The sequence below is a fragment of the Pyrus communis genome, chromosome 14, assembly GCF_963583255.1.
Source record: "Pyrus communis chromosome 14, drPyrComm1.1, whole genome shotgun sequence".
Taxonomy (NCBI): domain Eukaryota; kingdom Viridiplantae; phylum Streptophyta; class Magnoliopsida; order Rosales; family Rosaceae; genus Pyrus; species Pyrus communis.
Window position 1 is genome coordinate 11,483,935 of NC_084816.1, and position 72,089 is coordinate 11,556,023.

At 36.2% G+C, this 72,089-nt stretch overlaps 2 protein-coding genes across 2 annotated transcripts; both read right to left on the bottom strand.

The window, feature by feature from the left end:
* Positions 1-37,435: 37,435 nt before the first annotated feature.
* On the bottom strand, positions 37,436-38,655 carry LOC137714372 (uncharacterized). The gene is made up of 2 exons (XM_068453605.1): positions 38,190-38,655; positions 37,436-37,515 (listed from the first exon to the last, which is right to left on the bottom strand). The coding sequence occupies exons 1-2, from the start codon at positions 38,653-38,655 to the stop codon at positions 37,436-37,438; spliced, it is 546 nt and encodes a 181-aa protein (XP_068309706.1).
* A 5,969-nt stretch (positions 38,656-44,624) lies between these two features.
* On the bottom strand, positions 44,625-52,171 carry LOC137716065 (protein transport protein SEC23 D-like). Its single transcript, XM_068455458.1, has 14 exons — positions 51,780-52,171; positions 51,563-51,625; positions 50,399-50,452; positions 50,125-50,297; positions 49,814-50,000; positions 49,520-49,665; positions 49,288-49,442; positions 48,449-48,530; positions 48,257-48,372; positions 47,025-47,123; positions 46,539-46,662; positions 45,915-46,192; positions 45,342-45,556; positions 44,625-45,240 (listed from the first exon to the last, which is right to left on the bottom strand). Exons 1-14 carry the CDS (start codon positions 52,105-52,107, stop codon positions 45,020-45,022), a joined length of 2,241 nt encoding a protein of 746 aa, XP_068311559.1. The 5' UTR covers positions 52,108-52,171; the 3' UTR covers positions 44,625-45,019.
* Between the last annotated feature and the right edge of the window lie 19,918 nt (positions 52,172-72,089).

Genomic DNA, 72,089 nt, shown 5'->3' on the forward strand with positions numbered 1-72,089 from the left:
AAAGAGGGATACGTAGGGCATCACACGCAGGTTATCCCATATAACTTGAGGGAAAGGGTTAATTATTTGTTGACCTATACTAAAAATGTCCTAAGTTATTTTGACACATCATAATACATATCATTTTTGTTTTTCTTGTCAATTACAGATTTCACAACAAAGTCCAAACTGCCAACGGATAAAGATTTTGTATTTGCAGGTAGACCAGCCACTTAAAAAATGAGAAAGGTACAAATGATACGTCACAACTCGATGTGTTTACAATCCAAATGATATACAGGCCTATCAAATTATCAGAGAATGGGACAAAGACCCACTTCCAACAATACAAATATTGTCCCTAATTTGTTAATTACCACCTGCACAGTTCGACAAGTGGGGTTTTATCAGATAATGCATCGGTGTTAGTTGAAGTGTGGTTATGATATTTAAACTCTTCTTTCTTTCTTTCTCTAGCCAATGTGGGATATTCAACACGCCCCCTCACATGGGACCCAATTAAGGGGCCACGCGGGGGAAATCCACACATTGGCAACCACATGGGGCCAATGAGACTCACACAACATGAGGGGTCAAAGGGACCCACCATCCTCAAGAGAGGGCAAGGGGACCCACCCACCACGTGGATGTACAAGCTCATTTCCTGGCTCTGATTCCATTTTAAATTATCAGAGAGATAGGAAGACCCACTTCCAACAACAAAGATATTGTCCCCAGCTTGTCGATACCACATCCATAGTCCGATACGTGTGAGTTTTATCACAACAAGCCTCGGTATTAGCTAAAGTGGGATTAGGATATTTAAACTCTTAAATTTCTCTTCTCTAGTCAATGACAGATATTCAATACGCCCCTCATGTGGGACTCAATTAGTGGGTCTCACATGGGAGATCCACACATAGGCAACCACGTGGAACCAAGGAGATGCACCCAACATGCGGAAATTTCAAAAGACTACCCAGCCTTGTTGGCCAAGGCTATAGACTCGTTGGAAATGGCCTTTGGCCCGTCTCTCCAATAATTTGACATGGTATCAGAGAAATGGAGTGGCCCTACATTGCCACATGATAAGTGGTCCCTAGGACCCCACGCAATGATGGTGGTTCCCCTGACCCACAATATTGGTTGAGTCCTCTTGGCTCCACGAGGTTGTCAAGGTGTGGATCTCCCACGTGCGACCCAATAATTGGGTCTCATGTGAAGAGTCATGTTGAACATCTCCCATTAGCTAGAGGAAGAGAAATTTATGAGTTTAAATATCATGACCCCACTCTAATAAATACTCAGGCCTTTTGTGATTAAACCCCACACATGTCGAACTGTGAAAATATCGGTGTTGTTGGAAGTGGGTCGTTGGCCTGTTTCTCTAATAATTTGATAGTTTGCAGAAAGAACCACTGTCAGTTCAAATGTAAACCTTTCCAGGGGAAAAAAAAAATAAAAAAGTAAAAATAAAAATAAAAAGTAAAAAATAAAAAACCCTATCAATGATAGCGGTAAAGTAGTTTATATGGATCAATTTCTGGTCAAACCAGATACACATTTCTGGTTACAATCTAGATTGCCTGAACAAACAACTGGAAAATGGAAACTAGAGCCAAGAAGTACGAACACGAGAGTTGGGGGTTTTTAAAAATACTACTACTCAAAGTCCCTAATTGTCAGGCTTTACGCTGTTTTGGCAGGAAAAATGAATAGCATGCTTAAGTGAAGACTTTCTGCAGAAATAAACTCTCCAGCTTTATTTTTATATATAGAAGGAAGACATAAAACAAAATAATGTAATGCTTGTGTAATTAGCGCTATATGAGGCAATTACGTATTGTGCTTACATAACATATCCAATCCGTCCATCAGGTAGAAGAATCGCCATCATTGCCATGCCACCAGGAGCTAGTCCCGGTCCAGACATCAAGGGCTACAATCAAAATTCAGCATAACTTTAGAAATCATGCACCTAAAAAAGCATGACAGATAAGATTTGGACGCAATAGCATTAAATCACCAAATATTTGTATGTCCTGTGCTTTCAACAAAGCTTGCAGATAGATACTTTCACAGATCTACAAAACATGCATTAGTGCATGGAAGAAAGACGATATACCAAGTTCCACAACTCAGATTCATAACTCTGGAAAAAATGCATTCAATTAAAAGCGACATGGATGAACCGAAGTTGGACCCTACGATAAGACGACTGAGTAGCTCCATGTAAGTTTATGTGAGACCTTGAGCAATGAAATATTCCGACGGTTAAACAAAGATGCAACGAAATCCTTACCGGGAGATGAGGAATGCACGCGCGACACCTTGATACTACTACCTCCTCTTCTTCTGGACAGAACTCGGGACAAGTCGCCACATTGACATGCAAGTTGAGGAACTGTAGCGGCAGCTTGCGGCCTAGGGCGATTAGATGACCGGAACTTACACGCCCTCTAATTATCTGGCACAATCATTTGCCTCTATTGTAACCTTAAACTTGGCACAATGACATATTTCCCTTGAACTTTGGTGTGGCAGATGGCTTTGTCGCAATTCTTCGTCGCACAAAAACTATTGGTTGTGCGATGATATATATATATTTTTTTTGTCTCACAAGTGTTTACTGTTGGATATATGCCAACAATCTGTGATAAAATTATATATGCTAATAAATAATAAATGCGAATATGAAATTAACAGAGTATGAACAAAACAAAAATATAAAATAGACAACTTGAAGATCGAGGCTTGCGTACCGCAATGTCCTTGAAATAGAAATTTCGTCCCTACTCAGTGCTTGTAGTTCTACGGACGTCTGCTTCACCAGGATTCAACGATCAAGTTAGAATTTCAGCACCGAAAAACTTAACTTCTGGCAAATTTATGTGTGACCAACCCCAAGGTTAAGCCCAATTTCATTCTCAAAGGTCCATTGCTCCAATTACTATCTATAAAAGACAAAACCTTATAAAGTGAGGAAACCTTTTAGGAATGGCCAATGTGGGACAATGAAATTTCTACTCAAAATTTCCAACAATACCCCACATTTGAGTTGAAATTTCATTCAAACTCCAACAATACCCCACATTTGAATGCAAATGTAAATGCAAATGTATGACTACGCTGCCTAAAACTAAGAGAGAATAGACATGACATGCATCGAGTGAAGTGTTTTTTGGACTTGAACTTACCCTATGAAAACATATCGGGTTTACTTGGTGACGCAGTGGATGTGGAAGATCTTGAACTGTTCACCGCAGTAGTAAACCGAGACAATATGCTACACATATATCACGTCTGCCACATGTCAATTCATACGGTTGTGTTCATTTTGGCCTTGAACAAATCCCGGATTTCGTAGGAGCTTTAGAGAATTTAGCCATTTCAATTCTCATAAATGCGGCCATATTTACTCCTATATAGGTGACATTAATTAAGAATAGTTTGCAATATTAACAAGATATTAATGTCATTAAATGTATAAAACATAACCCCTCAAACTCAACGGACAACACACATTTTATCATAAGAATGGGTAAGTTGTGTGTTCAACTTTTGAATCAAACTCAACCAGTTTGCCTATTGAACCTAGACCATGGGATCTTCAATCAGCCAAGTTAGGTTTCCATCCAGTTCGATTCATTGAATTGGCTTGAGACCCATTCCCCTCGATGTAAATAAAATTTACTCTCTCGGAAGGCCTTTTGTCAAAAGATCAGCTATATATTCTTTTGACTTTACATAATCAATGGATATTATTCCATTGGAGAGCAACTTCTTAAGGGTAGTGTGCCGACACCTAATGTGTCACGACTTGCCATTGTATACATGACTTTTGGCCCTTGATTGCACAGCCATACTGTCACAATGTATACATATAGCAGTTACAGGCTTTGGCCACACTAGAATATCCTCCAGAAAATGTTTGAGCCACTTGGCTTCGTTGCCAGCCAAGTCTAAAGCTATAAACTCGGACTCCATGGTGGAACGAGCTATACATTTCTGTTTAGAGGATTTCCAAGATATTGCTACACCTCCCAAGGTAAAAACATATCCACTTGTCGACTTGGATTCTGTAGTGTCAGAAATCCAATTGGCATCACTGAAGCCTTTTACAACAAATGGATACTTTGTGTAGTGTAATCCGTAGTTAAGTGTATTTTTCAAATACCTTAACACTCTTACTAAAGCATCCCAATGCGCTTGTGTGGGATTACTTGTATATCTACTAAGCCTACTTACTGCATAATCTAAGTATGGCCTAGTTGAATTCATCAAGTACATTAGACTTCCAATTACTTGAGAATATTCAAGTTGAGATATGGCATTGCCTTTATTTTTCTCCAACTTGCATCCAACATCAAAAGGAGTTGCAGCAGGTTTGCAGTCAAATTGACCAAACCTTCATAATATTTTTTCTGCATAATGGGATTGTGTAAGGACATACCCTTCACTGTTTCTCTTAATTTGAATTCCTAAAATGACATCAGCTTGACCTAAGTCTTTCATGTCAAAATTTGAATTCAACATTTTCTTTGTTTTGTTTATTACATCTTTATTGCTTCCCATTATGAGCATATCATCCACATACAAGCAGGCAATAACGTAAGTTTTATCATTACTCTTAATGTAGGCACATTTGTCAGATTCATTTATTTTGAACCCATGTGCCAACAAAGTATGATCAAATTTCTCGTGCCATTGTTTTGGGGCTTCTTTAAGTCCATATAATGACTCAACTAATTTGCACACTTTGCTTTCTTGTCCTTTAAGCACGAATCCTTCAGGTTGTTCCATGTATATCAAAGTTGTATACAGCTGCAATCGCTATTAACGTCCTAATTGACGTTATGCGAGAAACTGGAGAATAGGTGTCGAAATAATCCAACCCTTCCTTTTGGCCATAACCTTTGGCTACTAAACGTGCCTTGAATTTATCAATGGTTCCATCCGCCTTAAGTTTCTTCTTGAAAATCCATTTATGACCAATTGGTTTACTACCGGGAGGTGAATCAACCAATTCTTCCATAATGGATTCCATTTCACTTTTAATTGCTTCCTTCCATAAAGGAGTCTCGGAATAGGTCATTGCTTCTTTAAAAGTTCTAGGTTCATTCTCAGACAAGAAAGTAATGAAATCTGGTCCAAAGTTTTTAGAAACTTTGATTCTTTTTCCTCTTCTTGGTTCCACATCTTGGACACCAGAAGAAGAGGCTTCATCATGACTATGATCATGAACCCTCTTTGTATTAGCACCAGATTCCTTTTCCTTGTAAGGAAGTATATCCTCAAAGAATTCTGCATCCGCTGATTGTAATATAGTGTTAACATGTATGTCAGAAATCGATGATTTTACAACAAGGAACCTATAAGCAGCATTATTTTTTGCATATCCAATGAATACGCAGTCAATAGTTTTAGATCCTAGTTTCGTTCTTTTTGGTAACAGAACTTACACCTTTGCTAAACAACCCCACACTTTGAGGGTTTTATAAGTGGGTTTATATCCTTTCCATAGTTCATAAGGTGACTTGTCAATCTTCTTTAGAGGAACCTTATTCAATATGGTATTTGCAGTAAGTAAAGCTTCATCCCACAAACCGTGTGGAAGCCCTGAACTATTTAACATGGAATTAATTATATCTTTGAATGTTCTATTTTTTCTTTTAGAAGCACCATTTTGTTGAGGTGTGTATGGAGCCGTTGTTTGATGTATAATTCCATGTTGTGCACAAAAATCTGAGAAGGCAGTAAACTCATACTCTCCTCCTCTATCAAATCTAAGTGCTTTGATTTTTCTCTCAAGTTGATTTTCAACTTCGGCTTTATATGTCTTAAACATATTCAAAGATTCGTCCTTGCTATGAATCAAATAAACATAGCAATACTTATTGCAATCATCAATAAAAGTGACATAATAATTCTTTCCTCCACGAGTTGGTGTGGATTTAAAGTCACAAAGATCACTATGAATTAATCCAAGTAATTCATTTGATCTTTCCAGAATTGACTTTCTTGTTTGCCTAGCAAATTTCGTTTCAGTATATGTTTCACACTTATGATTAAAATCAATTTCGAATTTAGATAACAATTCTAATTCAACCATTCTTTGTATGGAACGAAAATTAACATGTCCTAATCTAGCATGCCAAATATTATAAGACTCAATAATATAAGTATAAGCGTTTATTTTATTAGCATCATCAATGGCAATTACATTGAGTTTCACGAGGCCATCAGCCACATAACCTTTTTCAACAAACATCCCACCCTTGGTAAGTACAAATTTGTTAGATTCCATTACAAGTTTAAAGCCCTTAGCAATCATAATAGGTCCAAAAATCAAGTTCTTCCTCATTTCAAGAACATGCAGCACATTCAGCAAGGTGAGACTCTTTCCAGATGTGAATTTGAGAACCACTTTGCCTTTGCCCTCTACCACAGATGAAGCAGAATTGCCCATATACAGCTTTTCTCCATGGGTAGCAAGATGGTATTCAGTGAACAGATTTCTGCCAACGCAGATGTGCTTGGTAGCACCAATATCCATCAACCATTCACTCCCATTTGAGACTATATTGACCTCGGACACAACAGCAGCCAATTCTTCATTAGTGGTTGCCATGTTAGCATGGTTGTTGTTGTTTCCATTGGCATGATTTCCATCCTTGCGATGATAACAATCTTATGCCTTGTGACCAGATTTGCCACACACATAGCATGTGCCCTTAATCTTCTTTAGATTCTTGCCTTTTGGAGCAAGGGCAGATTGTACAAAACTGCTTGGTTTTCGGAGCCTTAATCTTCTTCGACTTGGCCTTGGAGTTTCCTCCCTTAACATAATTTGCATTGGCTTCAATGGCAGTAAACCCTCCAGAATGGTCTGCCTTTCTGTGGTCTTCTTCCACTCATAGCCTCAGAATCAAATCCTCCATATTCATCTCATGACGCTTATGCTTGAGATAAATTTTGAAGTCATTCCAGGAAGTTGGCAACTTTTCGATTATCACCTCAACTTGAAAATGCTCATTAATCTCGCATTCCCATAGTGCAATTCATAGATCAATTTCTAGATTTCTTCGACCTCAGAGACAACAAATTTTGAATCCACCATTGTATATTTAAGAAACTTACCGATCACAAATTTCTTTGAACCGGCATCATCAATCTTATACTTTTTCTCCAGGGATTCCCACAACTCCTTTGCTATCTTGCACAAAGAATAAATGTCATAAAGATTGTCATCCAAACTATTCAGAATATAATTCCTGCAACAAAACTCAGAATGATTCCAAGCTTCAATTGCCATGACAGTCTCTTTCGTCATTGGATTCTCATTAGACTTCAGAGCTTCTTCCTTGACAACATGAGCGATATTCATGGTTGTCAAGTAAACCAACATCTTCTGTTGCCATCACTTGAAGTCCAGCCCTTTGAACTTCTCAGGCTTTTCAAAGTATTTTGGCACAACGCCATTCACAAACACAGATAGTTGATCCATTTTTGTTTCGAGATTGTTGGATATATGTCAACAATCTGTGATAAAGTTATATATGCTAATAAATAATAAATACGAATAGGAAATTAATAGAGTATGAACAAACAGACAACTTGAAGATCGAGGCCTACGTATCGCAATGTCCTTGAAACAGAAATTTCGTCCCTACTCAGTGCTTGTAGTTCTACGGACGTTTGCTTCACCAGGATTCAACGATCAAGTTAGAATTCTAGCATCGAAAAACTTAACTTCTGGCGAATTTATGTGTGATTCTCTCAGTAAGAAGGTTTAGGAATGTAGAAGAAGAATTTGATAATTTCTATGTTCTAAATGTCATGCAGATGGATGTATATATAGTGGGATTATGCCTGTTCGCAACAAGTATGAGAATGAGATGTGACTGTTGGGAGACATCTCTTCAGAGAGGTGTTGTGCTCTCTGCGTTTTTCCATTGGCTTCAGACTTCATTTGAAAAATGAGTCTATTAAAAAATAATTTAATTAAATTCGAAATTAATTAAAAAATAATATTAAAGATGAGTATGTTCAAAGATGAGTCTGTCTAAAGATGAGTCTGTCCCAAGGCCCATCTTTTGATAATTAATTACATATTAATTATTAATTAATTATCAATTAATTAGTACACCCCAAAGCCCAACCCCAAGGTTGAGCCCAATTTCATTCTCAAAGGTCCATTGCTCCAATCACAATCTATAAGAGACAAAACCTTATAAAGTGAGGAAACCCTTTAGGAATGACCAATGGGGGACAATGAAATTTCTACTCAAAATTTCCAACATTTACTTCTCACCCTTCGTTGCCCCAGTTTTGACGCGATGAAACTGTTTTACGCAACAAACTTGTTTTCCTCGCGTAAACTGTTTTCTATATTGGTGGTTGTGAAGTCTAGATTTATTTGTTTGGCTTTCCTTGTCAAAAGTTGTAAATCATTTCACACATGCTCTTAGATAGTCATTGAATTTACAACTCTATTATGAGTTTATCTTGCTAGATTTTGCATCCAAAGGCATTGGTTGAGGACAATCATCATCACAAAAGGTTTGTCCATTCATATGCATTCATGGATAAACCTGAGTTCATTCTGACTAGTGACTTTGTTGCATCAATTTTATGCGCTAACTTCTAGCTATCTGGGCACACAAATTAAGACAACCCATATAGGCTGACTGACACCATTTTGCTGGTGGTCCATTTCTAGCCCCTTATCTGCTCAAATTGTCTGCTAGGTTGACAAGTGGTTAATGTCCTTGTTGGAGATGTAAAAAACAGAGTTGTCTATATAACCTTAGCTAGGGTTTTCATCCTCTTTGGTTGAGAAAGATTAACTTTAGAGAAAGACATTGTTTTTCATCTCCATCTCAAACCCCCTAGGAACATTAAGCATATTTTATGGGCAATGTTCTTCATCGAATATTTCTAAATCTATCTTTGAAATTGCTTGCTCAAATTCATTTTATATGCTCATTTTTTTTTTTTTTTTTGGCTACATTTCCAAAAAAGAGTTGATTTTAGCTTTGAGCTACTTCTTGTGGTCTTCATTGAAACCCTAGCCACAAAACCATGTTCATGCATGAAACACCCAATCATTGCATATTAGGGTAGCTTGTCTTCATGGTTTTGTTTTAATTTTGTGGTCAAGTTCTTCAAGTTTTAAATCTTTAAACTGACCCGTTTTGGATTCTCATAAGTTTCTTCCTTCAAGTATTTGTCTGGAGAAACTAACTAGTCATTAAATCCATATTTTTCATAACCATATTGTTATATCATTTGCATTGGTTGTATTGATATCGATCCCACAAGGTGAAGAGCTCAGGAGGAGCTGCCACTTCGTGAAGACCGAAAGAGTTCATCTCGTGTAAGGCAAGGCTACACAAAGGTAAAGTTGATCCGTAGATAGGGATCTAGGAATTAAGCTTGTGTGGTCTTTTTATGAACCTTGTTTACACTATTGGATTGCACTCAGTGGACAGTCCTCGGTATTTTAACCCAGAGGTGGGTGTTTCTGGCAAAAACCTTCTTGCGCTCATTGTCTCTTAAACTTGTCCACATATCTTACTTACTTGCATATGTTTCAAGCATCCTATGAGTTATTCATTGATATGTGTTAGCTACCAAGTTTACACTACATATTAAATGAACTGAATTGATGTTGACTAGTATAGCTTGTAGTGAACTTAGTTTGATTCGTAGATTTGCATTTGATTAATTGACGACTCTATATTTAGTTGACTAGTGAGCTTGACTAGTCAATCCAACATACTTTGTTTCATAATTGCTTTATCGTTGTTGTTTGCATAATGAATTGATATGCAAATGTGTTCAAGTTTAGGAATTATTGTTGTGAAACTAATTTGGGCAGACTCTGATTAGTTAGATGTATTGGTCAGTTAGGATTTGTCATTGCAATTACTCTTCATATTACTGAATAACTTGTAACTAGTTGACTAGCTCATTTGACTAGTCTACTGTGCAAAGTTAAATTTTTATTTGTAGGATATTCTACCTAGTACCAATTTCAGTGGTGGCCTACCGGATTCACTCAATCATTTTTAGCAAGGAGAAAAAATTATCTCTTAAAGGCTCCTAGCTTTAATTACTATTTCTAAATAACTTTTTAAATAAAAAGACTCCATTTCTATTGGTATTTATTATGACTCTCTAAATTAAATGGTATGGCTACAGAATAAATGTTTTTGGGAGCTATTAAAATAGCTTTCTACCCCCTTTTATTTATTTTATATGTAAAAATACATATATTAAAATCATTGCACAAGCAATAAAATTCGTCGCCTAAAGAATTGTTGCGCAACGAAACGAAGTAATTCGTCACGTAACAATATGTTGTGCGATGAAGACATGAGAGTTTCTTTGCGTAATGAGATGTTGCTCGACGAAAAACACCTTGCATTCGTCGTGTAAGGTAAAAAAGAAAATTAAAATCCTCACTATCAAGTTCTTTCTGGCGTTAAAACATTCCGTTGAGGAATAGTTGAGGTGACAAATACCCTAAACCCTACTTCCTAATTAAATAAATATTTTTCTTTTCAATTTTGTGCGACGAAGGGAAATGTTTGCGGCCTAAAACATGTTTGTGCGACAAGTGTGTTGGTATTCTTTGCGCAATTATGCATTGTGCAAAGAATTTGCAGTCTTCGTCGCCTCAGCTTTTCGTAATTAATTTTTATTTATTTATGGTTTTGTGTCGCCCTTGGCTATTACCGAGTTTTATTAAGCATAGTATTGTACACACTTTGATATTAAGAATGATTCATTACAACAGTGTGGTCATATAGTGTTACATTTCTTTTCATCTATGGACTTCTTGGCATTATTATATCACCAAAGACGTTTTATTATACATAATAATGGTGATTTATACGTTTACCATGAGAGTCTCTTCATCATACTCCTCGCATAATAAGAGTTACAATTGATCTTTGGTAATGTTATGACACTAGATATTAGATGATTCTCAAATTACATAAGTGATATTCGTTTATTCGTATTTTGGATTCATTGTTAATAAGATCTGAACTGTTGAATATTTAGATCTCCTCTTCAAGATCATCCTTGAAAAAAAGATTAATAATATTTTAATAATTATTTCATCTATGTTCACTATCAGGAGTTGGCGGAGCATCCGAAGGATTGGGAGTGGCTGTATGTACGGGTATTTTCAGGACCCAAAATATGTTGTAAGTATAATAATATTTAAATAATTTTTTATTAATTTTTAAAAATATAAACACTAATACGTACATTTTGTGTTTAGTAGAAGAGATCTAAGGCAAACAAGATCAATAGGTCAAAGAAGAAACTTCTCCACCACACTCTGGTTTGGGACCTTTCTCCTATAGATTGAAGAAGCGACAACATGTAAAATTATATTATTTTTAATTTGTAATAAATATTAATTTCTATTATGATTAATAACAAAATTTCTTAACATTTTTTTTTTTTTTTAGGATGGTTTTAAGTTTCTGGAGATCTACATGTTCAAGGAAGTTTATGTAAGGCCTTGTGCAATGAACTATTTTGTCAGTTAAACAAGGACACAACAAAATTCTTATCGGGGGATGGGGAATGCGCGACACCTTGACACGCTGCGTCCTCTTCTTCTAGACAGAACTCGGGATAGTTCGCTAAGTTAACATGTAAGTTGAGGTCGAGGACCTGTAGTGGCAGCTTGCAGCCCAAGGCGATCAGATAACCCAGATCTTACACGCCCTCTAGTTGTCCGGTTTCCGATCCCCCATAACATCATCTACTTCCCAACTAGCTCATCCAACAGGTTCCCAGCTGCTCCACCCGTAGATACCAAGCCGTCTGACGAAGTAGACCCTGACCACCAGCTTTTATAGTTTTCCTTTTTGTATTAGAATATTATAATATTTTTTGCTTGTAAGTACATTTTCATATATAATATAAATAGTAATTAAGTTAATTATTCTTTTTGTGTTTTAAATTTATTAAAATATGTAATTAAAAAATTATTAATTAAAAAAAATTGTTTAAAAAATACTTTGCGTTGAATGGCTTTCGTCATGTAAGATTTAAAGCTTGGAAGACCTTCGTCACGCGTCAGTTGAAACGACGACGTATTTTTTAATATAAAAATAAAAAATACTCGAAAACCAAATTTCATAGGACAAATTTCTTTGTGTCCTTGTTTAACCAACGAAATAGTTTGTTGCACAAGGTCTTACACAACAAAGACCTGTCATTGTCGGAAACTCAACACGATGAAACTCTATCGTAACCTAAACTTGACGTGGTGATAGACTTCGTCCCTTGAACTTTGGTGCGACGAACGTCTAAGTCGCAATTCTTTGTCGTGCAAAAACTCTTGGTTGTGCTTTGTTGGTTGCGCTTTGTTGGTTGCGCTTTGTTGGTTGTGCAAAAACTCCATTTTTATTGGTTCTTATTTATTAGGGTAAAGTACAAAAAACTACCTCAACAATTGGTGTTACGACACTTTCATACCTTATGTTTTAAAATTGACAATGTCATACCTCATTTTTAGAATTTGGTCCAATGTTATACCTTCCGTTACTTGGCCGTTTATTTTTCAATTAAATGCGGACGTGGCTTGATTCGGGACCCACTTTCTATTAAAAAATCATTAAAATATTATGAAAAACTAAAAAAATATATTTAATATTTTTTAAATATTTAAATAATAATAAAAAGTAGAAGAAGAAAAAAAATAAAAATAAAAATCCTCATCCCTCCCCTCCCCCTCCTCTCCCCATCTTCATCTTCTTTCCCCATCTGCAAACCCCAACAAAAAAAAAAAAAAACTTAGATCCCGTCGGCGGGAAGATGGGTGCGCAGAGAAGGTGGATGATGGGTGCAGAAGAGGATGTGGAGAATGGATGAGAGTGGTGAATTTGGGGTTTGATGGGTTTTCAAAATTTTTTTTTTTTTTTTCTTCCTACTTCTCCTTTTTTTCCTCTTGTTCTTCCTCCTTCTCCTTCTTCTTCTTCTTCCGCAATGGGGGTTGATGGTTTTCAAAAAAAAAAATTTTTTTTTTTTTCTTCCTCCTCCTTTTTTTCCTCTTCTTCTTCTTCTTCTTCTTCTTCTTCTTCTTCTTCTCCTTCTTCTTCTTCTTCCGCAGGGGGGGTTGATGGGTTTTCAAATTTTTTTTTTCTTCCTCTTCTTCTTCTTCTCCTTCTCCTCTTCTTCCTCTTCTTCTTCTTCTTCCTCCTTCTCCTTCTCCCTTCTTCTTCCGTGCCGGGGGGGGGGGGGGTGGGGAAGGGAGTTTTTTTTTTTTTTTTTTCCTTCCCCCTTCTCCTTTTTTTCCTCTTCTTCTTCTTCTTCTTCTTCTCCCTCTTCCTTCTTCCTTCTTCCTTCTTCCTTCTTCTCCTTCTCCTTCTCCTTCTTCTTCCGCATGGGGGGTTGATGGGTTTTCAAAATTTTTTTTTTTTGTTTTTTTGAGTTTGCAGGTGGGGGAAGAAAATGAAGATGGGAAGAATTGATGGTTTTTTTTTTGTTTTTTTTTTTTTACTTTTTATTATTATTTTAATATTTAAATAATATTAAATAATTTCTTTTTAGTTTTTAATAATTTTTTAATAGAAAGTGGGTCCCGAATCAAGCCAGGTCAGCATTTAACTGAAAAGTAAACGGCCAAATAACGAAAGGTATAACATTGGACCAAATTCTAAAGATGAGGTATAACATTGTCAATTTTAAAAGATGAGGTATGAAAGTGTCGTGACATCAATAGTTAAAGTAATTTTTTGTACTTTACCCTATTTATTATGACTCCCTAAATTAAATAGTATGGTTGGAGAATATGTTTTAGGGAGCTATTAAAATAGCATTCTACCCTTTTTTTTTTTTTTTTTTCAAACAAACAATATTATCTACACTAAGGGGGGGTTTGGGGATTGGGCTAACCCTCACAATACTATCTACAATAATATGGTTCAAATTCATCTTTGTAGTGAATTGAACCTAAGACCTCTCTCTTACAAGTGAAGAGAAATACCACCACTAAACCATAGTACTAAGTGATACCCTTTTTTGCTTACTTAAAATCTAAGCAACATCAACTGTACAACAAAACCAAATAATATATATAATATATATGCATATATTAATGCATTTATTTTGTTACATCCTGATGGGATTTGTTCTTAGCAGCACCCACCCATTTTCACAATAAAATAATGCTAACTGAATTTAAGAAATTATACTGTACATGTTCTAATCTTGAAAAGAAATATTTGTATCCATTATTTGGTACAAAAATATTTCAAGTTTGTAAATAAATATGCAACTGTGCTTATTTATGTCCAAGTGTATTATGTATAACCCCAGTTGCCAACAAATTAATCAATAATTCAATAATATACTATATAATCCTATTGCAGCAGTCTGCATGTATAATTCTTCACTTGTTTTATCCAAATTTCTTCTTGTCCCTTCCTAAAGCACTCTGAGTGTTTGGCGAATACGAGCCACCACCACTTTGAGAAGATGACTGGAACGACGAAGATTTCTTCTTGTCCCTTCCTAAAGCACTCTGAGCGTGTGGCGAATACGAGCCTCCACCACTATGAAAAGATGACTGGAACAACGGAGATCTCTTCTTGTCCCTTCCTAGAACACTCTGAGCATTTGGCGGATTTGAATCTCCACTAGAAGACATATTTGCTAATGATCACCTTAATTAAACTAGTACACAGAAGGTATAAAGAGAAGATCGAGTTGTGGCTTTTGCATTGAATGTTTGGAATTTATAGCCGATTAGAGGGTTCGTATCTTGCAGTTTGGTTTCCCCAGAAGTACCAAGAAATTAGACTAACCTAACCGCATAAGTAAACACAATTTATTTTGTTTAATTTTAATTCCTTTTTCTATATTTCTAGCTGCATGCTGGGTGGTCGGATGAGGTGAGAAGAATTGGTACTTAGGCCGTGTGTGCAACGCAGTTATGAAGAACTCTTTGACGGTGTTTTGATTGCGCATGCATGTGATTGCTTGGGGGATTTCTCTTCTCCCCCTCTATCATACACACATATTCCTGGAAAATGAGAACAAGTTTTTGACTAGGATCTTTCTATTATTAATTAAGTTAATACATGGATATTTACTTTATATATGAGAAGTTTCTGTTAAAATCTTTTCTCTCCATTGTTAATTTCTGATGTTTCTCTGTGAAAGAATTTTCTTCTCTCTCTGTGTGTATATTCGTGTGTATATCTATGTTGACTTTCATCAACCATTTAAGGAAATGAAGAGAAAGGCTTGCACATGTAATCGAAACACACAAAAGAATTATCATATTGTATGTGGTCTCCGATTTCATATTTCACAACAAATGTTGGCCTGTAAAATATTAATCTTCTCCGAAACACGGTTTAACGAATGTTTGAAGATCCACACCGATGCATATCTTAAGAGGTGCAGTGTAGTCTAATCTTTATAGGTATGGAATGTAAAACAGCAAATAATGACTTTCATTAAGAACCATATATATCCAAATTGTATGATCGATATTCTAAACGGCTTTAATTTTCATTTTTTTGCAAAACTGACTTAACCGTCCTAACTATTGTAATCTTCTACTTAAAATTTTATATATATTGAATACAATCATCAACTGACCGTCGAGATGACGATAGTATTAATTAAATACACAACTATAGTAGCAAATTACGTAATAAGAGGTCTTAAATTCAACTAACATGAATGACAGGTGAATTGGTGATAATTTATCAAGGCAAGTAGTACCTTCACTATACAAATACGTTTAGTCTCTCTCCACTCTATATATATATATATATATATATATATGGAGGACATATTTTTTGATACATATATCTTAGGGCCTACTCCGTAATGTATTTCAACGATTCAAACTATCTATCTCCACCAAATATCATCCGAGTCCAAAACATGTATAACTGTTGGACTACATGCTAGTTATTTTACTAGTTCTTTTTAGAACGTATTCGTCTATTTTCTTCACTACAAATGAATGTATTAATGATTTTGAATTTGTCTAATTTTGTGCAAGGATGGTCTATAAACGAGTGTCAAAAACTTAACGGAGTGAGCCCTAAGAAAATGTCATAAAATGTGTCAAAAAAATGTGTATCCCCCATCTGAGTCGTATAAAATCATACGTGGATACATAGTATGAGAATAATTTAATGTGATGTCCACAATACTATGCAGCATACATGCTACGGCAGTGTAGCGAATAACTTAAATTATTCGATGATGTTAGAGAGATTAATTTTTGTTATCATCTTTTGTAGATCACATGACCATATCAACCGTCACATTCTTCAATCTACAAAAGATGGTAAAAATTTTGATCTCCATATCATTTTCCTAAATATTAACATGTGTAGAATTATTAAAACTAACCTTAAACCAAAATCATCAGACCTATAGAGTTTTATAATCCCCCCCCCCTTTAGGATTGTATGGAGCTGGATTTGGCTTTACAATCGTGCTTTGTATTGCAAAAATGCTACTTTTACAACATTTTTCATACCATATTGGTACTACCACTTTAACAGAGATGAGAACTACAGTGATGGTGGATCCTATTTCTATTAAAAAGGTGACATGAATGTGACATGAAAAATGTGGCAAGTGTACCAATTTTTTTAGTTAAAATACTAAATTCTAAGCTGAAATACCTTCTAGTTGAAATGTCAAATTTATAACTTGGTTTATTAATATTTGAAGATATATATGTAACGTGTAATTAAGAGTTTGAAGTTAGACCTCACTGGGAAGCCACCCTGCATGCGTATTTTGAACTGGGAAACGCTGGCGGTTGGGATGGGTCTTCAGCATTCTTCTCGACAATTTTTTCGGAATCTCTTGAGCCACAACTATATTATCAGCGATATGTGCCACCCATTCGTGTGGAGCTACGAGGATTAATTTGTTTTGATATTTAAGTGGAAATTACATGGTTAATGTCAAAACGTGTTGACCACATATATATATATATATATATAAAATATGCAAAAACGTGGTTCTACTAGCCATATGTTTTTGATTTCCCACTGTTGCAGCTGGGAAATTATATACTGGATTTCGTGTGCCATTAACATGTCTTATTTTTTATTTGTTCTTCTTCTTCGCTCGGCAGGCACCTCCCTTCTGATCACGAACAAGTATTTCTGATTTGTAAATGGACCGTCGGTCTTACCTACTGATCAAACCTTTATTTGCGTTTCTCGGAAAAATATGAGAAATTGTGCAGCAACTTACTACATGCAGGTCTTTGACGAGTTCTTCTTTCTTTCTTTCTTTCTTTCTTTCTTTCTTAACTAGGAAACTAATATGGATGCATGCACACACCTATGCATGCGTGGAGAGCCTGTAGATTAAGATATGAGCCCTTCATCCATTGGCATAAAGAGGGACTCGTAGGGCTTCATACGCGGGTTATCCCATGTAATTTGGGGGAAAGGATTAAATTATTTGCTCACCTATACTAAATAAGTCCTAAATTATTTTGATACATCATAATACATAGGGTGAAATGCCAATTTAAATTCAGACACTGTAATGCAGTGTCCGTTTCCTAGTTCCAGTTTTTTTTTTTTTTTTTTTTTTTTTTTTTTTTTTTTTTTTAAAAAGAGAAAATTTATTAGATTCTAATTGAAATGTTTACATCTTCCACCATGATATAGAAAATAAAATCTGGGCCACTATAATCCCATAAATAGACACCTCCATACTTGGAGACATAAGAGGTAACAATATTAGCGGCGTGGTTGCACTTCCAATGGGCATACGTGAACTTTACATTTCGGAATGTTTGAGCAAGATTCCAGATGTGGTGAATCATACCCTCCAAATATGCATCTGTTCCAGTTTTTTTATTGATCATATGCACGATTGTCTTTGCATCAATTTCAATCTCAGTAAACTGGATGCCTTCTTTTCCACACTCCTGCAGCGCTGCCCTCAACGCAGTAGCTTCAGCCATTTCAACAGAATGGAAGTACTTGTCTCTCGATCCTCCTGCAGAGTGCAGCAGGCCGACAAAATCCCTTATAACCCATCCTACTCCACCTTTATGTGATTGTGGATCCCAAGCTACATCACAATTCACTTTAAGTGTCCCAAACTCTGGTCTTTTCCATCTCACCTTTCTCCCTGCAAGCTCTAGTTCATTGGTTTTTTCCGTTGCATCGGTGGTTATTGTGCTTCCTTATATTCAGACATTTGGCTTCTGTTTGTCAGATTTGGATTCAGACAATGCAATGCAGTGTCAATTTTTTAGTACCATTTCGTTTCGTTGAGTAGACTCCTCCATATAAATGAAGAGAGAAAGAGAGAGAGTATTCATGTTCTAACTAGTTATAATAGCTTAAAGGCTATATCACATTCATAGAGAGATGACAGAAGAGTCAAGTTCTAACTATTCATAATGACTTAAAGTTCATGTGACATTCATCATTGACTTGTGCTTAGTTAATAAAAATATAGCATTGATTAAATCCAAAACAAAAATATGCCATAAATATATAGTTAAAATAGTAAAATTTCTATTGATTTTTAGCTAAATTACCTATTAAATAATATGTATAAAGGAACTCAAACCGCTAACAAGGCACAAAATGAAGAATGAGGATCCTATTTGTGAGGATCCAAGGGATCCTTTAATCGTGTCCGTTTATTGTAAATCGTACGGTAAGTTTTCCTCAAGTACTATTTATGTTCAATTTAAAAAAAAAATTAAAATGATTTCTGACCGCATGATATACAATAAATGAACACGATTAAAGAATCCCTAGGATCCTCACAAAGAGGATCCAGAGAGGATCCTCATTCCAAAATGAAGACAAGAAAACCAGTGATAAACAATCTATTATCATGTTCATAAAACAAGCCCCAACAAAAGTTCTAATTCATGGTAAATTCAACTAAAAGGTTACAATTGAAATCCGTTTAGTCCAATTTATTTAAGGGATAAATAACAAATTCCATGAGCAAAATGTAAAGTTAGATTCAATATTCACTTGACACTGTAAACTAACTAGAAAATCACCATACGTTGGCACATATCTCACCTGTGGAAAACCTGCAGCACCATACCGAGCACCAAGACCAACATAGGCACCTCCAGCCATACCATAAAAATAACAGAGCTAAGACAAAGAAGACCAATAGGTCGAAGAAGAAACTTCTTCACCACTCCGGTTTAGGACCCTTGGACCCTTCTCCCATAGGTTGGAGAAGCGACGATAGGTAAAAGTATATTATTTTTAAATTGTAATACATGTTAATTTCTATTATGATTAATAACAAATTTCTTAACATTTTTTTTTCAAGACAGTTCTGTTAACTACATTGGAAAAATTAAAGAGCAATGAAGAATTGAGAACATGAAGAGCTAGAGAGCCAACAAAGAAGAAATGAAATGATCTTTATTACCAAAAGACTTGAATAAATTACAATATGAATCACCACTCAATTATATAGAGTACAAAGCTTAGCTCCAAAGCTAACAGATATAACCAATCATAACATAAATAACCAACTCTATCAGTCTGACAACCTTTCAGCATGTGGATATTGCCAACATCTTCCCTCAATCTCAACTGGAACTTCCCAATTTGAGATTGAAGCAGACCAATCAATGGAGCCAAGTAACAGTAACCCAATTTCCCATGTTTAGGTACGCCAATCTTCCAAAAGCTGAAAGCAGTATTCAAAGTACTTTTGTCAGACATCAGCAACTTCTCTGCTTCAAGTGTTATCAACCTTGAATTACTAATCAATATTTCAACAAGAACTACACTCCGGCAATCGGCCTTAATGGAGTTGCACACAATAACAACAAACAAGACTTTTCAAGAACATTACTCCGGCTATCGGCCTTTAAGGAGTAACACACAATATCTGAGACAGAACTTTTCACTCCAACTATTGGCCTTGTGGAGGAAACAAACAACTTACACAAAGATAATGGCTTTGGCCTTATATCCCAAATTAAGATTACAAAAAGATGGCATCGGCCTTGTTTTCTTTCGCACAAAAAATCAACAAATCCAGAGAAAATAATCTTGAAGCATTTTCACAAACACATAGAGTGCAGAAAAACTCGAGAAACCAGAGATGAATGCATAACGCCAACTAAACTTCAAGAACTCGAACACCATAGCTTTGATGAATCTTCAACACCGAGAAGAACCTCCGGGAACAACCACCATGAGTGGAAGACGATGGCTACCAAGGAACGCACAAGGCAATCTTTGTCACAATAAGAATTCTATGGCCACCAAGGAACGCACACGTCAATCTTTGTCACAACAAGAATTCTACACACACTTCTAGCTATCGGCCTCTTCAAGTGCAGAAGTCTCAAGCAATTAAGAACAAACTATTCAATAGAAAGGAATGGCTATCGGCCTTTGTATTCCTTCAACAATCTCACAGAAAAATGGCTATCGGCCTTAACAGACAAACTTGCATACAAGAAACCACATCGAAGAAACAAATTTTCACTGCGACATTTAAGCAAACAGATGGAGTGCAGAATTTAGTAACAAAACCTAAGACTTGAGCTCGTGATCAGAAAATCCCGTCAAAGAAACTCCAACAAATCACCAGCTACCAGAAAACTCGGTGAACAGAAAGAAACCCTCAACGATCACAGCGGAAGAATAGCCCTGAAGATTGAAACCTTCGGCATTGCTTCAGTTCTTGTCGAAAACTGGTCGCCACTGCTGATGAATCTCTATCCTCACTATATGTTTATGTAGAACAAAGGTGTGGTGCCTCTTGACAATGCGCTTTTCAAACCAGAACAGTCAACCCAACAATCGTAATAATCGCGATCCTAACAATCGCAAAAAAATCAACCCAAGAATAATCATAGAAGCATCGAAAATCTAATGAAAATTTGGAAAGAAACTAAGCTAGAAACAGATGAAAAATAATGGGAAATGAAACCACCAAAATCAAAGGCGTGAGCCTAGTGGCTCTGATACCATGTTAACTACATTGGAAATATTAAAGAGCAACGAAGAATTAAGAAGATGAAAAGCTAGAGAGCCAACAGAGAAGAAATGAAATGATCTTTATTACCAAAAGACTTAAATGCATTACAATATGATTCACCACTCAGTTATATAGAGTACAAAGCTTAGCTCCAAAGCTAACAGATATAACCAATCATAATAGAAATAACCAACTCTATCAGTCTAACAACCTTTCGGCACGTGGATATTGCCAACAAGTTCTAAGTTCTCGGAGATCAACATGTTCACAAAAGTTTATGTTCGACTCGGCAATATGACGACTTAGTAGCTCCATGTAAGTTTATGTAAGACCTTGTGCAAGGAATTGTTTCGTCGGCTAAAAAAGGACGCAATGAAATTCTTGTTGGGGGATGGGGAATGTGTGACACCTTGATACTACAACCTCCTTTTCTTCCCGAATGACCTTGGGACGGGTAACCACATTGCCATGCAAGTTGAGGACCTGTCGCGGCCTAAGGCAATCAAATAACCCAGATATTACATGCCCTCTAGTTGTCTGGCTTTTGATTCCCCATGCCACCATTTGCCTCTATCATAAGCTTAAACTTGACACGATGACAGACTTCAACCCTTGAACTTTGGTGCGACGAATGTCTTTGTCGCATGAAAACTATTGGTTATGCGGCGATATTTTTTTTTTTTTGTCGTGCAATTGTTTACTTCTTAACCTTCGTCGCCCTAGTTTTGAATCGACAACTGCTTTATACGACAAACTTGTTTTCCTTGCATAAGCTGTTTTTTGTATCAGTGGTGGCCTACCGGATTCACATAATAATTTTTTTTTTTTTTGAACAAACGATATTACATATACTAGGGGAAGGAAGAAGAATACCACTAGACCGTAGTACTAAGTGGCCGCACAATAATTTTTAGCAAGGACAAAAAAATAAGCTCTTAAAGGCTTCTAGTTTTAATTACTATTTTTAAATAAAAAATTCCATTTCTATTGGTATTTATTATGACTCTCTAAATTAAATGGTATAGGGGGAGCTATTAAAATAGCTTTCTACCCCTTTTTACTTACTTCAAATATAAGCAACATCAACTGCAAAAAAAAAAATCAAATAATATATATATATATACACATACACATATTAATGCATTTATTTTGTTACATCCTAGTGGGATTTGTTCTTAGCAGCACCTGCCCATTTTCACAATAAAATAATGCTAACTGAACTTAAGAAATTATAATGTACATGATCTAACCTTGAAAAGAAATATTTGTATCAATTATTTGGTACAAAGCTATGTATTATGTATACCGCCATAGTTGCCAACAAATTAATTAATAATTCAATAATATGGTATATAACCTTACCGCAGCAGTCTGCTTATATAATTCTTCACTTGTTTTTCCCAGATTTCTTCTTGTCCCTTCATAGAACACTATAAGTATTTGGCAGATATAAGCCTCCATCACTTTGAGAATATGACTGGGACGACAAAGATTTCTTCTTGTCCCTTCCTAGAGCACTTTGAGCATTTTGCGGATACACGCCTCCACCACTATGAGAATATGACTTGGACAATGAAGATCTCTTCTTGTCCCTTCCTAGAACACTCTGAGCATTTGGTGGATTCGAATCTCAACCAGAAGACATAGTTGCTAATGATCAGCTTAATTAAACTTGTACACAGAAGGTATAAAAAGGAGATCGAGAGTTGTGGCTTTTGCATGGAATGTTGGAATTTATAGCAGATTCGGAGGGACGTTAGGGTTCGTATCTTGCAGTTTGGTTTCCATAGAAGTAACAAGAAATTTGAGTAACCTAACCGTATAAGTAAACACAATTTATTTTGTTTAATTGTAATTCCTTTTTCTATATTTCCAGCTGCATGTCGGGCTGTCAGATGAGGTGAGCTGAATTGGTTCTTAGGCCGCTTGTGTTGTTAAGCTATATCAATTGATCATTCATACACTGTAATCTTGTATATTGAAGGAAGAACAGAGAAGAAGTTTTAAAGAGAGAAATGAATCTTAGAGAGAGAAGAAAAACAATCTATATATTTCTTACATAAGGTCAGTCTTATATAGGCTGTTACAAGCTACAAAGCTAACAACCTAACTAACTGATATGATAGGATTATGACAAGTGTCTCAATCTTAATCACTGTATAACATCCCCCCTCAAGATCATGCTTAGATGAACCAAGCATGAGATTGCAGCAATGAGTTCGAAAAAGTGGACTGCTTAAGCCTTTTGTAAAAATATCAGCCAATTGCTCATGTGAAGACACAAACTGTACGGAGAGTTGTTTCTTAAAGACCCTTTCTTCGACAAAATGCACATCTATTTGGATGTGTTTAGTCTTTTGATGCTGAACTGGATTAAAAGATAAAGCAATTGCAGAGAGGTTGTCACGAAACAACATTAAGCAATGGTATGTGCAAGAATGCTAATAATTGTTTGATCCAATCTAACTCAGCTGAGGTGAATGACAATCCTCGATATTCAACTTTTGTTGAAGATCGAGAAACAATTTGTTGCTTCTTAGAAGACTAAGAAATAGGATTGTTACCGAACAACACCACCAAACCAGTAGTTGACCTTCTGTCATTAGGGTCCCCTTCCTAATTAACATCAATAAAGGCCTTTAATTGAAAATCTCCCCTAATGTAGGATATACCAAATTGCATGGTTCCCTTGAGATATCGTAGAATGCGTTTAATTGCAGTGAAATGAGACACCATTGGATTTTGCATAAACTGACAGACTTGGTGCACTGAAAAGGCAATATTTGGCCTTGTAAAATTAAGTATTGTAAAGCCCCCACTATGCTTCTATACAAACCAGGATTTTTATAAGGGTCTCCATCCTCTTTGAGCAACCTGTTGTAAGGGAAGCATGGTGTATCACAGGGTTTAGCATCAAACATTTCATATTTCACCAACAAATCCTGAATATATTTGGTTTGTGACAGAAACAAACCAGTTGCAGTTTTGGTGATTTGTATGCCCAAGAAATAGTGTAACGACCCTAAATCCTTGGTATCAAACTCAGCAGTAAGAGCATTAATAACTTGTGAGATTGCATCAGATGCACTTCCAGTGATGATTATATCATCCACATAGAGTAACAACACCACAATTTCATTTCCAACATGTTTAACAAACAATGATGAATCAGAGTATATGTTTGAAAATCCCAAAGAAGGAAGAAACCGAGTGAACCTTTTATTCCAGGCCCTAGGAGCCTGTTTTAAACCATACAAAGACTTATGCAGCTTGCACACCAGATGAGGATGAGTTTAATCTTCAAAACCAGGAGGTTGAGACATATATACCTCCTCTTGAAGAATGCCATGCAGAAATACATTTTTGACATCTAATTGTCAAAGAGGCCGATTGAAATGTGCAGCAAGAGCAAGAGCTAACCTTATTGTGGTAGGTTTAACCACAGGACTAAAGGTCTTCCCATAATCCAATCCTAGTTCTTGACTGAAAACCTTAGCAATGAGTCGTGCTTTGTGCCTAGCAATGGACCCATTATTAATCTTGAAAATCCATTTGCAACCAACCAGATTTTTGTTAGCAGGTAATGGAACTAGACTCCAAGTTCCTTGAGCATGTAATGCATTTACTTCTTCTTTCATAGCTTCTAACCACACAGGGACTTTGATTGCTAATTTATAACTTGTTGGTTCAACCAAGGACATATCAAATTCCTCCAGAATCTTGAACATTTGCTAAAAGAGCCTTCTTTTTAATAATCCCACTCTTGCTTCTAGTTTTCATGGGATGCAAATTGAGTGGTGGAATAGACAATAACACTTGCAGAGTAGCAGGATTAAACTCATGGGATTCTGTTTCATAAGTAGGACTTATGTCAGGTGCCACAAAGATCAGAGATGAAGCTTGTCTTGAAGCAGTAATGGACTGAGGACTTGCAGAAATATCAGCTGAAACAAAGGTTGGAGCTCATAATAAGACTGAGGCTAGCATATTTGTTGTTTCAGGTGTAGAGACACTAGGACTGTTGTGAGATGAATCTGGTATAGGTGAGACAATGATGTTTTCTAAAGAAACCATATGCACCAGACCATGTGAACTATGATGTGTTTGTGGTGATGCAAGTGTAGTTGAATGTGTTGCCAATAAGTCTGTATATGGGAAGTGTTGTTCATCAAATATGACATACCTAGAGACAAACACTTTCTGTGTAGGTACATGATAACACATATAACCTTTATATTTTGTGGCATACCCAATAAAAACACACTTTGTAGTTTTGGCCTACAACTTGGTACTATTATATGGCTTGAGTAGAGGAAAACACGCACACCCAAATATTCTTAAATGAGTAAGAAGTGGATATGTCCCAAACAGCATTTCAAAAGAAGATTTATTACTGAGAGCAACAGTGGGCATTCAATTTATAAGATAGGTAAATGTTTGACAAACATAGGACCAAAACTGGGATGGCAATTTAGCAGTTTGTAACAAAGTGATGGTGGTTTCAATGATGTGTCTATGTTTTCTCTCAGCCAACCCATTTTGTTCAAGGGTGTATGGACAGGATAAATGATGTGAAATACCCTTTTGAATGAGGAATTGTTTCATTTTGCTGATATACTCCCCCCTCCATCAGATTGAAGTGTCTTAATTGTGGAAAAAAATTGAGTAACAACAAAGGAATGAAAAACAACAAATGTAGGAAACAAATCTGACTTATTTTTTAATGGGAAAATCCAGCAATGCCTGGTACATTCATCCACAAAGATGGTGTAATATCTATAACCATCAATTGACACACATGGTGCAGGACCCCACATATCAGTGTGAATTGTCTCAAATGGAATCACAGACTTATTGACATGCTTTTGAAAAGGTAGCTTACTAAATTTCCCTTCTAGACAGGTATGACACATTATAGGTAAAGAGGTTTTTGTAAAGGGTACATTAGCTTTATTCAACATCAGAGAAACAACATTCTTTGAGGGATGCTCTAACCTATGATGCCAGATATTAGACTGCACAAGTTGTCCAAGAAGTGCCTTAGCGAATAGATCTTTTGTGAGGTTGAAGGTGTCAAGGAGTGGATAGGGTACAGCTCATTACTGCACAAGCCTTTGTAAAGGATCCTCCTTGTGGGCTTTGTCCTGAATCCAAAAACAATAAGCATAAAAAATAAGCCAACAATTGTTATTAAGACAAATTCGATGTACTGATAGAAGGTTCTGAGTTAATTGAGGAACATGGAACACAAAGTTCAGTTTGAGTGAAAAAACTGGTGTATGAACAGTTAAAAGACCAACATGAGATACTGTCAAACCTTCATCGTTTGCAGTTTCATTTGTTAGATATGGCGATGCTAGAGACAGGTTGGTCAAATCCGCTGTCATATGATTAGTTGCTCTGGAATCAGTGATCCACACCTGAGGATAAGCTTGAGAACTGGATGACTGAGATGCAAAATTAAGCACTGTGTGCACTGCTTGCATAGGAGGTTGCTAGGATTGAAACTGTGAAGGTGTGAATAAAGAGTAGTTGACAGTCTGTGGTTGCATATGATAAGATGACTGCGAAGAATAAGCTCCAGGTTTATGCATCCCAATATAATTTAGACCCTTGTCATTATAAAAGCAATACCAGGTGGTATGATTACTTCTACCACAAATCTGACATTTGTTTCTCTCAGGGGAAGGAGATCCACAAAATCGAGCAGTGTGACCCTCGGAGTTACATAACTGGCAGATTTGAATCATTGGTGCAGAAGGACTACCAAACTATGAACCAGGTGACTAACCAAGTAGTCCAGGATTAGAGTTGGGAAGCACATGTGTTTGAGTAGAAAACACAGGTTTAGCATTATAAAATCTAGAGCCCTGATTGAATCTGCCTATACTCTTGTTCTTATTCCCAGTATATGGTTTGAAACCTCCAATAGCAAACTGGGATTGACCAGGAGTGTGAGAGAAACCACGAGTCTGAAAATCAGAACCTTTTGAAGCAGATGGGCCTGTGTTAACAACCATAGCTGTCATGAAAGGTGCAGTAGTGGAATTATCAACAATGGCTTCTTCTGCAAGCACCTGTGATTTGAAGTCTTGCAGTGAAATCACACTTTCACGCCCCCTTATAACACATTTGAAGGTGTTATACTCAGCTAGTAGCCCATTTACTGCAATGATTACAATGTCTTCATCTACAAAATACACTCCAGCAGTAAAAAGATAGTCCCTAGCTTCCTTAATTCGATGGAAGTACTAAGAAACTGAATCGGATCCCTTCTTAATTGTCTGCAAATTAGACTTCATTTGAAAAATGCTAGTCCTAGACACAGTGGAAAATTGTTCCCTTAACCTAACCCACAGATCTTTGGAGCTAGTGCTACCAATGGCACAGGACAAAGTAATAGGGGATAACATTGCAATAATCAATTGCATAATGGCTCTATCATGCATTTTCCACACGACATATTCATCATTTGTAGCAGAAGAAGAAGTAACAGAAGAATTGTTACCAGATTTGCCAGACATCGAGACATGTTGAGATGGGTAGGGAGTAGAGCTATCAACATACCCCATGATTCCATTGCTTTCAAGTAAAAGCTACATCTGAAAGTGCCAATTGAGGTAGTTTGAATCATCAAGCTTGACATTAATCGACGTAGAGATGGACGGAATGAGATCCATAACCAAAGATTGAAGCAGCTGAAGTTGCGAAGCAGTTACCAGCGTGATTCCAAGCTCCAATTACCATTGAGACAATACAACAAACACGTGGTGTGCAATATGTATAGAAAACCGATCAAGAACTGAAGATCGATACCAAAACCCTAGACATTGTAGAAACAAGAAATTGGAGAAGACAAAGTACCGAATCGAAGAAGATAGACGATTCGAGAAAGAATGTGTGAAAGCAGAAAAGGATCGAAACATCACACGTAAGCTACAATGGCAATTGATACCATGTTAAGCTATATCAATTGATCATTCATACACTGTAATCTTGTATATTGAAGGAAGAACAGAGGAGAAGTTTTAGAGAGAGAAAAAAATCTTAGAGAGAGACGAAGAACAATCTGTATATTTCTTAATCAGTAAGTAATTACATGAGGTTATTCTTATATAGGCTGTTATAAGCTACAAAGCTAACAACCTAACTAACTGATATGATGGGATTATGACAAGTGTCTCAATCTTAAGCACTATACTCTAACATGTGCAACGCAGTTATGAAGAAATCTTTGACAGTGTTTTGATTACGGATGCATGTGATTGCTTGGGGGATTTCTCCTCCTGTATCATACACATATTTTCCTGGAAAATGAGAACAAGTTTTTGAGTAGGATCTTTCTTATATTAATTAAGTTAATACATGGATAATTACTTTATATATGGGAAATTTCTATCAACATCTTTTCTCTCCATTGTTAATTTCTGTTGTTTCTCTGTGATAGAATTTTCTTCTCTCTCTCTCTCTCTCTCTCTCTCTCTCTCTGTTTGTATATTCGTGTGTGTATATATTGACTGTCAACCATTTTGGTGCTTTGGATTTTGGCCCTTACAATTCATTATTTTTTGATAAAAACCCATATATCTTTAAAGATTCAGTTGAAGCCCAAATTTAAAATTTGCAAACATATAGGAACACTATTGACCTATTAATGCAATTTATTTACACTCATGCCACTCATACTTTATGGTCCCTTTTTCAAATTCCTAAATTTATGCCAAATTAAAAGTAGTAGAAAAAGTGAAATAAAATTAAAAAAGTGTTTGCATTAACCGTATCTATGTTAAACTAGAAAAGTAGTTTTTTTTTTTCGTGATATATTTTGTAGCAATTTTATCCATATTAATTGGCAGGTAAATTAGTTTGTTCCAATTATTTAAAAAAAAAATTGCACCTATATTATATATTTTGAATCAAAAAACATTCCTCTAACTTGTAGGTAAATTATTTTCTATGTATTGTTATATATATGTTAGACACGTTTTGTTGTTGTATAAACATGAGTGGAACATAATATTGTTGATTTTATACATCAAACTACATTTCTTTTGTTATAGGTAAATTATTTTCCATGTACAAGTACTAATGTTAGGCAAGTTTTGTTGTTGGTACATACAATAGTTTGTACCATTGTAAAGAAAGATATTACATTACACCCATGGTATAATTGTTGTAGGTAAATTATTGGAAATTAATTTGAAGTTAGGTAATGAACATTTTGCATCATTGGAAATGAACATTTCAAAGAGCAGGTAGGTAAATTAATTTGTTCTAATTATATAAAAAAAAATTACACGACACCTAGTTATATTTAATTTTTCCAATTATTAAAAAACGTTATGCTACACCCAACCAAATAACATTTCTCTAACTTGTAGGTAAATTATTTTCCATGTATTGTTAGATATGTTAGGCATATTTTATTGTTATATAAACATGGGTCTAACATAATATTTTTAATACTATGCATCGAACTACAGTCCTTCTTAATATAGGTAAATTATTTTCCATGTAATTAGTACATACGTTAGACACGTTTTGTTGTTGGTATAAACATTATTTTGCATCATTGTAAAAAAGAGATATTATATTACACCCATGGTATAATTGTTGTAGGTAAATTAATGTGCATGTAGATAATGAAATACAATGTTCTAATATATTAATAAAAAGGGATAAATTCAAAAGTATTCAAGAGTAGGGTGAAAAAACTAAATTGAATAGTTTTATGAAATTCAAAACCTTTCTAAACAATTAATATGCAATAAATTTTTAACATTAATGTCTTTTTTTTTCTTGTTGCAAAATCATTTACTATTTCCTTACAATTAATTGTCTACATCAAGTATGTAATAGGGGTATTTTAGGCATGTGAAAAATGTAAAATGTGTGAATTAATATGAAGTTAATGAATTTGTTTATGTGGATCCTAGTCATTGAGTTTTCTTTTAAGTAAAAAAATTATGTAGAGTTTTATATAAAGAAAATTGAGCTAAAATCATATTTTCATTTTAAAAAAATGAAGAGAAAGGTTTGCACGTAATTGAAACACACAAAAGAATCATATTGTATGTGGCCTCAGATTTCATATTCCGCAACAAATGTTGGCCTGCAAAAAATTAATCTTCCTCGAAACACGGTTTAACGAATGTTTGAAAATCCACACCGATGCAGATCTTACGAGGTGCCGTGTAGTCTAATCTTTATGGGTATATATGGAAGGTAAAATAGCAAATAAAGACTTTCATTAAAAACTGCATATATACAAATTGTATGATCGATGTACTAAACTGCTTTAATTTTCATTTTTTACGAAATTGACACACTGTCCAACTGTTGTAATCTTCTACTTAAAATTTTTTTATGCAGCATGGTGGAGAATAAATTGGTTGTCAACTTGTTATTTTCAAGATTCAAATATAAGACCTCTTACTTACAAGTAAAAAGAATTACTAATAATTGTAGTACAACACAATTCCAAAACTCCAAGTAGCTACTTAATTTAAATTCCAAAACTTGATCATTCACTTTCTTTGTATTTTCTGGGAACATTGACTTTGGATTAATCTGAATACCGTCATGGCCGCAAAATTGATGTTATCTTGAAAATTTGAGTTTGTGTTGTGCTACACGAGCACTCCAAATAAAACTGCTACTTTCAAATTTTTGAAGTTTGGCCCTTTTTCTTTTTTAAATAAGGCCCTGCATTTTCACTTGCTTCATGCAAGCTACAAGTTCATGTAATGTTTAGAAAGCAGTAATGATAATTGCTAAAAGTCATTGTTGCCTAAAAATTCATGTTAATGGTTATAGACAATTGGTGTTTATGTGGTTACGTATTCTTCATTTTTATATGTAGGTGAGGGTTCACTACACGCTTACATTTATTAATAAGTTATCATCTAACTGGCCGTCAATATAATTCACATGAATATATATATATATATATATATATATATGTTTGATACAGTCATCAACTGACCATCAAAATGGTGATTGTATTAAATATATATATATATATATATATATATAAGTATTGTAGCAAATCACAAAATAAAAGGTCTTAAATTTAGTTAGCATGATTGATTAGGGGTGGACAAACGAGTCCTAGGCCCGCGGGTAGGGGCGGGCATTAGTGGTTCGGGACGGGTACGGGGTGGGTCCATATTATTTTATACGCAAAACGGGGCGGGGCGGGGCGGGTAGGATCCAAGCAAACAAAGGGGCGGGCCGGATTCAATCTTCTGAAGTCACGGGCCCCCGGCCCGAACCATATCCAATAAACCTCACACACTCAATCTCGCACACACACACGCACACACTCAAATCTCATACACATCACATCTTTCTCAAAGACTCCCAGAGTCCTTCCTCTCCATCTTTCTCTCCCATAGTCCTCCCTCTCGATCTCTCTCCGAGAGTCATCCCTCTCGATCTCTCTCCCCTAGAGTCCAGACTGACTCTTATCCCTCTCGATTCTCAGTCCCCTCTCCCACTCGAGTCGAGTCCTCCTTTGAACACCACCATCACCATCGTCTCCTCCCAAACGTGACCACCCATCGCCGCCGTCGAAAGCACCACCATCATCATGCGATTCAAAATATCATATCATCTTCTCTCAAATTAAGGTAATTTCTAAATTAGGGTTTTGAATTATTTGGTTTGTGAGTTCAGGGATTTAGGACTTATGAATTAGGATTTTTGAAATTTATGGGTCACTAATTTAAGGATATATTTTCTAAATTTTTTGGATTTAATTGGTTTTGGTTTTGATTTTAGTTTAGCTTTGGAAAATCATGCTATAAAGGATCTGGCTGAACTTGTTGAAGTCTTATTTTTATCCATTTTGGGGGCTTGATTTGGTTTGATTTTAGGCCACTAGTTCAAGTTTGGTGGTCCATCTGATGGCAGCAGCGGCAAAGGATGCAGTGGCAAAGGATGCAATGGTGGAGGATGCAGTGCAGGCTGTTAGGGTTTTTTATGTTGGGCTTGGTTTCGTTGGTTTATATTGTCTGTGGGCCTCTCTTGTAAATCTAAATGTGTTGTTGGTAATAAAAAAAGCAACCCACGGTCAGACCCAACAAAAAAATACCCAACAAAAAAAAAAAAAAGTAATTGGACCAGTAGACCCGTCCCGAACCAGCCCGTTTGAAACGGGCCGGGCTAAGTCCAGTTCCCAAACTCAAAATCCCTTTACCCGACCCGGCCCATTACATTTTAAAACGAGTAGGTTCAGTTCCCTCAAATTTGGGCCCGACCCGACCTATGCCTAGCCCTATGATTGATGGTGAGTTGGTGATGATGATAATTTTATCCCGGCAAGAAGTATCTTCACTAGCTGTAAATATTTTTATTCTCCCTTTATATTATGTGTATATATATGGAGGACACAATTTTTTATGCACATCTCTTAAGGCCTACTCCATAATGTATTTGAACAATTCAAACCTTCTATCTCCACCAAATATCATCCAAGTCCAAAACCATGTATGACTGATAGGATACTGTTAGTGATATTTGTATTGGTGATATTTGTATACTGCTGGTGATATTTGTACAAAGTTGGGATATGACGACATTGTTAGTTGACAAGTGTCTTAGAATCATTGGTTGAATGCTGTGGTTGTTAGTTGATGATTAGTTGAGAAAATATCGTGTAACTGCCTTAGCTTGCAATCTGGTATAAATACTGGATATTTGTGCAAATGCAAGGTTATGATTTGTAACAGAAGTTTGTTAGTAATACAAGAGGAATTATCAGCATATAAGTGAAGGTTAGAACAAGGGTTCTATTAATGACTGTTGGACAAAATGGTAATTATTTTAGTATTTCTTTCTAGAACTACATTCGTCCATTTTTTCACTATAAATGAATGTATTATATTGATATTACCACCTCTCTTGTAGAGATGAGATCCATAGCTTTGGTGGGCTCTACTTTTATTAAAAATGTGATACAAATGTGGTATGAAAAATGTGGCAAGTGTAGCAATTTTTTAGTTAAAATACTAAATTTTAAGCTAAAAAATACCTTCTAGTTGAAAAGTGAAATTAATAAGTTGGTTTATTAATATTTGAAGATATATATGAAACTTGTGATTAAGAGCTTGAAGTTAGAACTCACTGGGAAGTCACCCTGCACGTATTTTGAACTGGGGAACGGTGGAGGTTGGGGTGGGTCATACACACACACACACACACACAAAAACGTGGTTCTACTAGCCGTTAGTTTTCATTTCCCACTGTTGCAGCCAGGAAACTCTATATATACTAGATTTCGTGGGCCATTAACATGCCTTAATTCTTACTTGTTCTTCTTCTTCACTCGGGAGGCACCTCCCTTCTGATCACGAACAAGTATTTCTGATTTGTAAATGGTCCGTCGGTCTTACCTACCGATCGATCCCTTATTTGTGTTTCTCGGGAAAATATGAGGAAGTGTCCAGCTACTTACTGCATGCAGGCCTTGGACGAGTTCTTTCTTTCTTTCTTTCTTAACTAGGAAACTGATATGGATGCATGCACACACATTTGCATGAATGGAAAGCTTGTAGATTAAGATATGAGCCCTTCATCCATTGGCATAAAGAGGGACTCGTAGGGCTTCATACGCGGGTAATCCATGCAATTTGGGGGAAAGGATTAAATTATTTGCTCACCTATACTAAAAAGTCCTAAATAATTTTGATACATCATAATACATATAATGTTTTATTTTATTTTCTTGGCAATTAGAGATTTCAAAACAAAGTCCAAACAGCCATCGGATAAAGATTTTGTATATGTAGGTGAAAGGTACAAACAAGACGTCACAACTCAATGTGTTTACATAAAGCGGACATCAACCCAAATGATAGAGGCCTGTCAAATTATCAAAGGGATGGGCCAAAAGCCACTTCCAACAACACCAATATAGTCTCCAACTTGTTAATTGCCACCTACATCACAGTTCAACAGGTGTGGGGTTTTATCACAAAAGGTATCAATGTTAATTGGAGTGTGCTTACGATATTTAAACTCTTCTTTCTTTCTTTCTCTAGCCAATGTGGGATATTCAACAAGTCCCCTCACGTGGGACCCAATTAGTGGGTCACACGTGGGAGATCCACACATCAGCAGCCACGTGAAGTCAAGATGACTTACACAACATGCAGGGTCAAAGGGACCCACCATGCGTGGGGCCAAGGGGATCCACTCATCACATGGGTGTACGGTCATGCTTCCTAACTTTGATACCATGTCAAATTATCAGAGACATGAGCCAAAAGTCCACTTCCAACGACACCGATATTTTCACCAACTTGTTAATTACTACCTGCACAATTTGACGGGTGTGGAGTTTTATCACAAAAGGCCCCGATATTAGTTGGAGTGAGATTATGATATTTAAACTCTTAAATTTCTCTTCATGTAACCGATGTGGGAGATCTACACATAGGCAACCACGTGGAACCAAGGGGACTCACCCAACATACAGAAATTTCAAATGTTACCCAGGCGGCCTGTCGGCCCAGGCTATAGACTCATTGGAAATGGGCTTTGGCCTGTCTCTCTGATAATTTGACACGGTATCAGAGACAAGGAGCGGGTCCCATCAACCATGTGATAGGTGGGTCCCTTGGGCCCCACGTGTTGGGTGAGTCTCCTTGACTCCATGTGGTTGCCGATGTGTAGATCTTCTACGTGTGACCTACTAATTTGATCCCACGTGAGGGGTCGTGTGGAGATCCCACATCAGCTAAAGGAAGAGAAATTTAAGAGTTTAAATATCTGAACCTCAATCCAACTAATATCGAGGCCTTTTGTGATAAAACCCACGTACATCAAACTGTGCAGGTGGCAATCAACTTGAGGACCTGGTGTTGTTCTCCAAGTCTTTAATTATCTACCATTTTAGCACAAAACTTGAATAACATACTTGGTGAATACTTTCTGCAGAACTACACTCTCCAGCCTTATTTTATAACTGTTGTACGGAGCAACTCATCCATTCAGGTATTATATGTAGAAGGAAGACGTAAAACAAAATAATGTAATGCTTGTGTAATTAGCGCTATGCGAGGCAAATGTGTATTGTGCTTACATAACATATCCAATCCGTCCATCAGGTAGAAGAATCGCCATCATTGCCATGCCACCAGGAGCTGGTCGCGGTCCAGAAATTAAAGGCTACAATCAAAATTCAGCATAAATTTGGAAATTATGTACCTAAAAAAGCATGGCAGATAAGATTTGGACGCAGTAGCATTAAATCACTAAATATTTCTATTCCTATGCTTTCAACAAAGCCTGCAGATACTTTCACAGATCTACAAAACATGCATCACTACATGGAAGAAAGACGATATACCAAGTTCCACAACTCAGATTCATAACTCTGTAACAAATGCATTCAATTAAAAGCGACACGAATGAACCAGAGTTTGACATCAATAATAAAAGCCCACATTTCAGATGTTTTCTTGTATTTCATAAGCCTGTTTCAGTAAGGAGACTGATGAGTCTTGTCTAATGTCTATTTATATGATTCTGTTCAGTCCAACCATGGAATTTTTAAAATCCACTTGTGTTCTCAAGCGCTGTGATGAGTGGATTTTATATTGTATATAACCCTATTCTTAATATATTTTGGTTAATATTTCGGAAAAATTTTGATACTTTTATTAATTGTATTTTCAATATAAGACTTTCGACTTCTTCTGGAGCAAAACGTGATCAAATGGACGAATTTTGGCGTAATTCCAGTTGGAAGACGTTCGTGAGTCACTTGGCTTGATCGTATCAAAATTTGAAATTTTTCTACCTAGCAGTGATTTGCTGGAAATAAAATAAAGAGTAATGCTATTCATGTCATATTTTATACTACATTTCTATATCACCTCATGTGGCATCTAATGTGGATAGCCACATCATTTGAAAAAATTGCAAAACCCAAGAAAATGAAGGAGAAAGACTCCTCGTATACCACAATCATCATTTAATTAATTAGTTTTTCTTAATTATTAGTTTATTAAATAATGAACTAAATTTAAAAATATGATTAATTCAAATGATATGGCTGTCCACATCAAATGTCACCTAAGGTGGTATGAAAATGTGTTACAAAAACATAATATGAATAGCATTACTCTAAAATAAAGGAACGATGCGCAGTGCTGGAATAGTGACATTTTGGGCTTGAATTGTATTTTTGGAGCTCAAGATGATCTCTGATGGGTTTGTGGCCTTTTGGAGATGTGTTCAGAACATCATGATCTTCAAAACAAGCTATCATGGGCCAGATTTGGAAGATATCTGAGGCTAAAACGTGACTAGACAAGTTTGGCAGATTCTCCTAGCTTAATTAAGACTTTATTTTCTAAGTTATTTTATTATTTTTAGTTTCCTAGTTGGAATAAAGGACCTACATTTTAGGGTTTGTGCAATGGCATAGCAGGTTATATTGCTTTGCCGTTCTTAGTTTTAGGCTTGCTTTCTTTTATGCAATTTGGGAGACAAAGAACTTTGCTAAGGTTTTCAAAGGCTTTCAAATTTTCTACTTTAAGGTGTTTTCAATCCTTTTCTTCATAATAACATTTTCTATGATTTCAATTATGAGTATGCGTAACTAATTCCTTTGCTAGGGTTAGACCATGAACCTTAACATGAATATATAATTTTATTAATATGCTTATGAATGGATGCATGCTTGCTTTGAATTATTAATCACCGTGATTAAAACTATTTATATATTTTAATGATTGATCACCATTAGGATATTTAGACAAGTAATTTGATGCAATTTCTATTGGAACATCACCCTGAAATTGAGGAGGGCTTCTTGTAATTAGTAATTGTAAGTTCACTTAAGGCGAACTTCACACTCTTAAGGGTTGCATGGTTTTTCAAATGGTTTTCACAAAGCTTAATGAGTCTTGCATGTTTATATTTGATCTGAACATCACAGACGGGTTGCATGTTAGATATACGTTTTCGCTTGAAGATCACGAGGAAAATATGCATTAGGAAAACCTAACCTTCAAAGCATGTATGTGAAAATTCATAAGTAATTAGTAGAATTGCATAGAATTGTAACGGTGACGGCTAAACCGTAGTTTTTCTTTAAATTGATTTTAATTTAAAAACGTTTTTCTTCTTCACTGCTATTATTTCCAAACTTTTAGATTTCTTTTATTGTTAATTTAATCTTTTTAAAATTTAAAAATCTCAAATCTTTGATAAAAATCTGTTTTAATAATTAATTAAGAGTTCGTTTAATTACAAATTAGTCAAAAAATCCTTCGGAACAACGACCTTGAATGAGCAATTATATTACAATATCTTTGTATTCTTGCAAGTATTTTCAGTGATTTTAACCTTATTTGCACAAGTATTAAAAATCCTATCACGCTGTGCTCTAAATCTGTCCGCACCAACTACCAAATCTAAGCCTAAAACAATTTCATTTCTTCATCAGACATGGACACATGCGCAGTGCAGGTGGGTTCAATGGCAGCGATCTGGACACCGGAACACTATCATCTGTTTCAATACATCTGAAGTGTTGAATCACCACCTAGGCTAACTGTTTCATTTATTTATTGCCCGACCCCAATAGTAAATTAAACAAGGTTTATTTTGTATAAAATCAATAAAAAGCTACAATATTAATAATATGTCAACAATATTTATGTTACTTATAAATAGGTCAATTATGTACTGTGATACTTAAATGCTTTTAAAATAAACACAAATTACAAAATCTGTCACTACAACTGGCCACACACCCCCTTTCTCATAGTTTTTATACTTTAAAATAAGTTCATACGACCGTTTTTTTACATTTGGATTCAGACATTGCGTTGTAGTGTCCATTTCCTAATTACACTTTTTCCATCACTCACATGTTCTTTTTACATTTGGATTTAGACATTGCGTTGCAGTGTCTGTTTCCTGGTTCTGTTTTTTACTTTTAGATTCAGACGCTGTGATGTAGTTTTCATTTTTTGGCTTTGTTTTTTACATTTGGATTCATACAATGTAGTGCAATGTCCATTTCCTAGTTCTAGTTTCTTTTTTTTTTTTTTTTTTTTTTTTTTTTTTTTTTTTTTTTTTGGTCTCAGAGAAAATTTATTAGATTCTAATTGAAATGTTTACATCTTCCGCCGGGATATCGAAAATAAAATATGGGCCAATATAATCCCATAAATAGACACCTCCATACTTAGAGAAATAAGAGGCAACAACATGAGCGGCGTGGTTGCACTTCTGATGGGCATACGTGAACGTTGCATTTTGGAATGTTTGAGCAAGATTCCAGATGTCGTGAATCATAGTCTCCAAAGATGCATCTGTTCCAGTTTCTTTATTGATCATATGCACGATTGTCTTTGCATCAGTTTCAATCTCAATAGAATGGATGCCTTCTTTTGCACATTCCTGCATCACTGCCCTCAACGCAGTAGCTTCAGGCATTTCATCAGAATGAGAGTACATGTCTCTCGATCCTCCTGCAGAGTGCAGCAGGCCAACAAAGTCCCTTATAACCCATCCTGCTCCATCTTCATGTGATTGTGGATTCCAAGCTACGTCACAATTCACTTTAAGTGTCCCAAACTCTGGTCTTTTCCATCTCATCTTTATCCCAGCAATATCAAGTTCAATGGTTCTTTTCCATTCCATCTGTAGTTATTGTGCTTCCTTATATTTCATACATTTGAATTTTGTTTGTCACATTTGGATTTAGACACTACAATGCAATGTTAGTTTTTTGCTTCTGTTTCGTTTCATTGAGTAGACTCCTCCATGTAAATGAAGAACACGAGAGAGAGAAAAAGAATGATAGAATATTCATGTTCTAACTAGTTATAATAGCTTAAAGCCTATATAACATTCATAGAGAGAAAAAGAGAAAGAGAGAGAAATGATAGAAGAGTTAAGTTCTAACTATTTAGAATGACTTAAAGCCCATATGACATTCATCAATGACCTCTGTTTAACTAATAAAAATACATTATTGATTAAATACAAAACAAAAATATGTCATTGATATATAGGAAAGCAAATGAAAAGAGCTTGAAAACTTTAAGTTTTAACGAAAATGACAAATAAAGGGTATAGTGAATAGTACCATGATTGACTTTTTAGTGTAAAAATGTGGTTTTTCATTAAAATGAACAGTACTGGGAGTTTTTTATTAAAATTCCCAATAGTTAAATAGTAAAGATTTTATTGATTGTTAGCTAAATTACCTATTAAATAATATGTATAAAGGAACTCAAACCGCTAGCAAAGCATAAAATGAACACAAGAAAACCAGAGATAAACAATCTATTATCATTTTCATAAAAGAAGCCCCAACAAAAGTTCTAATTCATGGTAAAAATTTAATTGAGAGGTTACAATTGAAATCCGTTTAATGCAATTTATTTAAGGATAAATAACAAATTCCATTAGCAAAAATGTAAAGTTAGATTCAATTTTCACTTGACACTGTAAACTAACTAGAAAATCACCATACGTTGGCACATATCCCACCTGTGGAAAACCTGCAGCACCATACCCTGCACCAAGACCAACATAGGCACCTCCAGCCGTACCATAAAAAATAAGAGAGCTAAGATAAAGAAGATCAATAGGTCGAAGAAACTTCTCCACCAATCCGGTTTGAGACCCTTCTTCTATAGGTTGGAGAAGCGACAACATGTCAAATTATATTATTTTTAAATTGTAATACATATGAATTTCTATTATGATTAATAACAAACTTCTTAACATTTTTTTTTCAGGACGGTTCTAAGTTCTTGGGGATCAACATGTTCATGGAAATTTATGTTCGACCCGGCAATAAGATGATTGAGTATCTCCATGTAAGTTTATGTGAGACCTTGTGGAACGAACTGTTTCGTCAGTTAAACAAGGACGCAATGAAATTCTTGCCGGGGGATGGGGAATGTGCGATACCTTGACACTATTGCCTCCTCTTCTTCCCGAATGACCTTGGGACGGGTTGTCATGTTGACATGCAAGTTGAGGACCTGTAGCGGCAACTTGCAGCTAGGGCAATCAGATGACCAAGATATTACATGCCCTCTAGTTGTCTGGCTTTTGATTCCCCATGCCACCATTTGCCTTTATTGTAACCTTAAACTTGACGCAATGACAGACTTCGTCCCTTGAACTTTGGTGCGATGAACGTCTTTGTCACGTGAAAACTATTGGTTGTGCTGCGATATATATATATAAATTTTTTTTTTGTCATGCAATTGTTTACTTCTTAACCTTCGTCGCCCCCAGTTTTGACGCAACGAAGCTGCTTTACGCGACAAACTTATTTTTCTTGCGTAAGCTATTTTCTGTAATAGTGGTGGCCTACCAAATTCACACATTTTTATTTTTTTTGAACAAACGATATTATCAACACTAAGTGGAGAAAGAGGAATACTAGTAGATTGTAGTACTAAGTGACCACATAATAATTTTTAGCAAGGAGAAAAGAATCAGCTCTTAAAGGCTCCTAGCTTTAATTACTATTTTTAAATAACTTTTTAAATAAATAAAAAAACTCCATTTCTATTGGTATTTATTATGACTCTCTAAATTAAATGGTACGGGTTCTACCCTTTTTACTTCAAATCTAAAGCAACATGAACTGCAGAACAAAATCAAATAATAAACACACACACACACACACACACACACACACACACACACATATATATATATATATATATATATATTCATTTATTTTGTTGCAGCTTAGTGGGATTTGTTCTTAGTAGCACCTGCCATTTTCACAATAAAATAATGCTAACTGAACATAAGAAATTATAATGTACATGATATAACCTTGAAAAGAAAGATTTTTATCAATTATTTGGTACAAAGATCTGTACTATGTATGCCGCTATAGTTGCCAACAAATTAATCAATAATTCAATAATATAGTATATAACCCTACTGCAGTAGTCTTCATATATAATTCTTCACTTGTTTTTCCCAGATTTCTTCTTGTCCCTTCCTAGCACACTATGAGTATTTGGCGGATACGAGCCTCCATCACTTTGAGAATGACTGGGACGACGAAGATTTCTTCTTGTCCCTTCCTAGAGCACTCTGAGCATTTCGCGGATACAAGCCTCCCCCACTCTGAGAAGATGACTTGGCGGACGAAGATCTCTTCTTGTCCCTTCCTAGAACACTCTGAGCATTTGGCGGATTCGAATCTCCACCAGAAGACATAGTTGCTAATGATCAGCTTAATTAAACTTGTTCACAGAAGGTATAAAAATGAGATCGAGAGTTGTGGCTTTTACATGGAATGTTGGAATTTATAGGGAGGGACGTTAGGGTTCATATCTTGCAGTTTGGTTTCGACGGAAGTACCAAGAATTTAGAGTAACCTAACCGCATAAGTAAACACAATTTATTTTGTTTAATTGTCATTCCTTTTTCTATATTTCCAGCTGCATGCTGGGTGGTCGGTGAGATGAATTGGTTCTTAGGCCGCGTGTACAATGCAGTTATGAAGAAATCTTTGACGGTGTTTTGATTGCGCATGCACGTGATTGCTTGGGGATTTCTCCTCCTGTATCATACACACATATTCTTGGAAAATGAGAACAAGTTTTTTACTAGGATCCTTCTTATATTAATTAAGTTAATACATGGATATTTACTCTATATATGGGAAATTTCTGTTAAAATCTTTTCTATCCATTGTAAATTTCTGATGTTTCTCTGTGATAGAATTTTCTTCTCTCTCTCTTTCTGTGTGTATATCCGTGTGTATATATATTGACTTTCAACCATTTAAGAAAATGAAGAGAAAGGCTTGCACATGTAATCGAAACACACAAAAGAATTATCATATTGTATGCGGTCTCAGATTTCATATTTCACAACAAATGTTGGCCTGCAAAAAAATAATCTTCCTCGAAACACGGTTTAACGAATGTTTGAAGATCCACACCGATGCATATCTTAAGAGGTGCCGTGTAGTATAGGTATGGAAAGTAAAACAGCAAATAAAGATTTCCATTAAGAACCATATATATCCAAATGATATTCTAAACAGCTTTAATTTTCATTTTTTTACAAATCTGACACACCATCCCAACTGTTGTAATCTTCTACTTCAATTTTTTTTTTTTTATACAACATGGTGGAGACATCAACTTGTTAATTCCGAGATTCAACTCTAAGACTTCTCACTTACAAATAAAGAAGTTACCACTAGATCGTAATATATAATTCCAAAATTCCAAGTAGCTAATTAATTTAAATTCCAAAACTTGATCAGTCTCACTTTCTTTGTATTTTCTGGGAATACATTGAGGTTGAATTAATTTGAATACTATCATGGCCGTAAAATTGACATCATCTTGAAAATTTAAGCAATCACTTGTGATAGTAGTTTTTGTGTAGTGCTACACGAGCACTGCAAATAAAACTGCTACTTTCAAATTTTTGACGTTTGGCCCTTTCTCTTTTAAAATAAGGCCCTTCATTTTCACTCGCTTCATACAAGCTACAAGTTCGTGTAATGTTTAGAAAGCAGTAATGATAATTGCTGAAGTCATTGTTAGCTAAAAATTTAGGTTAATGGTTGTAGACAATTGATGTTTATGTGGTTACGTATTCTTCATTTGTATTTGTAAGTGAGGGTTCACTACAACACTCACATTTATTATTAAATTTGCTATGATATTTGTATTTGTAACTCATCATGCCACCCATTCCTGTGGAGCTGCGAGGATTAATTTGCTATGATATTTAAGTGGAAATTACACGGTTAATGTCAAAACGTGTTGACCATTTATATATATACACAAAAACGTGGTTCTACAGGCCGTACGTTTTCAGTTCTCATTGTTGCAGCTAGGAAACTATATACTGGATTTCGTGTGCCATTAACATGCCTAATTTTTTGTTTATTCTTCTTCTTCCTCGGCAGGCACCTCCCTTCTGATCGCGAACACGTATTTCTGATTTGTAAATGGTCCGTCGGTCTTACCTACCGATCAATCCCTTTTTTGTGTTTCTCGGAAAAATATGAGAAATTGTGCAGCAACTTACTGCATGCAGGCCTTTGATGATTTCCTTCTTCTTTCTTAACTAGGCAACGGATATGGATGCATGCACACACATACGCATGCACGGAGAGCATGTAGATTAAGATATGAGCCCTGCATCCATTGGCATAAAGAGGGGCGCGTAGGACTTCATATGCGGGTTATCCCATGTAATTAGGGAAAGTGTTAAATTATTTGTTGACCTATACTAAAGAAGTTCTAAATTATTTTGATACGTCATAAATACATATATAATGTTTTTTTTTTTTTCTTGTCAATTAGAGATTTGCCAACAAAGTCCAAACGGCCAAAGGATAAAGATTTTGTATATGCAGGTAGACCAGCTGCCTAAAAAATGAGAAAGGTACAAACGAGACGTCACGACTCAATGTGTTTATGTACAGCAGATATCAACCCAAATGGTATAGAGGTCTGTCAAATTATCAGAGAGATGGGCAAAAGGCCTACTTCCAACAATACCGATATTGTCCCCAACTTCTTAATTACCACCTGCACGGTTCAACAGGTGTGGGGTTTTATCACAAAAGGCATCGGTGTTAGTTGGTGTATTTATGATATTTAAACTCTTCTTCCTCTAGCCGATGTGGGATATCCAACACGCCCACTCACGTGGGACCTAATTAGTGGGTCACACGTGGGAGATGCACACATCGACAACAATGTAGAGCCAAAAGGACTCACACAACAGCAGGGTCAAAGGGACCCACCATCATCGCGTGAGGCCAAGGGGATCCACCCATCACGTGGGTGTACAAGCCCACTTTTTGGTTCTAATACCAAGTTAAATTATTGAAGAGACGGGCCAAAAGCCTACTTCCAACAATACCTATAATGTCCACAACTTGTTAATTACGACCTACACAGTTTGACATGCGTGGGGTTTTATCACAAAAGACCTTGATATTAGTTGGAGTGGGATTAGAATATTTAAACTCTTAAATTTCTTTTCCTCTAGCCAACGTGGAAGATCTACACATAGACAACCACGTGAAACCAAATTGTGCTCATATCTTTTATTAGTTGGAGTGCGTATAGTAAAAATTGCCCGTTACTATTCCTTGCAAATTACATTTTTGAGAGGTAAATTGTGCTCGTCTTTTATTAACTCTTCATGATTGGGGATGACCTTATAACAAATGTTTCATTATAATATATAGATCAAAAGTTAATTAACATCACAAATTACCCAAAGATCCTCTCACCCAAAAAATCAAAATCATATGACAATTAGATTAAATAGTAGTCATTTCAGTGCTTCTTTATGGGACTATATTCGCCCATTTATTCGCTATATATAAACATCTTTAATAGTTTTAAATTTAATCTAATCCTTCGCAAACATAAAATATATATATATATATATACACACACACACACATATATATATATGAGCCACAATAAAGTGGCAAATTGATTGTCAAAAAGTAGGTCCCCCGATCATTGAACTTTCAACAGTTTTCTGAACCCGAGTCATGCAATTTCCAATTCCTGTTAGTGGTCATCGCATTGGCTGAGCACATTTTCAAAGAAAACAGTTAAAAGTTGTTCTACAAGGAATGAACAAAACATTCAACTTTTCACCACTGAGGATTAAGGAATGTATAACAAAACTTTCATGAAAACTACATGGTTCTAAATCCAAGCAATGGAAAACGCAAAAGCAACTTTTACCATTCATATTTTCATGATTTGACCAGAAAATGTTGAGCTCTTAACTGCCTGCAACTATCTTTTACAACAACTAGGTAAATGTGATTTCTGGGTAATTTGTACCACGCACGGTCCTCTCGAATAAAAGAGAATTAGAAACCCTCGCTACAGTTGGTCCAACCAGCAGAATAAACATTCTCAATGTCGATGGCCACACAGAGCTTTAAACGAGCTGTCAGTAGACTCCGTACCAACAACTTTCTGTGATTTAAGCACCCCCTTCCTGTACCTTGTGATTAAATTCAGATACCAGACTTCATGTATTCTAGCACACTCTGCGTAACATCCTCCAGAAAGGAAACAAAACCCATAACGCTCGTTATACCGCTTCCATCAACATCCTGTTCCTCAATAAGATAATTCTCGAAAGGTGTGGCATCGTCCTGCCCTCCTCTGATAAATAGGAGTTTGGGGGTGATGCATCTCTCTTTCTTCAAATTGTTGATCACAGTCCGCAACAAACCTAATAGATGTTTTACGTCATAAGAAAAGCACTGCCAGATTCCTTCAAATTTGATAACCACCTATATGCTAAGAAGCTTCTGGAAATGATATATAACTTACAATCATGAGGTGGAGGAAAAGGAAGTGAAGGGTCTGCCGTTGAGGAATAGAACACAATCAGAGCCGTAAATGCATCAAGGATAAATATAGGACTACCACTGGTAATCAGTGCTGCACGACTCAGTGAATGGCGTGGGTATGCTTGTTTGTCCGGAGTAGAATAGGAGGTCAGCACTGGATACACGGCACGATGAAGTGAACTTGGTTCCAGTGCACTGCACAAAGTTTCCACAAAAGAAAATTGAAAAGTTTATGCTTCATCAGAAGTGAGAAGAGAACAAGTAAGTTTTCAAGCATCAAATGCAGTAATATATATGTACTGCAGGAAGAATTTCAATCTTCTTTGAACACAAAAATACATAAGACAAGACGGGGAATCAAATAATTAAAAAAAACTTTTTGTTTGTTTTTCAGACAATAGACATTGTCCTGTCACACAAAATAGGCATAAGAATATGATGATGCATAAGAAGTGAAAAAGAAAACCATGTTCCATAACTTAATCTTATAGTTCAAACCCAGTAACAAAATCCCTGAAAACATTTTAGTAATATCAATATGTTCATCAAATACCTGAAAAGGCACTGCAGGTAGATTCGGTAGTCCGGATGAACACCTTCTTCATGAAAACGGAGCAGAGGATTTCGAAGCAATGCAAAAACCAAGCGGGGCAAAGACTGCAGTTCTGGACATTGTGTGAATGCAACATCAATCTGAGCAGTTCCTGCACTTCCATTATTGTATTGAATTAGTTTATACGCTTCATTGTATTGAGCTGTTAGGATCACAAGCCAATCATGAAGCAATATTCTGCCTTCCCGAACTCCTTGCTCCAAAGAGGCTAGTATAACCTATAGAACAAAACATCTGCCGGTGAGAAATGCTAAGTGATAAGAACAAAGAATTTTTTAACTTTTAGTAGTTTCTAGACGCATCAATAATAATGCTCAAGAGTCCTATTCCACAACATGCCCAAATTTTTTGAAGTGTGTGTTATACTATCACCAAATATTTATCTGTTTCTCCATTGAGAATTTTATTAACCATACAGTTTAAGTTTATGGAATTAACAACACATTAGAGCAAAGGTTAAGCAACTGAACCCAACATCAAGTTAATTCACGCCAGGCAGTAATATATTAGTAATCATATAAAGGACAATATGACAATCTAAGGCACAGAACTGGTGGTGTATACCTTGTGAACAAGCAGTGACAGGATTACTTCAGGATCAACACTGTCGTAGAGTTCATTCATATTTTGGGCAACTCCACATTGTAATGTTCGGATCCTTAGTCGTCGTTTAAGGGAATACTTGCCTCTACAAAAAAATTAGCAGGCTCAGCCAAAAGTAAATATTAAATGTTAGATTTCAAAAAGTGATCATAATTGCAAGTTGGCAGGGGCAACACACAAAGAAAAAAAATTATGGAGGGGAGACAATAAATATTAGATGAAAAGGCTCAATTATTGAAAATTGGCATCAATCAGATGCAAGCATGAGAGAAGTAACTTCTAAGTTCTATAAACATACTTAGGTTAAATAACTATTTGACACCCAATTCAATGTAAGTATATAGACAAAATGCAATGTAATGTTGAATTAAAAAAGCAAGATAAGTTCTGTGGTGGTAAGATGATTACAAATTTAAGAACATAGGCTGTCTGTAAATCTAACCATACCTACTTGAGGACACGGATGTTGAATCGGAGAGCTCCTTAGGAGGCATTACAACAGTGTATTGAAATGCAATCTGTATAATAGGAGGCTCTGATCCATGTCTGCAAAATACAATAGTGAACCCAGGATTGGATTAGAATGCACATCACACAAGCACGGATTTATATCCGTAAATGATAGCAATCAGTAATATTCTGGCCAATAATTAAGAGCTACAACGTGCAACAGATGCTTGGTAAAATTCATAGTATTTGAAAGTAGCATTCACTCTTCTATATATGATTAAGCTGTATTGCTTTAATGGTTGCCAAGCTGATTGATAATTAATCTTTCACCGAAAATAAAGGGAAGAGAAGACAGCCAGCTTCGGAAGAGAGAATGGGGGAGGAGCATGGCAGGCGGAGGGGAGGATTTTTTTTTTTTTTTTGGGGGGGTGTGGGGGGGTGGTGGGTGGGGAGGTGGGGGGTGTGGAATGCAGAAGTACAGAAGGAAGGGAGGGAGCATGGCAGGAGGAGGGGAACAGCAGCAGGAGGAAGGAGATCTTTTACTCTCTTTTTTCACAAAAAGAAAAAGCTCATTTACTGAAATCCCTTCAGAAATATTTAATTGGTTATAATTTATGGATTTTGAGTCAATTGAGCAATTGAGGAAAGCAGCAGCAGGAGGGAGGAATATTTCCTCCCCATACTTATTAAAGTTTCTCTAGAAATATTTCATTGCTTGTAATGAAATATTAAAATTTTATAGACCTAATTTCAGTGTGCCCATATTTTGTAATTACTTCATGTTCTCTCAAAACTTAATTGACTACGAGCATAGAAAAATCTAGAATACTTGACATAGTAACTAACAAGGATCTTTAACTAAACAAATTTTTGAGGTAGAGAACTGGAGAGTTGGTATGCAAAGCACTGATCAATTAGTAAAACTCTCCCACACAAATGATGGAGGTGGGGGCTGTGGTTTGGGGAAACATGTGTTTTCAGAGATCTTTAAGGTAAGCAGACCAAGAAACTAGAATTCGTGGACCATGCTACAACTTTAGTAAAAGAAAATAGCAACTAGAATATGAGTTTCAAGTGAGGGATTTTAATATTAGTATAATTAACCATAAACAAACACCACTGAGGATCCTTGGTATCACAAAACTCAAAGTCAAATGAAAGCTATCAAGAATCATTTGTGTTTAGCCAAAATAAAGATGCCCTGATGGCCATCTGAGGAATATACTTACTTTGCAAATCCCTTGGTGTCTTCAAACTCAAAGTCATAAGCATATGTCGCATAAGAATCACAACAGATAATGTGTTGAACATTCTCATACTGTGGATCCGGAAAGAAATGACCATACTGCAAAATAAACAAACGATATACAATAAGAAAATGATAAAATTGTAACTCTAAAATGAAACGACAAGACACTCACAGAGTGGCCAGTTTTGAATTCAGATGAGGTCCTCAATCGCAGTACACAACCAAAAGCATATGGCCGACTTAGCATTCGGTACCTGCAAATAATGCATAAGACAATCATCATAACCTAGAAATTCGAACGACTACTCTCTACAATATTAAGAATTGATGAAAATCTATATTGTTTGTCATTTATTTTATGGATGAAGAAAGCCACTGTATCAAATGTATTGATAAAACGTGTTTAGTTATATAGATAATAAACATAAGTCGTCCATCAAATTATTCAAAATATTTAAAACCCAAGGTGTCATCTCCAATTTACATAATCACACACCAACATGTATGCAAGTCAAAATAATACCAGAGTATTTTCTGAGGTATGCTCACATGAGAAAGGGAAATGCTAGGGAGATTAAATTTGTGGACAAAATTTGCAAACTAAATGATGTGTCACCAATAGAAATAAGTATGTGTATCAACGCTTAAGTACTAATCCAATCATCAGCTTCCACGTCATTTACGTTACAAAATTTTGTTTACAACTTTGGTCTCCCTAGCATTACCTGAATGAAAAATATGGGGAAGAGTTTGAGAGGCATTTTGGGATTTTGGGGCCTGATGGGCTCAAGGCTTATGATCTTATTTTCAACTAAAAAAGAAAAAACAACTATTTGTAACATTTTAAGGCCCATTTTGTGCAATATTTACACAGAGGGAGGCAGGCCTTGTGGGTTGTGTTGTCCGTGCTTGAAGCATGCCAGATTAAGACTATTATTTAATTTGATTTGAAGCATGCCAGATTGGGCTGTTGTCAAACTAATACCACCGTATTTTCTGAGGTATACTCACATGTCCTGAGGAAGAGTTGAGTCATCAGTGTTCGAATATAAATACAATGAGCCTCCACTGTCTACACTTAGAAACTTCAAAGACGCCAAATCTGTATACTCATTTGTAACAGCAAAAATGTCCACGCAAACACCTGCTTGAACAGCAACAGCAGCCTGTAAATTATGTCAATGCTTAAGTTTCCAAAAAAATCCTCAGCATACAGTAACAAAGATACGGAAGATTAAACTACCAGATCTCTGTAGAATGGTGTCTGCTCAGGAAGCAATGCACGGTCCGCATCCTCTCCCTTACTAGCATATTGTTCACCATACCGTCTTGTATCTAGTTGCCCAGCTCCATAATCAGGAGGACCAGACAAAAAGGCAAAGACTCTACCTGCAGTTACATTCAAAGGAGGAGACAACAACCTACGTCATGATTTTACATCGTCTGATGACATGAAGAAGATTTGAAACACTACTCATAGGTATGGTTGTTGGACCAAATATTACAGTTTTATTAGCTACGAAATTCATCTCCTCACCTAATGCAAATGTACTTCCATACTCAGATCCAAGGTAGTTCAAAAGTGCTTCCATTGCCACCCCAAACCCTCGCCCACCCATCAAAACACCATCAATTCCTTGACCAGCTGCTGTAGTTCTCTCCCATGAAGTTGTTGGTCTGAGCGTTTCAAGTGCAGATCCAATACGGTCCTTACAAGTTTCCACCTGGAAGGAAGTTACTGAATTTAGCTAACAAACCAAAAATATATATACCGCCGTGAATTTGGGTGCAGAGAAATATATTGCACAAAAAGAAAATAAAAGTCATTAAACATAGTGGCTGACATACTGGAGCCAAAAACTGTAACAATGGCATGACATCTTCAAGCTCAATTGGTAGGGTACCGTCTGTTTCCGGTGGAATGAAAACATTCTTTACAACTGGTATAGGTCCTTGAACATCATACAACCCTAATTTGTGGCTAAAAGTAGCAAGACCAAAGAGAGAACCAGGCCCAAGAGCTGTAAAAAGAAGATTGAATGAGCGAATTTAGTTGTCAAGTACAGCATCATGAAGAAATGTAAAAAATAAAATCTATTTCAAGTAGCAATTATCAACCAACCTTCCAAGGAGGCCAGCAATGCACTTTTAATAAGTTCCAAAAATTCTTCTGAAGCTGAAGTAAAATCCACAAAACATAAATGTCACTGATTTGAAAATAAATAACCAATTTAAAAATAAATTAACATCTCAAGAAGAGAATCCACAGATTAGAAGCATAAAAGATACATGGCCAGAAGATCTTTCTCATATTGTAACTCTTTAACTAGATCTAAAGGCTTTGATTTTTGAAGAACTCAAAGCCAAGTGAAGGACACATTGGATTAGATATGATACAACTAACTATTTCCTATACAAGGATGGAGTCCAAGGATTTCCTCATCCCTGTGGCCCAACCAAAAACATTGAAACTATCAACATCGACCACAATGTCAATATCACCGACAATGTGCTTACATTTCCATTCCAGATGCAACTACAATGCTTGAAGACTTAAATTAATGTTCCTTGTCAATTCCAAATGGTCTCCTACAAATATAAGTGTTTTTTAATCATCTATATTAAAGTGCTTGAGAATTTTTTGCTTAGGTGGCAAGCATGGAAGAATTATGCAAACAAAACGCACGTAAAGTCGTTAAATCTCAAAGATCCAAGTATCGAATTAAGTTCTCCAAAGTTCATATGTATAGCCTTGGAAATACAGTCATGTGAGGCTTTCAAATAATACCCTTCAAAATAAGCATCTTGAAGTACATAATTGTTAATTTAACATGAAATGAACCAGATGGTGGCAATCCAAACATGGTTCAAGAGTCAACACCCTCACCAATATCCAAACCTGAACAGCACCTTTCTAAGTCATGAAAAGGTAACAGTAATCGAAAGAAAATCTTTTTTGGCTCTAGTGACATGTATACTCATGACATTAAACTTCGAATTCTATATCCTAGAATAAAGCAGAGACATATCAACCATTACGAGAAATTACAGCATCCAAAACAAAGCAGAGAAATGAGTTGGACCGAACCTAATTGGATACCAATTCTCATTGTCAACAACAACAACGCAGCCCAACGACATGACTAGAAATCATCAACCTTATTTCGAGGAAAATTATCCCAAATTATACATATGAATGGCCATTATCCAATGTGATCAACTGCAATCATCCAATACATACATTACAACTTCCTCCAAATGAATGACCAATACTTCAACCACTTACAGGACAAATCAATGACCGCAACGTAAACCGGGCGAGGTTGCATTACTTCATCCGACTCTTCTACTGCACAATAAACCGAGCGAAAATAACAAAAAGAATATAAATTAGCACTGAAAACAAATAAAAATAAAAACATAAATTACTTCGACTTTGTGTTCATTTTCTCAGCAATCAAACAGAAAATTAAATCATAAGAAAGTGTGGGAAATTGACCAACCAGGAAGCTCCAGATCTACGAACGAGGACATCATTTCGGGGCAAGACTGAGGGTGCGAGTATCGAGCAATGGCCTGAGACGAAAGCCCCTGAGGGTTTCCGCACAGGGCACAGTTCCACGACCACTGATCCAGCTCGCAGAACGTGTTGAAATACGCCCAGCAGTTCTCGCACCTCGGCAGCAGCTGGCCGTCCGATCCGTATGCCGGCGACTGGCCGTTCTCATCCTTCGTCGCGAACGGCGTCACCGAAACGCCCCATGGGATGCCTGAGCTCTCGTGGGCCCCGGCGTCGATCGGAAACCGCGACACGGAGGCTCGGACCGCCATACAGAGAGCGGGGTGTGGTGATTTTCGGGTTTTTCTTTTTTTAATTTTCTTTTTTGGGGATTTTCTCGGGAAACAAACGGCGGATGAGAAGTAGGATGGGTGCACGTTAGCTGACTGCTGGTTATGCCACGTCGTGAACCAGTGGTTATGTGCCAACTAGCAAGATGTTTGCTGATTTGGCATATTAGCTCCCATGCCACGTCATGGAAAGGTCCGGCCCGGTCCACCTTCAAAAATCCTTTTTTTTTTTTTTTTTTTTTGGTGTTTTGGTAACTTCAAAACTTCTTTGGCCAGGCCTAGGGCAGTTTCACTGTGGAAAAGGTCGCCAAGGCTATTCAATATTTAATCCATCTCAGTGGATAGTAACTATCCTTAGTGAATAGCAACTGCGTTTTGCATCTCTATCCGTACACCGAATAGCCTTGGTAATAGGCAATAAAATATTAGTATTTTTTTATTTATAAAATAATACAAAATAATTTAATTTGTAATTTCGGATAAGATTTTTAATCGTTTTCGTTGCGTCACGTGTCATTATTCGAAAAGACAATTATTGGTGATGAATTTCGATAAGATTTTTATCCAATGTTGTCGTGCCACGTGTCGTTACCTTTTCAGAATCGTTGATGATAGATTTCTGATAAGATTTTTAACCAATCACGTTGCACCACGTGTTACAATCTGTTTACAATATTTGAGGATAGATTTCGACCAGATTTTTAACGAATGACAGCATGCCACATGGCATTATTTACAACCTAATCCTTTATGAATTCTCCATATAATCCACCATCCATCCTCAGAAATCTCACACCAATTTTTTGAAGATCTGTATCATTATTCATAATTTTTGCTTCCTTCTTCACCAAATCAAAATCTGTATCATTATTCATAGCTTCTGCTTCCTTCTTCACCAAAATCAAAATCTGTATCATTATTCATAGTTTCTGCTTCCTTCTTACAGTATCTTCTTCTTCAAGGATGATGTGGAAAATCGATTAGCAAGAGGAAGAATTGTTTAACCAATTAGAAGGAATGTTCAATCTCCAGGTGGCCCAAAATGAGAGGGAAGAGGATGAGGAGCGTAGAAGGAAAGATAACGAAGCAAGAATGGGCAGAGCGTCACATTCCCGTCGAGTCATCCAAGCTGTGAATCAGATCTGCAGGCCTAGCCATTCCGGAAACCTTGATAGAAGCAGGCAACAACGAGGTATGGAAGTCTTGGACGATTATTTTGTCCATAATAGGGCATTCCCTGATACGTACTTTAGACATCGTTTTAGAATGGAATGACATTTGTTCAACAAAATCATGATTGTTGTTTGCAACCAAGATTCTTACTTTGTGCAAAAGAATGATGCTTTTGGTGTTATGAGTCTCTTTCCTGAGCAAAAAATTATTGTTGCCTTGCGGATGCTTGCATATGGAGCATCTGCAGACCAAGTGGATGAGATACGAAGATGGGGAAATCAACCATTCTTGAGTCCCTGATGAGGTGTTGCGGAGCAATCAAATCTATCTACACCGCAAAGTACCTTCAGAGACCTACTAACATGGACTTGCAAAGGCTTCTAAAGAAGGTCGAGATGCGAGGTTTTCTTGGGATGATTGGAAGCATCAACCGTATGCATTGGACCTGGAAAAACTGTCCAAGTGCATGACAAAGCGTTTATGGGGATAGAAAATGAGCAAAAAGTATCATTTTGGAGGCGGTGCATCTTTTGATACATGGATTTGGCACGCATTTTTCGGGCTTCCGAGAGCTCAAAATGACCTCAATGTCCTTGCCCAATCCCCAGTGTTCAACGATGTCCTACAAGGAAAGGCACCAAAAGTCACGTACTGGGTTAACGGACATAAGTACGATAGGTCATACTACCTAGCAGACGACATTTACCCAAGGTGGCCATCATTTGTCAAAACAGTTCCACGTCCGCGAAGTGCAAAGGAAAAACACTTTGCAAGCTGTCAAGAGGGGTGCAAGAAGGATGTAGAGCGTTGTTTTGGTATCCTCCAAGCTCGATGGGCAATTGTCAAGGGTGCTGCCAAAATGTTTGATGTAGAGTCGCTTCGATCCATCGTGATGACGTGCATCATTCCTCACAACATGATTGTGAAAGATGAGTATGATTATGATGTCGTTGATGAATATGAGTACAATTGTGCATCATTCTTGCACGCCTCCTTCGCACCACGTCCGCTTTCTCCGACTTCCAAAAATATTTAGAATTTGGAGACTTTTCTTCTAAAGGTGTGTTCATAATGTCACGATCTCATTGAGCCATTCTTTCTTCTCTAACCTGTTCCCTTTTCTTGCCTAAATAGCTCTCTTTCTCTCTCATTAGCTTGAAATTCTCTCTCAACAGCAGCAACTTTTGCATTCTCTCTAGCCTTATCACCCTCAAATTTAGCCATTTCCCGCGCCAAACTCAATTCACCTTGGCGAGCAAGTTCTTCCATATACTTTGCAGAATTATTCTTGGAAGCACTCCCTTTTCTCTTTGAAGCCTTCTTACCTTGAGGCCTAATTGGATAACGGGTCGACCTCGATGCTTGTTCAGAGGGGCGTTTCGGGTGTAGAGTGTAGAAGGGTGTTGTTCATAAAAACTTCGGGACCAACAGGCACAACTCTGAATTTAGGACAATCTTTAACAATATTCCAACATTCCCACCGGTTGAATGATTGCTTGTGGTTTTTGGATTTGGCAATATACCAAGATTATGCTTGAAGTGTCTACATAATGCGGGAGAAGAAATAATTATAACGAAAGTAGCTAACAAATAAATAATACAAACAAATAATTATAATGTAAATTTGGGTATAGTACAAACAAATAAATAATATATTGTTACCTAATCCGCTAAATTTTCCCTGCTAAATTCTCTCCACGTACTAAACAATTGATTAAGTAGTTTCCAACGACTAGATATCAATTCTTTGGTTCTTTTCCCACCAAGTTTCTCAAGAAAACTAGTATGAATAAGACTCCACATTTCTCGCAACTGCATCTCATTACCCGTAAGAGAATCATGAGTAACTTCAACCCAACTAGTACACAACGCAACATCTTCAAAAAGCGTCCAATTCGTACCTACATTAGTAGTCATTTTGTTGGAAAAAAATTGGATTGAAACTTCAAGAGAAAGATAGAAATGTGGTTGAAAGTAGTTGAGAAAATGTGAAATTGTGGTGTAAGGTAGAAATTTTTTTTATTAATTTTGTACATTTTAAAAAATTTTATTCACCTAATTAATCTCTACCATTGGATTAAAAAAAAATTGAATTCCAACACTCCAGATTGTGCCATGTGACACAACGATAATATTTCAGAATTTTAAATTGTTTTTTTTTATTTTATTTATAAAGGCAAAATGTTGGTAACAGACGAGGGGAAGCCACAAATTGTTGCCGTTGAAATCCAACAGGCGAGGGGAAGCCACGTGGGTTCCCATTGGTAACATTTTCACACTGCGCCGCGAGCCCCGCTTCTGAAATCATGTCAGATGACGCGCGCCAATGCTCCTAACAGAAAAAAAAAATAAAATAAAAGAAGTGGCTGACGTCTGGGCGACGTGAGCCTTGCGTTAGGTTGCCTTCGGGCTCTCGGGCTGGCAACTCGTGTCAGGCCTCTCCCTCAGGCTAGCACACGTTGGGGCAAGTCGGCCGGGCTATCTGGCCTTGTTCCATCACCAGTCCATCGGGCTAAACACCACGGTGGAACTGCTCTTATGATATTGCCTGTTGGGATTCTATAAATCTGGCACTTTTCGTCGCACTCTGGTATTTTATGTCAAAGATGCAACGGACAAAAATTTGTACATATTTTTATATCCGGTATCTCCTGTTAATGATGCAACGGATAAAAAATTGTATATATTTTCATATCATTAACATAAAAAGTTAGAGTTACAGTGTACTAAATCAAAGAATTAAATTTAGTTATATAAATGTTTCCCCAATCATCACAATTATAACATCCTTGCAATGCAACCAACTTAGAAGAAGCACGTTTTTGATATGGCATGATTGTTACCCTCCCATTTGAAAGAAGCTGAATCAAGAGGCTTAATGTCTTATCTACATATCGATATAAAGAACATATTACGATACATTGGACTAGAATCAAGAGACACATTTTTAACATACATTGTGACACTTATTTTTAATTCATTAATTTACATTAAAAATTATAATCAATGGTTGATATTGAATCTGATACTAATTAAAAAAATAAATTCTTCCATTCCGTTATTGGTAACATGAAACATACAACTTACAAAACTTGAGTCATGCATGAAATGATAACCAAAAAATTGAGTGTTTAGTTTTTGAGTTCACTTGTTAGTTTCTAACAAAATTGTAGGGGAGGCATTTAAAGTTAGACTAAGCGATGATTGTGGTTGATGACGACCTGACAGAGGGAAGCTTTCAAATAACTTATAGCATTTCCAATGAAGGCTTTATCCTCCTTGAGGCTACTATATTTATAACTCTAGTGAAAATTTTCATTCTCAAAGGGCTAGAAAATAGGGCTACATCCATCACATGGACTAGCAACTTCGTTTATCGAGTAGCAAAAAATTAGACTACTTCTAGCCCTAAAAAGCAGGAGGATCTACACCAAATTGGGGGCCCAGTCTTTTTATTTATTTAGTATTATTATTTATTTTTTTTTAAGTTTAGAAATAGGTGGATCTCATTTTTAATTTCAAAACATGATTTTTAACGGTTTATTTTTTAATCATTTATGATTTTAAAGGTTTATTTTTCAATCGGTTGTTTAATTATAAAAACATAAATAAACAATGGCTATTTTTTGTGTCTGATTGGCTAAGAGAAAAATGTTGTGCTTTGTGATTAAGTTTCTAGGTTGAAAAGTTTATTAAAGAGTGATGAAATTTAACATTGGAAGTTTAGAAACCTAAACTGAAAACATAAACAAACAACATAAATAAATTGAAAAAGATAATTCAATCCAATGGTTGTTATGAAATGAAATTTTATCTTGTTTGATTTCGGAGAATTTGCCAATCAAATAAGTTCATAAAAAAAGTTTAAAATAACACGTCAAAAAATCAACTTAAGAAAAGTTAAGACAAAAATAAATTTACCATGTAATCAAATTACTACAAAAATAAATATATAGCCCTATATGGAGCTTGAAAGGTATATTGCTCCTCATTGGAGAGATTCTTCTTTAAAGTGAAAGATTCTTCAGAAGTCTAAATTGGGCTATATCTACCATCTTTTTAGCTTTGTATAGAGTCCCTCTTTGGGGATGCCCTTAAGATAAGCATATCATTTCATTCTCTTTCGTCACGATCTCTTGATAAATTTAAGGGCATGTTTACTTACAAAGAATAAGAAATATTATTTTGATTTGTGAGTTTTCTGCCTTTACTAAAATGTGAGCAAGGGAATCATTTCACTCCTTAACTTTTTCTTGTGTTTACTTATATGCAAGAAATTAGAAAAGTGCAAAAAAAAAATTCTTAAAACCTGTAATCAAATACCTGAGAAATCATATCGTCTAAAGGGACTGGTTGATCTTATTCCCTTGCACTACTTCTCCTATGTAGAGCTAAACATCTATAAACTATGTCTACTTTGTCGTTAATAGGAAAAAGAGGATGGGAAACTGAGTCCTCTTCTCCAAAATCAATACAGGCTACTAGGACGTGGTGTTTACACCACTTGACTTTTTTCAGTTCATTTTGGTCAAGAAGTTTTCTCCTAGTACAACTCATAAAAAAAACCTAAATTATGTGGGGCATCAAGTTGCATTGTGTGTGCTTGCTTTCGATTAAGGAACGAAATTATGGCAACTTGGAAGATGCGAGGCTTCTCTTAATCTATGAGTTTGGTTCTAATTCATCGAAGGTGATGATACAAAGAATGGCCCCTAACGTAAGGTTACAATGGTCTTTTTAAGTTTCTCCGGTAGCTTGTCATCTCCACCAAATCTATGGCGATGACAGCTAGTGACCTTTGTAGTAAAAGCCTTTGTTTGTAGCCACTCTTGGCTCTTTATGTATTGGCCTCCTCATTATTTTGGTTTAGACACATTTTATGTAACTTTTTGTTTTGGGTACAAACAATAAACCTTTATTCGTAAGATACATATGCACACGTGACATCCCATTTGCACACTCCCCATATTTTGGGCAGTTTTCTACCAGCATCTGCGTAATCTTTACAAATTGTCTGTTGGGACTTTGTTAGGTTTTTTTTTTTATTGAAAAAAGGGGCTAAAAGCAAGAGCCCAAATAAACCTACTCAATAATAAATCTAGACCAGGACATCTCAAGTCGATCCTCACGAATAAAACTAACTGAACAAGAAGGAGTAGTATCAAAATAACTAATGTAAATCAAGACTATAAGTCGCTAAATTGTCCGCCACAAAATGCTTTTCGCTGTGAACTTTGTTAAGTTGCATCTAAAGACAGACGTCTTATGATTAATGGTTGTTATATAATCATTGCCACGTCAATCAAAGTTGTTAGAATATTGTTAAGCTGTTAAATGATTTGTTAGTTGGTTAATTAGTTACAACTTACAAGTAAGAATCTATTGTGCTTGGTATATTAAGAATTGCAACTTAAAAATGTAATGTGTTAGTAATTTTTCTAAGAAATACTGAAGTCTTATTTCTCTCTAAAGTTTCTATCTAGTTCTTCATCTTCTCAATTCTTCATTGTGCTTTGATTTTTAGGAAAACTAATGAACTAAAAGGGATTGAAAACTTTGAATTTTAACGATAAGGACAAAATAAAGGGTAAAATGAATAGTATCAGGTTTGACTTTTTAGTGTAAGAATATGATTTTTCGTTAAAAGAAACAGTACATCGGGCTTTTCGTTAAAACTCCCTTAATTTTTCCTAATGCAGTTAATAGCCTCGTGTGCGCTTGCTTTCGGTTCAGGACAAGAATCATGACAACTTAGAGATTTGAGGCTTCTCTAGATTGGCGGGTTTGGGTCCATTTAACTGGAGGTGATGATACATAAGAGCAGTTCCATCGGAGGTGGACTTGCCCAGCACCCAGTCCAAAACATAGCCTGGCGCTCTGTCCAAACCCTCTAGCCTGCAAAACAGCCTGGCACCTAGCCCAAGCCAAGCAGCAGGCCAACCCATTTCAGACAGACCCAGAAGTTGGTCCAGAAGGCTGGCGCGTGCACAACACTCGCGACTGGGCGCGAGTAGGAGATAGCGTTGCAGGCGGCGGGGCCCGCGTCTCAGGCCCACTTGCGTTCCAACATATGAGGGCTATGTGGCCCTCCTCAGAGTCGTTGGATTTCCAACGGCTAGTTTTTGTAGGCCGTTGGATTTCCAACGGTAAGAAAAATTTAAATTTGACTTTTAAAATGGACCGTCCGATCACAGATCAACGGTCCACGTTTTTTTCACCAAAAATAAAATTAAAAAAAAAAAAAAGGCCCAATGGTTAGAATTTTGACCGTTGGCCACGTGGCAGCTGGTTGGCTGTTGGATTTGATTATTTTTCAAATCCAACGGTCCAGATTAATTACAACATTAAAATTTATTAAAAATTAATTAAAAATTGTGAAATTTTTTTTAAAAATACAGAAAAATTTTAAAAAATTAATTTTTTTTCTATAAATACCTAACCCTCATCTTCCACCTTACATCACATTTCAATATTTTCTACACTTTCTACATTTGAATATTTTGTACACTTTAAGAGAAAAAAATGACTTCGTGGCAGCTCATTGAAGATGTTACATTGTGTGAATATTGGGTTCACACTACTCATGACCCGATTACGGGTAATGAGATGGATAAGCGAGAAATGTGGAGTAAAATTACGAAATCGTTTTGCGATGTACATGGAAAAGATGCCAGATCTAGTCAAGGTCTTCAAGGTCGTTGGAAAAAACTCAACGCATCCTTTACTTGTTGGAAAAACGCCATCTCTCATGCTTCTGGTAATCTGTGTAATGGGACAAGTTTAACGGATCAGGTAACAATATTTTTATTTATTTATATACATTCCATCCACATCAATATTTTAATTTATTTAATTTCTTATGTAATTTCTACGTAATTTCTTATGTAATTTATATGCATTCCACGCCCATCAATATTTTAATTTATTTATTTGTGTTACACCCGTATTTTTTAATACTATCTTATCCCACATTTTTATAGACACTACAAGCACAAACATTCTACAATGCAAATAACCATAACAAATCATTCAACAAATGGGAATGTTGGCAAATTGTCAAAGATTGCCCTAGATACAAAATTGTGGCAACCGGTCAAGAAGTTGTCATGCACGGTATGGGTCTACATAGTTCGCCAGAAGCAGACATGGTCGAACAAGAAGCCAACACATTTGAAGACACGGAAGGGACGCCTGAAGAAGTGCCAGAGACCCAACCGACTCGTCAGTCCCTTAGGCCTCAAGGTAAAAGGGCATCAAAGAAAAAAGGTAGTTCTTCCAAAAATGACTACACTAAATATATGGAGGAACTTGCTCGCCAAGATGAACTGAACATGGCATGGGAAAAGGCTAGAGATGAGGAAAAAGCTACTGTTATGGCAGCAATAATAGCAGCTACTGAGGCTCGTGATGCGGTGGCTGAGAGACAAAGAGAAATAGTTAATCGAGAGAACGAGATGATTAGAGAAGCACTTTATCGAGAGAATGAGATGCTTAGAGAAGAAAGGATGGCTCAAGCAGATCGTGACACTATGAACAAGTCTCTAGTAGGACTATCTTCGAATTCAAAATATTTTTGGACATTAGAAAAAAGAGATGTCGTGCGAAGGAGGCGTGTAAGAGATGCTGAAACAAGTCAAGGGGTTTCCAGCTACAGAAATCCTAGCAACCAAGATCCTAGCACCACATATCCTAACTCCACAGACTTTGTATAATTTCGTATTTATTTGTACTACTTTATTTAATTTGTTATGTAATTTCTTAACATTTTTAGAACTTTATTTAATTTCTTATTTATTTTTAGAACTTTAATTAATTTCTTATGTAATTTTTGTACTTTATTTAAATATTTGAATAAGATTACATAAACTCACCAAATAAACATTTAAAAAAAAAAACACCAAATAAAATTACATAACCTCACCATATAAACTTAAAAAAAAAAAAAAAACACACTAAATAAGATTACTTAAAAAACAATACACTTTATTCTTCAACCACAAGCCTTATTTTAATTATCTTCGCCTTCGTGCAATCCCCACTGGTGGTCAATCAAGTCATTCTGGCGGGTTATGTGCCAGTATGGCTCTTGTAATGAAGTGTACCACTGAATGATCAACTCATTGTAACGTCCATCCCGTTCCAACGGCTCGTGTTGCACGGGATCTTCGGTCCGGTCATGAGCATAGTAGATTTGTGTTCTTGAGTTGTTCATTGGATCCAGCTCGTATTCATCGACGACATCATAATCATACTCGTCTTCAACAATCATGTTGTGGAGAATAATACACGTCATCATGATAGATCGAAGAGCCTCGACATCAAACATTCTAGCTGCAGCCTTGACAATCGCCCAACGAGCTTGCAGGATACCAAAACAATGCTCGACATCCTTCCTACACCCTTCTTGACACTTTGCGAAGTGTTTCTCTTTTTCACACTGCGGATGTGGCACTGTTTTGACAAATGTTGACCACCTTGGGTAAATACCATCTGCAAGGTAGTATGGTCCCTCGTATTTATTACCATTAATCCAATATGTGCATCTCGACCCATTTCCTTGTAGCAGTTCGTCAAACACTGGAGATTGGGCAAGGAGATTTAGGTCATTCTGAGCTCCTGGAACACCAAAAAAAGCATGCCAAATCCATGTATCAAAAGAAGCCACCGCTTCCAAAATGATGCTTTTGGCTCATTTTCTGTCACCATAAGCTCCTTGCCATGCACTTGGACAGTTTTTCCATGTCCAGTGCATGCAGTCGATGCTTCCAATCATGCCAGGGAAGCCTTGCATCTCACCCTTCCTCAGAAGCCTTCGCATGTCCCTTGGCGTGGGTTTCCGAAGGTACTCATTGGTGTAGAGGGCTTCAATTGTAAAGCAAAACCGCATCAGGGACTCCAGACCTGTTGTTTTTCCCATCCTTGCGATCTCATCCACTTGATTTGCAAATGCTCCATATGCAAGCATTCGCAAGGCAGCCGTAATTTTTTGCTCAGGAAGAAAACCTAGAACATGAAGAGCATCCTCTTTTTGCACAAAATGTGGATCATGGTTGCAAGCAGCACTCATGATTTTATCGAACAAACTTCGTTGCATTCTAAAACGACGTCTAAAAACATGATAAGGGAAAACGCTGTTGGGAATAAAATAATCTTCCAAGAGATCTTTACCTCGTCTTTCCCTTCGTCTATCGATGTTTGCCGCATATCTGGGTTTGGCTATCTGACCTACAGCTTGCATGATACGGCGGGAATGTGAGGCCCTCCGCCTTCTATGGTGATCATCCTCATCCTCCTCCATTGCGAAGGCCTCATCTCCACCTCCACCTTCGTCAATATTGACCAATTATTCCTGTTGTGCCAACAACCTTTTCTGCTGCTCTTGCAACTATTTATACACTCTCCTTGAAGAAGACATTATAAGAACTCAAGATTTGAAAACGATAAAGAAGAATTCTGAGCTAAAAAAAAAGGATTGAGTTTAGTGTGAGGATGGATGTAGGGATGCAGGGTTTATATGGACAAAAAAAGAGAAGATGAGGTTCTGGACAATGCCACGTGGCACTACGTGATTGGTTGAAAATCTAATCAAAATCTTGGCTAAATTATTGTAAACAGGAAGTGACACGTGGCGTGTTGGGATTGGTTGAAAATCTTATCAGAAATCTATCTACAAGATAGTACGTTCGGATACTGACATGTGGCGTGACAAGATTGGTTGAAAATCTTATCGAAATCTTGCCTAAATTATTGTAAACAGGAAGTGACACGTGGGTTGTCGGGATTGGTTGAAAATCTTAGCGGAAATCTATTCACAAAATAGTACGTTCGGATAATAACACGTGGTATGACGAGATTCGTTAAAAATCCTATTCGAAATTAAAACTATTTTTTTAATTTATTATTTTATAAAAAATTTATTTAATATTTTAAATGGACTAGATGCCAGCGCATTTTGTAGGGGTGGAGATCATTTGTGCCAACGCATTTTTAGACTGGGTGCCAGCGCATTTTTTTTGGGGTGGAGATGCTTTCGCCTTTTACTGTTCATTAGGGTCTATTACTGTTCACTGAAGTGGATAAATGGGCTGGGTGCTGACACAAAGTCTTTAGGGGTGGAGTTGCTCTAATGGGCTATAGTTGTGTTTGGGTGGTCTTTTTCGGTTTTCTTGTGGATGGCTTGCTTCATTAGATTTCAGGCTATGACGGTGGGCGACCTTTGTAGTATTTCTCTCAGGTCTTTGTTTGCAGTCACTTTTGGGCTTTTTTGTGTAGGTATTTATACCATTTGGGTTGATGTGCTCTTTATATAAACACCTTAAGTTGTGACGTCTCATTTGCAGCCTCCTCATTTTTGAGGTGGCTGGTCTACCATATTCAAAATCTTTATCCATTGTTTGTTTGGACCTTGTTGTAAAATCTCTAATTGACAAGAAAATAAAAAAAAAACGTTATATGTATGATGTATCCAAATAATTTAGGATTTTTTTTATTATAGGTCAACAAATAATTTAACCCTTTTCCCCAAATTACATGGGATAACCAGCGTATGAAGTCTACGTGTCCCTCTTTATGCCAGAGGATGAAAGGCTTAGATGTTATCTACATACTCTCCATGCATGCATATGTGTGCATTCATCCATATCAGTTTCCTTTTTAACAAAGAAAGAAAAAATCGTCAAAGACCTACATGCAGTAAGTTGCTGCACAGTTTCTCAAATTTTTACCAGAAACACAAATAAGGGATTGATCGGTAGGCAAGACCGATGGACAATTAATAAATCAGAAATACATGTTCGTGATCAGAAGGGGAGGCGTCTGCTGAGGGAAGCAGAAGAACATATAAGAAATAAAATGGAGGATTTATGAGCCATGGAGGCATGCCACCCATTTCTGTGGAGCTACGAGGATTGACTTTCTATGAGATTTAAGTGGAAATTACATGGTTAATGTCAAAACGTGTTGAAATATATAGATATGTGTATATATACGCGCACACACACAAACGTGTTTGTACTAGCTGTACGTTTTCATTTCCCACTGTTGTAGCTACGAAACTATATACTGGACTTCGTGTGCCATTAACATGCATGGGTCATAAATCCTCGATTTGATTTCTTATTTGTTCTTCTTCACTCGGCAGACGCCTCCCCTTAGGAACACGTATTTCTGATTTGTAAATGGTCTGTTGGTCATACCAACCGATCAATCCCTTATTTATGTTTCTGGGAAAAATCTGAGAAATTGTGCAGCAACTTACTGCATGCAGGCCTTTGAAGATTTCTTCTTTCTTTGTTAACAAGGAAACTGATATGGATGAATACACACACATATGAACACATGAAGAGCCTGTAGATTAAGATCTGAGCCCTCCATCCATTGGCATGAAGATATACACACACAGAAAAGAAAATTATATCACAGAGAAACATCAGAAATTAAAAATGGAGAGAAAAGATTTTAAGAGAGATTTCCCATATATAATGTAAATATCCAGCCCATGTATTAACTTAATTAATATAACAAACAACCTAGTCAAAAACTTGTTCTCATTTTCCAGGAATATGTGTGTATGATACAGGAGGAGAAATCCCCCAAGCAATCACATGCTTGCGCAATCAAAACACCGTCAAAGTTGTCTTCTTAACAGCATCGCATACGCGGCATAAAAACAAATTTCAGCTCATCCGACGACTCGCATTCAGCTGGAAATATAGAAAAAGGAATTCAAATTAAACAAATAAATTGTGTTTACTTATGCGGTCTGGTTACTCTAATTTCCTGGTAGTTCTGTGGAAACCAAACATCACGAAACGAACCCTACGTCCCTCCCGATCGGCTACTATAAATATTCCAACTTCAATGCAAAATCCAAAAATTATACACCTTATCTGCTCAAATTTAATTAAGCTGATCATTAGTAACTATGTCTGATGACAAAGATCCGCCAGATGCTAAAAGTGTTATAGGAAGGTCCAAAAGGAATTCTTCCTCCTCCCAGTCATCTTTTCAGAGTGGTGGAGGGTTGTATTTGCCAAACACTCAGGGTGCTCTAGGAAGGGACAAGATGAAATCTTCGTCGTTCCAATCATCTTCTCAAAGTGGTGGAGGCTCGTATCCGCCAAATACTCTTAGCACTCTAAGAAGGGACAAGAAGAAATCTGGGAAAAACAAGTGAAGAATTATATGTGCAGACTATTACCTTAGGGCTGTATACTACATAATTGAATTATTGATTAATTTGTTGGCAACTGTGGAGGTATACAAAATACAGTTGGACATAAATAAGCACAGTTGCATATTTATATTTTCAAACTTGAAAAATATTTGTCTCCATTATTTGGTACAAATATTTGTTTTCAAGGTTAGAAACATGTACATTATAATTTCTTAAGTTCAGTCAGCATTATTGTATTGTAAAAAAGGGTGGGTGCTGCTAAGAACAAATCCCACTTGAATATATAAAAAGAAATGCATTAATATATTATTTGATTTTGTTCTATATATAGTTGATGTTTGCATAGATTTTAAGCAAGTATAAAGGGGTAGAAAGCTATTTTAGTTAAACTTCAAGCAAAAAGGGGTAGAAAACTATTTTAATAGCTCTCCTACCCCCTTGGTGTAGATACTATCGTTTGTTCAACAGAAGAAAAAAAAAAGAAAAAAAAAAAGCCACTTAGTACTATGGTCTAGTGGTATTTCTCTTCACTTGTGAGTGAGGTCTTAGGTTCGATTCTCGCCAAAACCGAAGTTGAACCATATTATTATGGTAAGCCTATTGTAAGGCATAGCCCACTCCTCCACCCCCTTGGTGTAGATACTATCGTTTGTTCCAAAAAAAAAAAAAAAAAAAAAAACTCCCTAAATCATTTATACTCCAACCAGACCGCTTAATTTAGGGAGCCATAATAAATAAGAACCAATAGAAATAGAGTTTTTTTAATTTAAAAGTTAATAAAAAAATTGTAATTAAATGCCTTAAGATATAAAAAAAAATTGAGGGTTTAGTTCTTGCGTTCATTGTTAGTTTCTATCAAAATTGTGGAGGTAGTACACGTAAACTTAGACTATGCCACGGTTGTGGTCGATGACGACCTGACAGCCAAGGGAGGAAGCTTTTAAATGCCTTAAGATAAGCTTTATCATTTCATTCTAATTTTTGTTCGTCGTCTCTTGATAAATTTAAGGACATGTTTACTTACAAAGAATAAGAATTATAATCATTTTGATTCGTGAGTTTTCTGCCTTTACTAAAATATGAGCAAGGAAATACATTCACTCCTTAATTTTTTTCATGTGTTTACTTACATGCAAGAAATTAAAAAAGTGCAAGTTTTTTCTCTTAAAATCTGTATCAAATACCTAAAATGAGGAATCATATCGACTAAGGGTACTATATCGATCTTATTCCCTTTCATTACTCCTCTAGAGCTAAACTTCTATAAACTATGTCTACTTTGTCGCTAATAGGAAAAAGAGGATGGGAAACTGAGTCCTCTTCTCTAAAATCAATACGGGCTACTTTGATGTGGTGTTTACTTCACTTGACCATTTTCAGTTCATCTTGATTCAAGAAGTTTTCTTGTCATACAGCTTGTAAAAATTCTTAATTATGTGGGGCATTAAGTTGCATTGTGAGTGCTTGCTTTCGACTAAGGACCAAAATTATGGCAACTTGGATGATGGGAGGCTTCTTTGGATCTATGAGCTTGGTTCCAATTCATTGAAGGTGATGATACGAAGAATGGACTAAAATATCGTTAGACTCATAAATCCTCCATTTGATTTCTTACTTGTTCTTCTTCACTCGGCAAACGCCTCCCCTTCTGATCACGAACACATATTTCTGATTTGGAAATGGTCCGTCAGTCATACCCACCGATCAATCCCTTATTTGTGTGTTTGGGAAAATCTGAGAACTTGTGCAGCAACTTACAGCATGTAAGCCTTTGAAGATTTCTTTCTTTCTGTGTTAACAAGGAAACTGATATGGATGAACACACATATGCATGCCTGGAAAGCCACATATAATATTACAATTCTTTTGTGGGTTTCGATCCACTAATGTTTTTCTATATGAGTAAGCCTTTCTCTTCATTTTCTTAAGTGGTTGAAAGTCAACAGATACACACACACACACACACAAGATACACACACACGGGGTCACAGACAGAAAAGAAAATTATCAATGGAGAGTAATTTTAAGAGAAATTTCCCATATATAATGTAAATATCCATGTATTAACTCAATTAATCTAACAAAGAACCTTGTCAAAAACTTGTTCTCATTTTCCAGGAATATGTCTGTATGATATAGGAGGAGAAATCCCCCAAGCAATCACATGCCTGCGCAATCAAAACAACGTCAAAGATTTCTTCTTAACTGCGTTGAACACGCGGCCTAAGAACCAATTCTTCACAGCTCAGCCAACCGCTCACATTCAGCTGGAAACATAGAAAAAGGAATTCAAATTTAACAAATAAATTGTGTTTACTTATGTGGTTAGGTTACTGTAATTTCTTGGTAGTTCTGTGGAAACCAAACTGCATGATACGAACCCTAATGTCCCTCCCAATCGGCAACTATAAATATTTCCAACTTCAATGCAAAATCCAGAACTTGATCTCCTTTATACAACTTTTGTGTACAAGTTTAATTAAGCTGAACATTAGCAGCTATGTCTTCTGACTCGGATCCGCCAGATGCTCAAAGTGTTTTAGGAAGGCCCAAAACGAATTCTTCATCATCCCAGTCATCTTTTCAGAGCGGTGGAGGCTCGTATCGGCCAAACGCTCAAGATGCTCTAGGAAGTGACAATATGAAGCCTTCGTCATCCCAGCCATCTTTTCATAGTGGTGGAGGCTCCTATATGCCAAATACTCATATTACTCTAGGAAGGGACAAGAAAAAAAAAAGGAAAAAACAAGTGAAGAATTATATATGCAGACTGCAGCAGTAGGGTTATATACTGTATAATTGAATTATTGATTAATTTTTTGGCAACTATGTGGTATACATAATACAGTTGGACATAAATAAGCACAATTGCATATTTCTTTTCAAGGTTAGAACATGTACATTATAATTTCTTTTGTTCAGTTAGCATTATTTTATTGTGAAAATGGGTGGGTACTGCTAAGAACAAATCCCACTAGGATGTATCAAAAGAAATGCATTAATATATTATTTGATTTTGTTCTACAATTGATGTGCATAGATTAAGTAAAAAGGGGTAGAAACATATTTTAGTTAAATTATGTAAAAAGGGGTGGAAAACCATTTTAATAGCTCCCTAAAACATTTATACTCCAACCATACCATTTAATATTTCATCTTGTTTTTTCATCTTTATAGGGAGAGAGGAAAAAAAATTGTGAGGGGAGAGGAAGGTGGGAGGGGAAAAAGAAGGGGAGATAATCCCTATCCGTCTTTAAGAGCTTAAAAATAAAATTACAACTAAATTAGACATCATTCACATACTTCAAATAAAAGTAAAAAAATATAACAAAAGTCATAGAAACTCATACACAATTCCCAAACCACACATCCATGGCTCTTTGACATCCTCCCTTTTTATGGATGTTTAGCATCTCTTTCAATTTATTATTCCTTTCGTAAAATATATATGTGCTATGTTTGGATGAGGGTTTTCAGTTCCGAGGGATTGAAGTCAAACTTGAAGGAACGGACCACATAATATAACATAAAGGCGATTCGAAGAGACCTTGATGGGCATTATAAAGGCATGTCCGCACCGATCAACCTTCAAAATTCTGAGTTGGCCAAGCCTAGCTTATGATATTGCCTATTGGGATTCTATAAATCTTGGCACTTTTCGTTGCAGAAGCATGTTTATTCATCACCATAACTATGGTGTGTATGCTCACCATATATGCTTTAAACCTGGCATCCGTGTCGTGTTTTCCGTGTTCGTATCGTTTTTGTGACATACCCGATATCGTAACAGGTTGTATCGTGTAACACCCGTTGAAGTAAACGGATAATATGATCCTACCCAAAATAGACCCCGTTAATATTATCAGATAATAAGATCCAAACCGTTACTCGTTAAAGAAAACTATTCATGAGGGTTTGTATGGTTTTAAAAATTCAAATGCCAATGTACCCATTCTCAAAGCGTAGAGGATGCAATCACGAGCGTTTACCTATTTTTTCACATTTTTTGCACTTGTAAATTAATTATTATAATTGTTTTAATGTATTTGGTATTTTTGAGCAAGATGTCTTTGGTATTTTTAAATTACTTGATATTTTTATTTTTAATGTATAATTTTTTAATCTCACTCTATGCCTATAGTATACTAAATAACTAAATAAATAAATCCTAAATTTTTAAAATTTATATAGAATAATAATTCAATAATACATATTTCATAAACAATATATACATATAGACTATGTCTATTGTATTTTATAGTAAGTTTTTTTAGTAGTTTAAAAAATTAAAATCATCAAGAGAACTTTTTTCTTAACGTGTCAAAGCAGGTTACTCGTGTGTTACCCTCGTGTAAACCTATTAAGGACCTGTTATTAACGGGTTTTTATCGTGTGACCCGATAACGACCCAATTAGTTATTGTGGTGACCCGTAACCCGTTATTTTCGGATCATTATCGTGTCGTATTAACGAGTCGTGTAAAAAATTGCTTGGTCTAATATGCTTAAATTGCCTAAAATTATGTTTTCTAACCCTAAACCCGTTATTTTCGAGTCATTTTTGTGTTGTATTAACGAGTCGTGTAAAAAATTGTCTAGTATATGCTTACATGACCTAAAATTATGTTTTCTATTTTTCTATGCAACTCTCGTACTTGGTACTCCCCGTGGCAAAAATAATTGAGTCATGCATGAAATGATAACAAAAAATTGAGGGGTTCGTTTTTGAGTCCACTCGTTAGTTTCTATCAAAATTGTGGAGGGCGTACGTGTAAAGTTAGATAGCCAATGTTTTGGTCAAGTATCTTAAACTGAAGCCAGTGTTAAGGAAGGAAGCTTTTAAATGCTTTAAGATAAGCTTTATCATTTCATTCTAATTTTTTCTTTAACAGACGATACTATCTTACACTAAAGGAGAGGGGGTGGGCTTAGCCTCACAATAAGCTAGCAATAATGTGGTTCAAATTCGCCTTTATTCGTCATCTCTTGATAAATTTAAGGACATGTTTACTTACAAAGAATAAGAGCCATAATCATTTTGATTCGTGAGTTTCCTATTTTATTAAAATATGAGTAAGGAATTCATTTCACTTTTTAACTTTTCATGTGTTTACTTAGGGAGTAGGGTTCTCTCTCTCCTATTTGCATCTCCTTCCCTCCCCTCCTCTCACATATTGCTTTTTGTCTTGTTGTCTCTATAAAAAAAATCAATATAAGATGTTGACGTGGCTAAACTGTAACCGTTCAAATAGGAGGGGAGGGAAGGGGAGAGAGATTAGGAGGGAAGGGAATCCTCCTCGGTTTACTTACTCGATCGGAGTCTCGGGAAGAAGCTGGGAGTCGGACTCCTAAAGTATCGACTGCCTCTTCTCCATCATTGTCGCCTGTGTAATGTAACATGAAATATTAATAATAACATTGAAATAATAACCATGATACTTGAATGCGTAAGATAGTAATTACAATTGAAGAATACTTACATGAAGGGACTCAGCCAACTTATCCCCGGGTCGAACATAAACGTCTGCAAAGATATCGATCTCCAAGAATTTTGAACCCCCCTGAATAGAACAAGATAAGAAAAATGTTAGTACGACAAAAAAAAAATAATATTACTGACATATTAAAAATTGAATATGAAAAGCTTTATTGTTACTTGCGGCTGCGCCTCCATCCTATATGAGAAGGGCTTCGAACCTAAATGGTGGATAAGAGTCTTCTTCTCCCAACTGATCTTGTTGGCTTTTGGCTTCTGTTATACACAAAATAAACATATTAGTTGTAATTTAAATGAAATATAAAAATATAATAAACATTAGTAAGAAACGTATAATACTTTTAGACTTAATATAGAAAACACATTGTGGGGCTCCTGAAAATGATAGCAAAGCCACACCCAATTTTCTTCCTGGTCCTCAACCTCCTTCGGGCAACCCTCCTTAAGATCGACTTGCGGATCATCAAATGTCTGAAAATATTGGTGCAGGTCACTTTCTGACTGCTTGTACCGCTCAGCGAAGAGCTTGTTGACGTACACCAACATGTTGTCGTTGATGTCGTCGAAATTGTAGTTTGTCTGCAATGTAATAATTTAATTACATACATTAATTAATATAAATATATAAACTTTAAAGGAAAAGTAATAAAAGGTTTGGATACTTATTGACAAATAATCGCGCATCTTCATCTTTACCTTGTCTGGCATCGTCTTCCAAGACTTCCATCGCATAGGGCAATAAGTCCGAACGACGTGACCAATGTCATGGGCCAATGCACTATGCTACTCCGCCGTTGGTGCAGCTCGATGCTGGTCATAGTATCCGACCATGATACGTTAGCCGTCTTCAACTGGTGACAAGGTTCCTGAATATTTTTCTTTGCTGAAAAAAAAAAAGTCAAACAAACACTCCAAATTATATCAAAATTTCAGCAGATCCTCCCCTAAAGTTATAACATTTTCCAAACCCTGGACATTGTAATGAATAATATATGATATCCAACAATAATCACAATAGTTGAATAAGCCAAATTTCGACCAAATGCACAATTGCAGTATGTAACAATTTTGATTGAATGTAATGTACGAATAACTAAATTCACAAGGAAATAAAGGGCTT

Excerpts from the sequence above, each read along its gene's own strand:
- LOC137714372 (XM_068453605.1), bottom strand. The coding sequence starts at position 38,655 with ATGGAATGGAAAAGAACCATTGAACTTGATATTGCTGGGATAAAGATG. Across the intron at positions 37,516-38,189 it reads TTATTTCTCTAAGTATGGAG|ATGATAGTGTTCCGGTGTCC; the intron begins GTGTCTATTTAT and ends GTATTGAAACAG.
- LOC137716065 (XM_068455458.1), bottom strand. The coding sequence starts at position 52,107 with ATGGCGGTCCGAGCCTCCGTGTCGCGGTTTCCGATCGACGCCGGGGCC. Across the intron at positions 47,124-48,256 it reads GACACCAAGGGATTTGCAAA|ACATGGATCAGAGCCTCCTA; the intron begins GTAAGTATATTC and ends TGTATTTTGCAG. Across the intron at positions 46,663-47,024 it reads ACATCCGTGTCCTCAAGTAG|AGGCAAGTATTCCCTTAAAC; the intron begins GTATGGTTAGAT and ends ATTTTTTTGTAG.